This window comes from Amblyraja radiata, chromosome 1 (assembly GCF_010909765.2).
Source record: "Amblyraja radiata isolate CabotCenter1 chromosome 1, sAmbRad1.1.pri, whole genome shotgun sequence".
NCBI lineage: Eukaryota > Metazoa > Chordata > Chondrichthyes > Rajiformes > Rajidae > Amblyraja > Amblyraja radiata.
This window is the reverse complement of record NC_045956.1, coordinates 98,394,129-98,466,217: the sequence shown is the minus strand read 5'-3', so window position 1 is coordinate 98,466,217 and position 72,089 is coordinate 98,394,129. Positions and strand designations below refer to the sequence as shown.

At 44.1% G+C, this 72,089-nt stretch overlaps 1 protein-coding gene across 1 annotated transcript; it reads right to left on the bottom strand.

The window, feature by feature from the left end:
- Nucleotides 1-20,532: 20,532 nt before the first annotated feature.
- On the bottom strand, nt 20,533-60,093 carry dthd1 (death domain containing 1). Its single transcript, XM_033033327.1, has 12 exons — nt 60,018-60,093; nt 43,901-44,065; nt 43,522-43,795; nt 40,261-40,591; nt 39,971-40,150; nt 36,549-36,790; nt 35,822-35,986; nt 33,384-33,673; nt 28,977-29,221; nt 23,233-23,287; nt 20,986-21,057; nt 20,533-20,872 (listed from the first exon to the last, which is right to left on the bottom strand). The coding sequence occupies exons 1-12, from the start codon at nt 60,091-60,093 to the stop codon at nt 20,571-20,573; spliced, it is 2,397 nt and encodes a 798-aa protein (XP_032889218.1). The 3' UTR covers nt 20,533-20,570.
- Nucleotides 60,094-72,089: the final 11,996 nt, after the last annotated feature.

The following is a 72,089-nucleotide window of genomic DNA, read 5'->3' as shown; positions in this document are numbered from 1 at the left end:
CAGCCCGGAGAAAAAGCTGCCTCACCGACCAGGTAGCGACCTAGAGGTATAATTACCCCCTTCGCCCCACATTAAGAAGTCCATTTCTCCAACAGACGAAGAACAAGACTTACTAAAAACTTCAAAAAAAAAAGAATTAAAACGGATGGCTGCTGGTTAGCAGCCGTTCCCCAAGATGGCTCCTCCTCGATGTAATATACATGATGTAGGAAGCATAATCAGTAAGTTTGCAGATTACATAAAGATTGGTGCATTTCTTGAAAGTATATGAATTTCGTTCACCTGCATACTTACTTTTAGTGACCGATGCACAAGGAGACCCAGGTCTCATATGCTGAGAGAATGGAGTGGCTGGGCTTGTATACTCTGGTGTTTAGAAGGATGTGAGGGGATCTTATTGAAACATATAAGGGTTTGGACACACTTGAGGGAGGAAACATGTTCCCAATGTTGGGGGTCCAGAACAGTTTAAGAATAAGGGGTAAGGCATTTAGAACGGAGATGAAGAAACACTTTTTCATACTGAGAGTTGTGAGTCTGTAGAATTCTCTGCCTGGGAGGGTAGTGGAGGCCGGTTCTCTGGATACTTTCAAGAGAGAGCCTGATAGGGCTCTTAAAGATAGCAAAATCAGGGGATATGGGGTGAAGGCAGGAACGGGGTACTGTTTGTGGATGATCGGCCATGATCACATTGAATGGCGTTGCTTGTAGTGGCCATTTGGCTTTATTTTGTGTGTAATAAATTTTGACTGCCTGCAATTATGTGGGTGGGATTTATTACATAGTCGGAGGCGTGTTTGCTGCTGGGTTGTTTGCGCAGAAGCTGTTAGCAGTTTCGCTTTAGTTTTGGAACCAACATGGTAGGAAGGAATATCCTTTGACCATGTCGAGCTATGCTGAGACATGAGGAGTTTTCTAACGTTTAAAAGCGATATGCTGGAGTTTGACGAAGAGTACGAGTCAAAGAAGAAGGTTGGATGAATATCTTACTGTTTTTCTTCAACAATAAAGAAACTATTAATCAAAAGACTGTGTTGTGAAGATTTATCTTTCGAGAAGCTCTGAAAGTCTAGTGGAGAGCTCACATACGGAAAATGATATTCTCCTAACCGCATGCTGTCTCCTAAATTTCAAGAGGACTATATAATAATCTGCCACTACATCGATGGCTCAAAGGGCTGAATGGCCTACTCCTGCATCTATTGTCATTGCCCTACATCTTTTTCCTAATCTGATGCCATTCAGATAATAATCTGCCTTCTTGTTCTTGTCACCAAAGTGGATAAACACATTTATCCACATTATACTGCAGCTGCCATGCATCTGCCCACTCACTCAACCTATCCAAGTCACCCTGCATTCTCATAGCATCCTCTTCACAGTTCACACTGCCACCCAGCTTAGAGTCATCTACAAATTTGCTAATGTTACTTTTAATCTCTTCATCTAAATCATTAATATATATTGTAAATAGCTGCGGTCCCAGCACAGAGCCTTGCAGCACCCCACTAGTCACTGTCTGCCATTCTGAAAGGGACCCCTTAATTCCTACTCTTTGTTTCCTGTCTGCCAACCAATTGTGTCAATTCATGTCAATAATCTATCCCCAATACCATGTGCTCTAATTTTACCCACTATTCTCCTGTGTGGGACCTTATCAAAGGCTTTCTGAAAGTCCAGATACACTGCATCCACTGGCTCTCCCTTATCCATTTTACTTGTTACATCCTCAAAAGATTCCAGAAGATTAGGCAAGCAAGATTCCCCCTTCCTAAATCCATGCTGACTTGAACCGATCCTGTTACTGCTATCCAAATATGCTGTTATGACATCTTTAATAATTGACTCCTGCAACTTCCCCTACATTCAGGCTAATTGGTCTATAATAGTAAGATTAAATGAGAACTTACCAGTTTGAAGTTTGATCTTTATTTTATGAGAAGTTACGATGAGGGATTACGTGAAGACCCCGCCAGCACGCGTGCGCGACATTCTTCAAAGCAGCGGTGTGGAATCACAGTAATAGTAATTGAAATAAACATAGTAAGATAAGAACTAAAATACCAGTTGACCTTTATTATAAGGGCGGGAGCGGAGGGCACGTAATCCCTCATCGTAACTCCTCGTAAAATAAAGATCAAACTTCAAACTGGTAAGTTCTCGTTTAATCTTACTATTTTACTTCGGAGTCACGTGATTGGCTACGTGAAGATTTTAAAGCTCTGTGATTTCAAGCCATGGAACAGTCCATGCTTCACTCACTGCCGAAGTCATTCAAGGGGGGAAGTATGTTATTGTATTCAGACCTGCATCCAATTCAAGCAATAACAATTTATTTTCACAAAATAATCCTCTCTAGGGCTAAATATATTACAGAATTCAAACTTGATTCTGCAATACCGCAGGTTTGGTTATTGGCTTATTATAAAGAATTGGAAGGTCTTTCTCTAGACCATCCTGCTGTTGCCAGGATATGGTCCATAGGCAATTCATTGTCTCTAGCTGCCGGTGTTGCTGTTGCCCTTGTGGATAGAAACTTAAGATGTCAGTATCCACCCCAGCAGCTCCCAAGCCTGTCTGAGCCATCTAGCGATGGTTAGTGCTGATACCCGGCCATTAGGCTGTTCATGGCTGCCCATAGTGCCAATTTACTTCCTCTTACGTTTTAGTAGTTTTAAGGTATAATAGAAGGTGTGTCATTACACATAGTCTGGTGTCAGTTGGGTATATCTGGAATTCCAAATTTTGTCCTGATGTTCCTGGTCTATCTTGTTTAACAAGCTCTAATATGCGAAGTTATCTTTTCTGGAGATGCCATCATTTATCCCAGTCTCAGTTTATGTAGAAACTGGACCCCTAGAGCTGAGACCAGTACTATCAGCATACTGTTTTTAAATGTCAGTTCCCCCCCCCCCCAGGGACAGGGACATTGCTGGTGCCCCTAGCAATGTTAGTACAACACTGACGTCCCAGATCTGGGAGTACCTCCCTCTAGGAGGGTTAGTGTTATAATAATCCTCATAAGTTTGGCAACTAGAGGGTGAGATCCCATGGAGAGTTGTCGTGGTGCCTGCCACCAGCAAGCTGACAGGGCACTCCTGCCCAATTATAGTACTGCAGCTCAGTCCTTCATCTACATGAAGGCTGGACAGGAATTCCCAGGACGTTGGTGGTTGTAGCTGTATTAAACGCTACACCAGTCCTTGGTGATTCTTGATAGGCCGCCGTGATCAAGCTCATGGTCCTGTCCGCCAGCCCGGATCTAGCATGGTGGACTATGGTTCAGAGACTATGTCCGAGACTACAGGGATCCATGGCTGTGTAGGCCAATCAGGTACTTTCAAGACACTTGATGCTGAGTCCATATGTGTTTTTGCTTAGGATCCGACTGATGAGGCAGGAGGGAAAAAACATTGTAAACAATTATTCCCCATTCAGTGAGTAACGTCCATTGCTGCTGCCCCAAGTGTGGTTCACAAGCGGAATATGTTGGTAACTGGTGATTGGGTCTAGATGCAAATGGATCGATATCTGGTGTCCCTCTTTTGGTAATATCAGCAACTTTTTTGTGGTCCAACAGCCATTCGGTGCTGTCATTGAATTTTCATGACCTGGTGTGTGCCACAGTATTGAGCTTACCTGGTAGGTAAGTTTACTGATAGCCAAATATGTATGTTAACACACCATAGCCAAATATATTGGCCAGATTGACACATGATAGCGATCTTTTCTCCCATATGATTAATATATGCCACCACTGTGATATTATCAATTCGTAGGCGGACATGCAGATGGTGTATTGTGAGCAGTAGGCTTTTAGCCCATAAAACGCACCCAACACCAGTGTTTTTAGTAATGATGATTACGAATGATGGGCTGGAGCTATGCCAAGTATTTCCTGATCAAAGTGACCTGCAAGGTATTTTTGCTCTTGCACTTTGCCCTTTTTGAGCCTTAATTGAGCCTTTACAGGTCTCAATAAAAAATCAATTAAACAACTGTAGCTTATCCAAAATGCCGTTGCCAGAGTCTTGACCAACACCAAGAAAATGGACCACATTACACCTGTCCTTAAATCTTTGCACTGGCTCCCTGTGTGTAAGAGGATAGATTTTAAAATTCTGTTACTGACCTACAAGGCACTGAATGGTCTAGGTCCAAAATACATCTCTGACCTACTTGTTGTATATGAGGCGCCTAGACTCCTCAGGTCTTCAGGGACAGGTTTACTCTGTGTTCCCAGGGTCAGAACTAAAAAGGCTGAAGCAGCATTCGGTATTTATCCTCCACACCTGTGGAACAAGCTCCCTGAACACCTGAGGTGTGCACAGACTGTAAGCGCATTTAAATCAGGCCTAAAAACACTGTTGTTTACTATAGCTTTTCCATAACCCGACATGCAGGTAATCTTAACCGTCTAATTTTAACCCTTTTATGTGCTTTTTAAAATTGTTTTATTGTTTCATTGACGTTGTTTTATTATTCATACATTTGTCGTATTGCTTATTTTGCAATTTTTAATTATTGACTATTTTATTTTTTCTTTCCTGTAAAGCACCTTGAATTGCTGTTTGCACGAATGGTGCTATACAAATAAATTTGCCTTTGCCTTTGCCTTTGCCTTTGCCTTTGCCTTTGCCTTTGCCTAATGATGCAAGGACCAAACTGAGTAGCTGGAAATGCTGCCTAGTTTTCCAATTACCCTTGTCTTCTGTCTAATAGATGGTTTATTTTGTAATAATTAATTTTGTTGTAGGCTTCCACCAAGTCTGCTTTACTCTTTGGCAATGTTACAGACATATGGATAACGTTAATTGTAAATCCCAGAAAGTCCAGTTGTGGATGCCGTCTGGATGGAGATGACCCCAGAGTTTCACCCAATGTTTGGTAGCTAAAATTGCTGATTTAGCTAGATCCAGGGTTATTTCCCCACAATTGATATATCATCAAGATATGCTATGACAATATGTTTTTGTTTCTAATATTGCCAAGGCCCGTTTTAATATCTTGGTGAAAAGTCTTGGGGCTGAAGTTAGTTCATTAGGCAACGCTATACCCTGCCATTGTTGCCCCATCCAGTTAAATTTTAGGTATCGACAATGATCCCTCCATGTCTCCCAAAACTAGTGTAATATTCCCCCTGTTAGTACAGGTCGTACACCTTTGTGTTCTGGAAGGAACCAGATCCACCTACCTCCCTGGTTGCCGGTGGTACCTCCCTTTCTTTAATTTCTGCCTCTTCTGCAGAAGAAGCGCCGGAGTACGGGGTTGGCACGTTTTCCATGAGGGTTGCTCTGGGCCTTGGCCTAAAAAAGGACCTTTGTGGTGCTGCGCGGCTCTCATGCTTTCACCAGTGTCCTGGTGTTGATACCTGCTGGTGGATGCATAGGGGTGCTATCGTTGCTGATGACGCTGTTATGAGCCCGACGGCTTTAATCTCTTCGTCGAGCTTTTTTACTTGTTTAAACAAGTTTCCCCCCTGGTTGTGTTGCAGCTATTTCGCACAACCTTGCAAATTTGGGGTTTAGTGCAGGTTTACTGCGCTCTCGCAAGCAATTGATTTCATGGTGGGTATTGCGGAGCAATGTCAATCCTACTGTCATCTCTGTACCATCGTCTGGGCGAGCAACCAATGATATGCCCGCTGTCAGAAGTTTTAAAATCTTCTGTAGTTTGACCTCCTGGGTTTTTGTGCCAGTCCCACTGTACCCCAGATCGCATTGTTTGCTGCAGGCATTTTTAACGAAGTAAAGTTCACAGGAGGCCTATACTTCTGCGTAAGTTCGTTGCCTGTTCCTGTAGAAGATGGAAGTACAGGTAGTCGATGCTGGCCGCCAGCTTGGTCTGTAATGGTACTTTTTGTTGATCCGTAATTTTGTTGATCCCTCCCTTACTCCCCTTAGAATCGTTCTTCCTCTTTGGAATGAAATGATCCTGGATCTTCTGGATTATTTCCACAAATTCCTGCCATTGCTGTTCCACCATCATCCCTGCTAGGGTCCCTTTCCAGTCAACTTTGGCCAGTTCCTCCCTCATGGCTCGTTAGTCCCCTTTGTTCCGGAAGTGGCGGCGCTGTTAACAGCTGCGGCTCGCCTGCAGTCCGTCTGTCTTTGCTTTTTTTCTGTTGTTTTTTTTGTCTTGTTTTGGTTGGGTTTTAGTTTGTTGGGTTGTGTGAGGGGGGGGGGGGTAAAACATGTTCTCTGTATCTTCCTTTGGGGGAATGCGACTTTTTTGTGTCGTATCCCCCTTCTCTGCCTCCGTCTGTGCTGAGGCCTAATGGCGGAGCTGTCGGCCTCCAACCTGCGACTGACCCCGAGGCTCCGGAGGCAGAGCCAGCCAGGACTCACCAACGAGAGGCTGGCCATCTTCGGGGCTGAGGCAGCGGTGGCCCGACTTGCTGGTGCGGCGTTCTGGCTTTCGGCGGCGGCCTGGAGCTGATGAAGCGGGGCTCGGAGCTGAGACTGCGGGACCCGGAACTGGGGCAGCGGCCCAGAGCGGAGACTGCGGGACCCGGAGCTGGGGCGGTGGCCTGGAGCTGGGGCGGCTGCCCGGAGCTGGGGCAGCGGCCCGGTGCGGAGACTGCGGGACCCGGAGCTGGGGCGGCGGCCCGGAGCGGAGACTGTGGGACCCGGAGCTGGGGCGGCGGCCTGGAGCTCGGGCGGCTGCCCGGAGCTGATGCTGCGGCGGGCCGTCTTGGAGCGGAGACGGCGTTTCGGCTTTCGGCGGCGGCGACATCACCACGGAGGTCCGCTGGACTGGAGGGCGGCATCTCCGGCCTGGATCGATCGCCTCAGCGCAGAGGGAGAGCAAGGAGGGAAGAGACGGAGACTAAGACTTTGCCTCCATCACAGTGAGGATGTGCTTGGTGAACTCACTGTGGTGGATGTTTGATTTGTGTTTATTGTATGTTTTGTTTTTATTGGTTCTGTGTATGACTGCAGGCAACATAATTTTGTTCAGACCGAAAGGTCTGAATGACAATAAAGGAATCTAATTCTAATTCTAATTTGTGCAACTGCAATACTGACACTTCTGATTTTACCTTCTCCCTCTCAAATAGCAGATTAAAACTTATCCTATTGTGGTCGCTACATCCTAATGGTTCCTTTACCTTGAGTTCCCTTATCAAATCCGGTTCATTACACAACACTAAATCCAGAATTGCCTTTTTTCCTGGTATGCTCCAGTACAAGTTGTTCTAAGAATCCATCTCGGAAGCACTCTAAAAACTTTCTTGGGGTCCAGTACCAACCTGATTTTTCCAGTCTACCTGCATATTGAAATCTCCCATAACCACCGTAGCATTACCTTTGTACGTGCCAATTTTAACTCCTGATGCAACTTGCACCCTATATCCAGGCTACTGTTTGGGGACATGTATATAACTCCCATTACGGTCTTTGTACCCTTACAATTTCTCAGTTCTAACCACAATGACTCTACATCTTCTGATTCTATGTCACCCCTAGCAAAGGACTGAATTTCATTCATTACCAACAGAGCTACCCCACCCCATCTGCTCACCTGTCTGTCTTTTCGATAGGACATATACCCTTGAATATTCAGTTCCCAGCTCCGATCCTCTTGCAGCCATGTCTCTGTAATTCCCACAACATCATGCCTACCAATCTCTAACTGAGCCTCAAGCTCATCCACTTTATCATCCGGGGGCAGAAGATGACTCATTGACGGATAATACGGCTATAGACCCAGGAACGGAAAAGACCATGAGCAATACATGCACTCAACAAGAACCATGCGCACAATCATCATCCGAGAAGAGGCTTCAGGTCTGCTTATGCGGCTGGATGAAAATAACATCTTCAAAAGGCTTGAAAATACATCAAGGAATGAAAGGGTGCTTGAGAGATGGAAAACAGGGACCTCGCATTGATAAGTACTTCCGGAGAAGTCAATCAAGTAAGTCGAATGAAGTCCAGCGACTGGAGTCTCACCAAAGTTCGCAGGGCATCAGCCCCACTGATGATGGAAACTCAAGCACTGTTACGCAGGCAGAGGAAGATATGGAGCTCATCCAGACAAGAAAACCAACAATGGAGAAAAAGATCAGTGGAAGAAAACCTTGCGTCAAATGGCCTGGAGCCTCGGAGAAGAAAGAATGGGAGAGCGTAAATGTAGACCTTACCCGAATCTTACAGGGTGTAAGGGGTACAGTTGAAAGGAAGCTTGACAAGATGGGGGACATCATCAATGGCTATGGAGCAGAACGATATGGAATAAGGGAGAAAAAGGAAAAGGCACCAGCTTTGGAAAGCAAGTCCAGACGGCAAAAGGAGATGGAATGCCTAATCCGGGATAGAAGGCAGCTCAAGAAGCAGTGGAGGTAGGCATCTGATAGTGAGAAGGAGGGCATCAACATTCTCCAGGGAAACATCAAAAACCGTTTAGCAACCCTGAGATGAGCAGAGTACCTGCGGAAATCATGAAAAAAGAAAGAACGAACGAGATCGCGCTTCTTCAAGGACCCCTATAAGTTCGTAAAATCACTTTTCATAAAAGAAAAGGGAGAAAACCTGAAAACATCAAGGCAGGAGCTGGACGAGCATCTGGAAAGAATGCATGCGGATGACAAGAGACAACAGAAGACAGCTATTCCATCGGACATTCCACCAATTGAACAACCAGAGCATAAGATGGACATTAGTCCTCCAAAGTGGAGGGAGGTGGAACAGACAGTATAGCGGGCAAGAGCATCTTCAGCCCCAGTCCAAATGGGGTTCCGTATCGACTGTACAAGGGGGCTCCTGATGTTCTTCGCTTCCTGTGGAGGCTAATGAGAGTGGCTTGGGAGAAGAGAGTCATACCCAAAGCATGGCGCAGGGCAGGAGGAATCCTGATTTTGAAAGAGAAGGAATCCACAGGTATCAGTAAAATTACGCCCTATCAGTCTCCTCAATGTAGAGGGTAAGATTTGCTTCAGCATCATAGCTCAGAGGATGACCAGCTATTTAGAGAGAAACAACCTTGTGGATACAACAGTCCAAAAAGCAGGCATCCCAGGGTTCTCTGGATGTCTCGAACATACCAGCATGATTTGGCACCAAATCCAGACTGCAAGAAAAGAAAAGAGAGATCTGCATGACATTTTTCTTGACCTTGCCAACGCGTTCGGAACTGTCCCTCACAGTTTCCTCTGGGCATCCTTTGACTTCTTCAGGATACCAGAGACTATCGCAAGCCTTGTCAAGGCTTATTTTCAAGATCTGCAGCTCTGTTTCACCACGCCTGACTTCACGACCACATGGCACTGCATGGAGATTGGCATTATGGCGGGGTGTACCATTTCCCCATTGATTTTTACAATGGCTATGGAAGTCCTCAAAAGGGCCTTCAAGTGGGTAGTGGGTGGCAAGCGGCTGAAGTCTGGAGTCCGTCTACCACCCATCAAGGCCTACATGGATGACATGACAATCATAACACCAACAGCACCTTCCACCAAGCGCCTTTTAGGGAAGATTCAAGAGAACATCACTGGGGTCAGAATGAAATTCAAGCCATCCAAATCAAGAAGCACTTCTATAATCAGGCAAACTGACAGATCAAAGGTTCTTCATTGATCAAGAACCTATTCCAATTGTGTCAGAGAAGCCAATCAAAAGTCTGGGAAGATGGAAAGCGAGGACTCTGATCCCGGCGGAGAAGAACGACCAGTGACCAGCGCCCGCTGTGAGTCCCCATCGCACCACCAATTCCAGCCACTACCCCTCTGGTCCCCCTTGCTGGCTCCTCCCCCCCCCCCCATGATGCCCCTCTCTTCCCCATGGCTCTACCCCGTCTTTTCTCCGAGCTCACTCCCCCCTCCCCCCCGCCCACACACCCCGCTCACACTTCCTCCTTCCTCCACAACCCTCCACGCCCCCACAAATCCCCCCCGCAAACCCCCCTCTCAGCCCCCAACAACCCCCCCACCCCCACAACCCCCCCGACAACCGCCCCCGCCTCCACAAACCTCCACACCTCCACAACCCACCCCTTGCCCCCACAAACTCCCCCTGCCCCCAAAACCCCACCACCCACACACCCCCCCACACACACACCCCCACCCACACACACACCCTCCTCCCCTCCCACATCCTTTCTCCCCCCCCACACCCCTTCTGCCCACATACACCCATCCCCCCCACACCCCTTCTGCCCACATACACCCATCCCCCCCACCCCTTCTGCCCACATACACCCATCCCCCCCCACACCCCTTCTGCCCACATACACCCATCCCCCCCACACCACCCTCTCTACCCCTCCTACACCTCACATCCACACACACCGCTCCTCCCCTCCTACCACACCCCCCTCCCCCCTGCCACCCACCCCACTTCCCTTCCCCCCCTCCCCTCCCACCCTCCCACACATGAAGAGGAGAGGGAGGGAGTGCTCGGTGTTGAGGGGAAATGAGCGCGTTTACGCAGTATGGGGCTATGGCTGAGTTGTGGAATACTGCATTGGGGGAACGGGTGAGTGGTGGAATATTGCGTTGGGGAATGTGTTGCATTGGGGGACCAGGCCTCCCGTGCGACTGAGATCCAACGAGTCCCACTTAGTCTAGTAAGTTATAGGTGCAGAATTAGGCCGCTCAGTCCACCGTCTACTCTGCCATTTGATCATGGCTGATCTATCTTTCCCTATCAATCCCATTCTCTGGCCTTCTCCCCATAACCCCTGACACCCGAACTAATCAAGAATCTGTCAATCTCTGCCTTAAAAATATCGATTGACTAGGCCTCCACAGAAGGCTGTGGCAAAAAAATCCGCAGATTCAACACCCTTTGACTAAAGAAATTGCTCCTCATCTCCTTTCTCAAGATACGTATTTTTATTCTGTGGCTATGACCTCTGGTCGTGGACTGTCCCACTAGTGGAAACATCCTCTCCACATCCTTTCCCTATCCAGGCCTTTCACTATTCAGTAAGTTTCAATGAGGTCCCGCCACATCCAGCTAAACTCCAGCGAGTACAGGGGCTAATTTTGCATGGGAACTGCCGAAGTGTCTGATCACCCTATATAGATGAGAATAGTTGGGGACGGGGGTGAGATTGGTGAATGCCAATCGTCCTTTGTTCCATTAGTCGACTTAAGTGAAGTCAGGGGATCTGGGGAGAAGGCAGGAACAGGGTACTGATTGGGGATGATCAGCCAAGATCACAATGAATGGCGGTGCTGGCTCGAAGGGCCAAATGGCCTCCTCCTGCATCTTTTGTCCATTGTCTATAAAGTAGAAAAGCATTATTTCTCTTTCGAAGATAGACACGAAAAGCTGGAGTAACTCAATGCTGCAGGCAGCATCTCTGGAGAGAAGGAATGGGGGCCTTTTCTGGTCGAGCCCATTCTTCAGACTAGCATGCTGATTGGGACTGTAGATGCGATTCAGACTTTCTCTTTCAACAGAGGCTGCTTGACCTGTTGCGTGTTTTGACTATTTCATGGTACGTTACATGGAATTACGTTACAGTTAATGAAGAAGACCAGGTTGTTAAAAAACAAGTAGACATAAACTCTGAAGAAGGGTCTCGATCCAAAACGTCACCCATTCCTTTTCACCAGAGATGCTGCCTCACCCGCTGAGTCACTCCAGCATTTTGTGTCTACCTTTTGTTAAAAACAAAGTAGCATCAGTTCACAATATTTATATTTCTAGCTTATAGCAATTATTATTATATAAGCCATTGTCATATAATTCTTTCCTGATTTCTCTTAGTACATTATATTTTTTGTAGTACTTTGATAATTATTATTTGCAGATAGCTTAGTCTCTATAACCTATTATAAACAACCCCGATAGACTCTTAGTTTTTTCCCCACTTGGGCAGATTCAGGCCCAAACACAGATAAACACAGACCACCGACATGAATGGACTCCCAGCTCCCAATGCCAAATCCTTAGAAATTATGAGCAGTCAGTCGAGGGATTCCCACGTCATGGGGGATGTTATACTGTTTTTCAAAGTGGCTGCGAGAACATCATTGAATATGTTCCCCTGTCCACCTGATAATCTCTTGCCGTGCAATCATTTACAATCTTCCTCTCATCATTTCCTTGAATAGTGGTCGGTACACATTAAAAATGAATTAACATGCAAATTGCACCACGTAACAAAAACTTTATAACTGACAATTAAATTGGAAACATAGAAATAGGTGCAGGAGTAGGTAATTTGGCCCTTCGAGCCAGCACTGTCATTCAATATGATCAAGGCTGATCATCCAAAATCAGTACCCCGTTCCTGCTTTTTCCCCATATCCCTTGATTCCATTAGCCCCAAGAGCTCTATCTAACTCTCTCTTGAAAACATCCAGCGAATTGGCCTCCACTGCCTTCTGTGGCAAATTCCACAGATTCACAACTCTGGGTGAAAACCACAGATTCACAACTCCCTGGGTGATTTATGGTCAAATGATACGATAAAATTTAATTCATCCCCGAAAGGAAATTGGTCCGCTGACAGTCACAACACACAACAAGGAACAAAAATTTTTTAATTAAAAGTGAAAACAAAAAGAAAAGGACAAGTGCCTGTTGTCTGGTTGCCGTGTGCACAGCGTCTTCACTGGAATGAATGAACGAACAAACAAACACAGACTTATCCCCTGGGCAGAGGATTCTAGAGTGTCCTCCCCTCCCCCACACCGGGTCCCCATTGTCTTCCCCTCTCCCTCCTCACACTCATCGACCACGAGGCCTCACCACCGCCGAGGCTTCAGTTGCTGCCGAGGCACCCGCTTCCGCCACCGAGGCTCCCATCGCCGCCACCAAGGTTGCCATTGCCGCTGCCTCTGAGGCTCTTTCGGCTCAGGCATGTCTTCACCGCAGTCCCCTGCGAGGCCTGTGGGGCGAGTCGGGTATACCGGGGCGGGTTTCGGGTGGTGGCCCGCACGGCTCCCTGGGACGCTCCCGCCGCACGCATGGCTCCCCTGGACACAGCAAGGCATTAGGCCTTTCAGCCCCTTGTGATTACATACTGACCATCATACAGCCATTTACACTAATCCAACACTGTACTTAATCCCATTTTATCCTTCCTACTTTTCCATCAGTTCCCTCCAGATGCTACTACTCGCTGACACAGTAAGGGGGATTTTCTTCAGCTAATTATCCAAACACGTGTCTTTGTGATGTGGGAGAAACCCAGAGCTCCAGAGGTAACCCGCATAGTGTAGGAAGAACATGCAAACTCCACACAGACAGCGCCAGAGGTCACAATTGAATTAGGGTCACTGGAACTATCAGATAGCAGCTCTACTAGTTTCGTGGTTTAGAGACTCAGAGTTGGATAAGATGACACAGACATAGAGAATTCTTCAAGAAGACGAAAGCCTTTATTTGCAAACATCGGCTGGAACATTCAGAGATGACGCCACCTGTCCATTCTCTAATTGCTCTCTGATTCACAGAAACAGGCAACTTTTTATTAGTTTTTCAGCCCTATCTCTTCTACCTTATCTTGCATGCTGTACTCCTCTCGCACCCATCTATGTTCCATTCTAATATTCTCTGTCTCGCCACCATTAACTTCCGACCATGGTTCAGTCTTATTAAACTTCACATTTCCCCTCATATCTCTTCTTCTTTCGCCACCCTTAAATTTCAACTGTTACTCTAATCTCCCAGCTATGTCTACTTTGCCACCATTATGTTTTAACTACAGCCAAGGTCTGTCGAGTCTCAACAGACAAAGAAAACCACACACACATCCCCCAGGTCGAATCACCCATAGAGCCCTAACATGCAGGCTATTTTAATTAAGTTAGTGTAATGATGTGCAGTGTTATTTCTCTGGCTTCCTGGGAGACTGAGCCAAAAACCCACCCCCAATACGTGAGGCAGGAAAAAAGATCCAGCTTCCCTTACAGATTTCGTTTAGCATTTTCTTAACACTTCTTCTCCTTTGTAGTAGTATTCTATCACCGAGGTCCATTTCCTTTAGGGCCGGATTCGTCTGCACCCGTTATCATTGGTAGTTGCTTCACAGTAGCTTTCACCAGGAGAGACTTAATACAGGGGAAAACACAGCACAGCATAATTGCCACTACAAGTGGTGCGACCCCAATGGTCAAACCAATTTTAATCAGCCATGCTCCCCAACCCCCCAACATGCTCTCCATCCACCCAAACAATTGATATCCGTACCCTGCGTTTTGTTTAACCTCACTCCTTAGGTTTTTTAGCTTATCCATGGCTTTAGTAAAGAATCCCTCCGGGCTGGTGTTGTTGGGGATAAAGGTACAACAGTGCTCCCCAAAGAGTACACAGACACCCCCTTTCTCAGCCAACAACCAATCCAGAGCCTGCCTATTCTGCCATGCCATCTTACTAGTGGCATCAAGTTGGTCCCCCATGGCCAACAGTGCATCGTCAGTGTAATTAATAAACCTCTGTTGATTATAATAGATGTAGTTAATCCATTCCGTGTTTTTAGCATGCATAATCCAGAAAGGTATTGACTCCAGTCCTGCAGCAATTTCATTCCTGGCTTTAAACCACTGATTCCTATCGGTTGTCCTATTGCATCCAGATAAACTCCGTTGGGTAATGAATCAAATGCTCTTTTCCTACGGGTCTGTTCGAACATATCCGTTGGGCTTATCACAAGGGCAGGTTGTGCCAACATTATCCTGGCACACAATCCAGTCCAATGTAGTGGCAGTGAGTTTTTAGGCTTACCACCCCACATCCAAAACCTATCAGCTACAGCCACATCTGCTGTCAAAATAGCCTTGCACTGTGGTAGTATAACAGCAACATCTGTTTTGGGCACGTCTTCAGCCAATTGGTATGGGTCCTGCTGATTACATACCCACACCCTGTTACAGCGGCCTGGAAAAGTTCCTACTGGGTGTGTGCCATTTGCTGGGGTAGGGAAGGGGACACCCGGGGTCGTTTAAACTGGGATATAAGGACGCTCCTCTTCCCATAATCCCCTGACCCTCGGACTGCTTCTCAGGCTCCCTCCCTTCTCCCTTGGTTATGTTTCCTAGCTCAGCCTTTCTCCTTCTGCCCTGAATAAGTTAAGCACCTCTAATTCCTTCCCCCTTTTCTTTTTCCGTGTCTCCGTTTTATCTCTGGGTCTATGGTTCTTAATCAATACTTCCATTTCATCATACATGTTTATATCAAAAGTACCTTCCCTGGGCCACTTTGTATTCAATTTCTCTGTTCTTTTCTCTCATTTCTCAGAGCTCTTTTTAACATCCTCTTTGGCTACGGGGAATTTTTTACTCAATATCTCAACCGCGGTTAGTTTACTCATGGTTGTTGTCTTGTTAAGTGCACATTGTTAATTAATACAGTCTCAGTCCTTACACCTCCTCCGTCCTTGTAGTCACTATATTCCCTTACACTATTCTTATTGCTATTCTACTTTCTGCTATTCTACAATATTCTATCACTGTGTACACTGTTTCCGTTACCCACTTACCTTAAACCTGTATTTTGCCCGTACAACCCTCGGTCACCCAGGGTGGTATCCACAAAATACTTTATTCTGCCCGTACAAATCCCTGACCTCTCAGGGTGGTGCCCACAGAATATTTGCCTCGTCCAGGCAACCCCTGACCTCTCAGGGTGGTATCCATGAGGTTTCAATGAAATCTTAATAATATCACACAATGCAATGCTGTACTTTCTCATCAAAAGTATTATTACTCACCACACAGCGCAGCTTTCTCGGACAACCCTCCGGGTCACCTTTTTAGAACAATCTAGTGCCAGATTTGTTTGGTAGGAGGGCCCTCTCGATCACCCAGACGCTTCTGTGTCCCCAGTGGTCCCCGTTTCAACAGGTTACTAGTCCAAATAAAGCAGAAAACCGCTTACCTTTTTGAGGGTGGCCACCCTTTTCCTGTTGTCCCAGGGAGCCCCGTGGGGCTAGGAAGCGCCCTTGGCTGGTCGTCTTCTGCTGAATGGGCCTCTATCCTACCCTGCTCACAGTGCCAATTTTGTCGTGGTTTAGAGACTCAGAGTTGGATAAGATGACACAGACATGGAGAATTCTTCAAGAAGCCAAAAGCCTTTATTTGCAAATATCAGCTGGAACATTCAGAGATGACACCACCTGTCTGTTCTGCAATTGCTCTCTGATTCACAGAAACAGGCAGCTTTTTATTACAGTTTTTCAGCCCTATCTCTTCTACCTTATCCTCTCGCATCCATCTATCTTCGATTCTCTGTCTCGCCACCATTAACTTCTGACCTTGGTTCAGTCTTATTAAACTTTACATTTCCCCTCATATCTCTTCTTCTTTCGCCACCCTTAAATTTCAAACTGTTACTCTATTCTCCCAGCTATGTCTACTTTGCCACCATTATGCTTTAGCTACAGCCAAGGTTACACACACCATATTATGATGTTACATATTAGTTTATAAGTTGAGTACAAAGATACAAATGTATTTATTAAGGATACAAAGGTGCTAAAGTAGAAATAAGTAACTTGTTTAGTGTCTCGATTACTAGATAAATGATTTAATTAAGTGCTGCTAAATGGCTAATAATCACGTGAGGCTAAATAAAATAAGCTGATGTCTGATTACGTAAAATAGCTGTGCTATCATAAATGTTTCAATTAAGTGATCTTCTATATAACTTCCATACTAGCTGCATCGCTGTACCACCAAATTGTATTGTGCTTCTAAATTAAATGTACATTATGAAAACTAGTATATTAAGCAGCAACATATATCAAGTAATGAGGATTAGGAGAACTTCATATGTGGAAAGTCAATGCAAGTTACTAATTGCATCATCACAAATCAATAAGGCATCCCGACACAAATCAATAGTTTGATTTAAATTAGATAGGCATAATTTGTATTTGTTAACTAGACCAAGTTGGTCCCATGTTCACATGGGAGGGCTGGTCCCCCAAAGCAATATTCCACCTCTCCACCAATTTCAATATTGCTGGTCAGTGGGGAGGGGCTTTCTGGAGTGCTAGTATGGGTGTTGAGGGTCGAAGGGACTGGTTTCCAGAAGGCTAGTATGGACATTGTGGGCTGAATAGATTATTGGGCTGGCAGCTCAATCACTCAGGCCTGGTGTGCTGGCCGCTCAGTCACTCAGGCCTGGTGGGCTGGCAGCTCAGAAACTGCCAGAAATTCTGCCCAAAACAGGTGAGAGACTCCGTGTGAGAGAGAGAGAAGGGACAGAGTGGAGAATCAATTTTAGCCATTTTTCCTCTTTTTCTGCAGATCACAGCAATGAAGTAGGAAAGTCTATCTTGGCCTGGAGGGAGAAAAATACTGGGGTGAGGTTTAATACTTGCAGGGTGAATACTTACTGATGGGCCGAAGGGGCTCTTTTAAAAAAAAATCTGAGTGAAATCTCTGTGAAAAGCCCTTTTTCTGGACTTTTCCTGGTCTGGCATGGGTCTTTTGGGCCAAAATGCTCCTCAAGATTCAAGAGATTCAAGAGAGTTTATTGTCATGTGTTCCAGATAGGACAATGAAATTCTTGTTTTGCTTCAGCACAACAGAATATAGTGCGCATAAATAATTACAGAACAGATCAGTGTGACCATGTACTATTGATTATATATATACACACACACGCATAAATAATCATATAAAGTGCAATGGGCTATTAATGTTCAGTTTTGATTGAGTTGCTTTTAATAGCCTGATGGCTGTGGGGAAGCGGCTATTCCTGAACCTGGATGTTGCAGATTTCAGGCTCCTGCACCTTCTACCTGAAGGCAGCATGGAGAGTGAGTGAGTGGCCAGGATGGTGTGGATCCTTGATGATGCTGGCAGCCTTTTTGAGGCCGCTACTATAGGGCTAATATGGGCATTTTGGGCAAAAGGGACTCATTTCTCGGCTAATCGGGGCCTTGTGGGCCAAAATTAGTGGCCAAACAACTCATTTCATTTCATTTCCAATTGCATTGCAGTTTCAAGCACGGGGCAGGCCGAATAACTCATTGCATTTTCATTTCACTTCCATTGCCATTGCAGTTTCGAGCACAGGGCAGGCCAAGCCAAACAGCTGATTGCTTTTTCACTTAATTTTCATTGCCATTGCACTTTCAAGCACAGGGCAGGGTCAAGCCAAACAGCTGATTGCATTTTCACCATTTCCATTGCCATTGCACTTTCAAGCACAGGGCAGGCTGAAGCCAAACAGCTGATTGCATTTTTACCTCATTTCCATTGACATTGTACTTTCAAGCACAGGGCAGGCCCAAGCCAAACAGCTGATTGCATTTTCACTTCATTTCCATTGCCATTGCAGTTTCAAGCACAGGGCAGGCCCAAGCCAAACCGCTGATTGCATTTTCACTTCATTTCCATTGCCATTGCACTTTCAAGCACAGGGCAGGCTCAAGCCAAACAGCTGATTGCATTTTCACTTCATTGCCATTGCCATTGTACTTTCAAGCACCGGGCAGGCTCAAGCCAGACAGCTCATTGCATTTTCACTACATTTCCATTGCCATTGCAGTTTCAAGCACATGGCAGGCTCAAGGCAAACAGCTCATTGCATTTTCATTTCATTTCCATTGCCATTGCAGTTTCAAGCACAGGGCAGGCCCAAGCCAAACAGATTGCATGTTCATTTCATTTCCATTGCAATTGCACTTTTAAGCACAGGGCAGGCCAAACAACTTATCTCATTTTCATTGAGGGCTAACAAATCATTTATTGAAGTACATTACATACTCACAGTGTTCTGAAGTTTCCCAGCTCAGACAGAGAGTTGTGACCTCTCCCTCACCATCTTGCAGACAGACTGAGCCACGCCCACACTTCTGGGTTTTATAGTCCTTCCCCCCTCCCACTGGAAGGGGCGTGGCCTTCATGGTGGTGATTAACAGGAGAGAGAATCTCAAGATTTTTTAAATACTAATGTCTTTTATTTTTCATTGATGGGAAAAATCCTCGGGGCCTGCGCAGCGGAGGAGGACTCTGAGTAAGGGCCAAAATATCACAGCCATATGTGGTAGCATTTTTTCTAAAATCAAAGCACAGTGCAAACAGGAAGTGGTCAAGATGAGACATTTAATTATATAGATTCCATGTACTGCAGTATATAGTGATTTTGTCTAGATGTCGAATGACACATTCCTAACTCACACCAGAGAGTTATCGTGCAGCACTACACTTATGGGCCCGCCCCACTTAGGTGACTTTTAGGCGTCTGCAGGAGACTATGCAGTCACCACATGGTCGCCACATGTTCGCTGGTAGTTGCTGGGGAGTCACCTTCATGGTCGTGTGGAGTTCCCACATTCTGGGAACTAGTCGCGGCCTCATTATGGTCACCATTAATTTTTCAACATGTTGAAAAATTAGCGCCGACTAGAATGAAGCCGCAATGGAGAGTAGCGAGAATTCTCAAGCCATAGGTGGGTTGCCAGGAGGTCCTAATGGGTTACCAGGAGGTCAAGGTTCTCGGAGGTTCTCGTAGGTTGTAGCCAGCACTGACTGGTGAATTTCATTGGCTCATTGGGGGAAAAAAAGGTAAGCAGTAGTTTTCAGAACCAAGGATAACCGACCGGTAATGTTAATGTCCACTGAGATTCACAGCCGTGTATCTCTGGCTTCTTAAAAGTTGTCTCCACTCCTTCTCCACCCTTCTCCCCCCTTCTCTCCCTCTTTTAAAATACTTACTGTACACTGTGCTTTAGCCGTCTTTTTACAGCGCCAACCTTCCTGTTCATCGCTGTGCGTGTCTGTTTCACCTTGGCTTTGCACCGTGTGAATTTTTTAGACAGCGCTCCCCCCGCTTGCCCTATCCACTGCCTGCATAACGGGCTGGTGAAGGAAGCGGTGTGTGTGTGTGTGTTCCACTCTGACAGTCGCTGTTCCAGTTGCCGGTTTTTCAGGCGACTGCCAGCAACTTGACAATCGCCGGAAGTCCGCTGAAAAATTGCCTAAATGGGACAGGCTCATAAGTATTACATGTGACAATCTGTGAAAGTACAAAATATAGCATTTTAAGATGATATACACTATTTATATGTACTTTCTTTGATAGATTGAAATGAGTTTGTGCACCCTGGAGTTTGCCAAAATGTTGTTATATTCTTTGTATCACTTTTGCGAGATGTACCAATGGCACAATGGCACAGCGGTGGAGTTGCTGCCTTTCAGCACCAGAGACCAGGGTTCAATCCTGACTTTGGATGCTGTCTGAACGGAGTTTGTACGTTCTCCCTGTGACCACGTGGATTTTCTCCAGGTGCTCCGATTTCCTACCGCACTCCAAAGGTGTACAGGTTTGTAGGTTAATTTGCTTTCGTAAATTGTAAATTGTCCCTAGTACTAGTGTACGGGGTGATCGTTTGTCAACGGGAACTCGGTGGACCAAAAGGCTTGTTTCCACACAATATCTTTAAAGTCTAAAATAATGTACAGGGCAAGAACAAATCATCTCAATTGTTGTATCTGTTTTCTGATTATATTCAGCACATCGCCTTACCCGTTAGGAAATACCCCTCATGCAGTTCTGTTTTGATCTTAATTAATAGAATATCCAGGACTACACCCTCAATACACATATTGATATATAACCCTGGCTGTTGAGGGTCCATACTGGAAGATGCAGGAAGAAAACTTAATTGATAAATGTTTTCACTGCGATTCCTGGACCATTTTTTAACCTTAACTCGTCGGCTAAGACCTCCCTTCCGCATTTCTTCAAATGCCGGGAAAGAATTTGTATTTTATCTACTGAAGCAGGCAGATTATTTTTCCACATGCTGAGAAGTTTGTAAATCTGGTCTGTTAAGTCATCAGGATTGGTGATCCTGACAAGCTGGATGGCGCTGCGCCGAATTCGCAGAGACGCCACAAGTAACATGGCATCTTCTTCAGAGATTTCTGAAGCCAGCCAATAAAGTAGATCCTCAGGCGTATCTGTGGTCACAAAAATTGAGACTCCATTAAATATTGAAAACATGTGTATGCATAGCTAGAGCTTATGCACATTAATTATAATGTAGACACAAGTAGACACAAATCTGACGTACCTTCTAAAATACCGATAGGTATTCTCATTTCCATTCCAAGCATGAAAGAAATGGAGTGAATCTGATTAAAATCTGATAACAAAGAGGGACCCAGCCTGGGGGCATTGCCGAGAACAAAGGGGGGGGGGGGGGGGGTGGGGGGAGAATCTCACTGCGCCAAGTACACGTGACAATAAAATATCAATTAATCATTTGCATAATGCAAACAGAAAACTCTGGAGAAACATTCAGCTGGTCACCCTGCAAGTATACTTTCTTTGTTTTATTGGCCTCTCTCTTGTTTACCAAAAGCTTTATTGCTTTATTTCTTTCCACAGAAGCTGCCTGGCCTGCTAAGTGTTTCCAGCAATTTTCTTTTCCCAGCATCTGCAGTTTTCTGAATTTCTTTAATAATCAAAGGTCCAAGCAACTGGCAAATAATAGAAAGTTGCTTACTACTAATTATAAACTCTATCATTAGATATAATGGACTACCATCCTGTCATAACATAAACCATTTCTATGCAATCACAATATTTCAAATGCCAGATACTTTTGGCAGTACTTTGTGTCCAATCTATATTCAGCGCAATTCTACAAAATTATTTATTTGATAATGAATGCCACACATTTTGCATCTCTGCCTCCCACTCAGGTTAGTGCCTACCAACTGCTCTGTTGCAGTGTGGGTTTGAATACCATTTCTTATTCGAATATCAAATTCTGCAGCAGTTAGATTTCTCCAAACTCCAGAGACCTTGATTTAATCCTGGCCTTCGACACTACCAGTGTGGAGATTACATGTTCTCCTCAGTGTCCCATTAGTAGACATGCTATTTGGTCGGTTAATTGGCTTCTGTGATTTGCAGCAAGTGGAGGTGGGTAGCGAAAGAACAGCAAGGTAATGGGTATGTGGGAGGGGAAAGGATACAGGGAAATAAGTGGTGGAGTGGCACTGATGCGAATGCTCTGAGAGCTGGCATTGACCTGATGGGCCGAATGCCTCCATCAAGGTCATTATGAATGGAATCTGAAAATACGAATAACAAAACACTATTACTGGGAAGTAGACTCATTTCGATGGTGCATGGATAAGAATTGTAATATAATTATTATCGGGTTCTCATCTGGCAAGAAATCAAGGCACCTTAGAGATTGTCCATACCATTTAATTCTGAATGTTTTGCAGAAATATTTGCATCTGCATTGCAGCTAATTCATGATTTGGAGTATTAATTAATTGATATATCTTACTGTTTTGCATCTACATATGCGATTCTCCCTTCAAAATAAAAGTTAGGCAACAATTTAAATACAAAAAAGCTAAATCCTGTCTTTGAAACTGTGAGGGGCTTGATGGACATCACAGTGCTTAGACAAATAACTACAGTTCTTCATAAGTCCCTTGAATTATTTCTGTTAGTTGTTCTTTTTTTACTCACTGATGGATGCAGTCCCAAATTATACATTTAGGTTGATTATTGTCACGTTTATCAATTTACAGCGAATAGCGATGTTTTGCATGCTATCCAAACAGATCAGATATACTGGACATATATATAATCGTCAAACTCAAGCACAACATATAGAGCAGAGGGGAAGATATAGAGTGCAGAATGTAGTTCTCAGCATTCTAGTGCATTGTAGCACACCAGTTCCATGGACAAAATCCAATATTCTCAATTGAATGGAAGTGAATCAGACAGTACACTAGCTTATGGAAGGACCATTCAGAAGCCTGATAACAGAGGGGAAGAAGCTGTTCCTGAGGCTGGTGGTGTGTGTTTTCAAGCTTCTGTAACTTCTGCCAGAAGGCACAGAAGGGTGGGAAGCATGCAACGTGCAGCTGTCAATTAAATTGGAGGATATTTGCAAGTCTGAGGAAGGCTATTAAGTTAGATTCTAAAGAGGAAGGGAAGAAACCTGGGAGCTGAATTTGGAGGAAACACAGATACTAGTGCCAGATTAAAGAAATATAATGGATTTTGTCCAGAAGAAACAAGGAGATTTAGTTTAGAATATCAAAGGGTTTATGTTCATTTAGAATGAAGTTAGCTTTTTCTGGATAATAATCTACTGCAACATCTAATTTACTTTCATGATATTTCTTACATGACACTACTTTAAATGCAATGCAATTGTGAAACAAAGGCATTATTCAAGTAGCATTCTTAATTTTAAAGAAGAATGGCTGCAAACTCCTCAGAAAATTTCCTGGTTATGGACAGAGCTGGAGGAAATGCAAGCTATTTGCCAGCTAATGATTACCTGGTGGTGGAACTTTGCTCACACTTGTCGATGAACGACTAAGCACTTTTTCTCTCTATAAACAAAATTCAGAACAATAACAAAAGTAAAAATAAAGCAAAAGTGAAGCTGTATTGTTACAAAAATAGTCCTTTAATGTTAATTCCTGCAACCTTCCACTTGTGAAATCAATTTCACACCCATACTTAATCTCTCAACTGCAGAGATTGTCAAATCAAAGAATAAGTGATTTGGCTATCAAGCACTTTGCAGTTTCCAAAATAATGGAAGATGCAAAATAAATGCAAGCTCTTCCTTCATTACTATATGAAGGTAGGTATATTTAGTGAACCTCATCCTGTAAAGCCTGATTAACTCTAGCCATCCATGAGATCAATGGTCATATTTGTGGACACTCAAACATAACATAACAGTGTTTACATGGTCTGGTTCAGCAGAAACCCAGATGTGGATGCATGCACAGATTTTTCAATGTAACTGTCAGCCTCAGCCCTACACAGCCTTCACGTTGTTGCAGGCAGAGTGCAAGGGAAACAAATGGATACGATATCACGCAGTGGCCCAAAGGATGACATTCTTCACAACATCCAACGGCAGCACCATTTAAATCACTCAATAACTTCAAACACGTTGCCTAATGCAAAGATATTCTGTTACTTATCTGCATGTTGGCTCTTTCAGATTTGCTGCTTTGGTTTTTGCCACATCCCCTGTCTTCACAGTCTTAAAATAAAGATCACAGATCACAGAGGGTGTTGGTGAACCACACCTTGTCCGACACCCTCTTCACCTTCACTGGCTCTCCACAAGGCTGTGTCCTCTCCCCACTTCTCTTCATTCTCTACACTGATGACTGCAGATCCACCCAGCCAAACTGCCACTTTGTAAAATTTGCTGATGACACAGTCCTCCTGGCTCTGCTTCCCAGCCGTACACAACATCACAGCTCAGCCCTGCAGGACTTTATAGTATGGTGTGAAAAGTCTTGTCTTGAGCTAAATATAAGCAAAACCAAGGACATGATTGTGACCTTTTCCCCCCAACAGAGACAGATGGCTGAGGCAGCCACCACTATCATCCAGCAGGAGCCAGTGGAGATAGTGGAGGTATACAAATACCTGGGAACAGCCTTCGACAACCTGCTAAGGTTTTCCTCTAACACAGAGGAAATCCTTAAAAAGTGCCATCAGAGACAGTACCTACTCAGGAAGCTGAAGTCATTTGGGATTAACAAAGACATTCTCACCACATTCTACTACGCATTCATTGAAAATGTAATAACCTTCTCTTTCACCAGCTGGTTCCACTCCATCACCCAGCAAAACAGAAACCGCCTGTTGAATGTGGTCAAGGTCTGCTCAAAAATCATTGAGCAGCCCGTCCGAACTCTCACTGCCCTATGCGGCCAACAGTCTGTAAAGTTAACACGCAGGATTCTTCACGACCCCTCTCACATCCTGTTTCCTGAGTTTGAGTGGCTCCCCTCAGGACGCAGACTCCGCTGTCCGGGTTGCCGGACACAGAGGAGGAAGGCAACCTTCATCCCCGGGGCTGTCCAGCTTCTTAATGCTGATCACTGACTCATGAACATATGAAATGAAATAACCTTTTATATGCACTTTTTAATTGAAGCACTAAGGAAGCACTTTAAAACGATTACTATGTGTTGAGTGTTGAATGTTGATGTGCGGTGTGTGTTGTGTGATTGTGCAGTGTGTCTGTGAAATGCGTGTGTTGGTTGATTGTGCAGTATGCGTGCTGCTTATGTTTGTTGATTGTGTCCCTCTTCTTTTTTTTTTAAAAAGCTACTGTAATGCGCCTTTTTAAATTGCCCCTCGGGGACGAATAAAGTGCTTTGAATTATTGAATTGAATTGAATGAATTGAATTGAAAGACTGTAATGGCCTTCCAAAGCCTTTCACAATTTTTATTGCTCTTTAGTAATATTTTTGACTCGTTCTGTTAACATTTCAGTGTTCTACTACAATAAGAGAACTGAGGAGTTATCCAAGAAAAAAAAGTTGACTTCAGTGGTTGTTAGCCCAACCAATGTCAGGATCGGCAAATGATTGCTCAATGGGTTTCATATGGGAAAGCTGAATATACTACAACAGCCTTCTGAAGTAAGATCTGTCCATAAAAATTCAAAACTTGCTAAAAGTACATCTGATGTCTCATGGTAAAGAAACCATTGTTAACATCTAGATCCAGGTTAAGTTGCGGTTTGTGCAATATCATGGTAACATTAGGATCTCTTGTCAGAGTCCCCTCAGTTCTCTGTTTAGCACCATTGTGTGGCCATTGATACACTGAACATCAAGTGGATTTAACTTCTTTAAAGAAGTGTTTTAGTTGTTTAATTTAACATTAATCTTTCAATGTCTCCAAATGCCAGAGACGTTTAAAAAAGTGTTGAAATCAGTTTTTGACAGAAAATAAAGTTTTGCCCCAGGTTTTCCGTCTTCAAGGCTCAATGTTGTGGGGGTGGGGGGCTCACAGTGGGTGTTGTGGGCAGGGGAGAACTCTGCTGCATGCCACAGATGACCAGGTCCTCCTGTCGTTTCATCACTTCGTACAGGGGGCAGGGAACGGGTGAGATATGCCCACCACACGTGAACCACATATAAGTGGGTGTACGGGGATTATTTGAGTTTATCCAATCACCGCAGTTCAGTCCAATAGGTCAATGGGATGATACTCATTTTGTTTACGGTGCATATTGATGTCACTTGGTTCAGGTCTTTCGTCCATCACCTAGATAGCAAATCTCATACATAGGGTAGCACGGTGGAGCAATGGTAGAGTTGCTGCCTTACAGTGCCAGAGACCCGGGATTGATCCTGACGACAGATGCTGTCTGTATGGAGTTTGTATGTTCAGGTGAGTTTTCTCCGGGTGCTCCGGTTCCCTCCCACACTACAAAGACGTACAGGTTTGTAGGTTAATTGACTTCACTAAAATTGGAAATTGTCCCTAGTGTGTGTAGGAAAGTGTTAGTGCGGAGGGATTACTCGTCAGCGCTGATTCGGTGGGCCGAAGGGCCTGTTTCCGCGCTGTATCTTTATACTAAACTAACAATGAGCCTGGAGAATGTACTGATGTGGGAGTGTCAGTAGACAGATATTTTATTTTGCAGCAATTTAAAAATGAGCTGGCCTGTCCCCTCATCAGTTCCACAAGCAAATGTTTTCCATCAGGGGTCACTTCATCACAAACAGGAGTGGCAACTGTTGTTGTGATCTTTCGATTTTAGAAAACTGCTGCTATTGTGACTGGTATTGGCTAATGTAGCACAGACCCAAGAATTATCAAACCCAAGAATTTGCTGATATTTTGCTGAACATGAATGATGAATGAAGATTCAGATTTATTTCCTCCCATTTAAATATATATCACTCAATGTAAGAGTCCTTGAACAAAACAGTGAACCTTCGTAACAACGGACCTCAACCGTGTATGATGGGTTTTAGGTTATAGCGTGCCGAGTCTCCGTTGCACCGTCCTACTACCTCCGCCATTTACCCAATGAGCAGGCACCACGCGCCGTGCTTCCAGTCATTGGAGCGGAGAGAGCGAGCAGCATGACGGTGGCGTGGGTATATCGGGCCCGTCCCTGGTGCACCGCGTGTGGGTCCGGGGGTTCTGCAACTCCCCACATGCCAAATTCTCACTTGTTTAACCCCCCAATGCCGCGTTTCATCCCTCTCCCGGCCTTGGGTTAAACTTTACTCCCTTCACGGGTATAGCAGACAATCGGCAATAATGAACACCATCCTTGCCCCCCCCCCCGTGGTACGTTATTGTACTTGTAACCATATAACCATATAATAACCATATAACAATTACAGCACGGAAACAGGCCATCTCGGCCCTTCTAGTCAGTGCCGAACACTTACTCTCACCCAGTCCCATCTACCTGCACTCAGACCATAACCCTCCATTCCTTTCCCGTTCATATACTTATCCAATTTTTTTTTTTAAATAATTTTATTTATTAGTACAGTACATTACAATAATACAAGCCAAATATAACTTATTACATTTATTGTACCACTTCATTTTTTCAGCTTTAAAAAGAGAGAAAAGTAAAGAAAGTAAAGAAAGGGAGAAAGAATCGTGATATTGTGAAAAAGTGATCAAAAAGAAAGACACATTAAGCAAAAAGATAGGGAAAACAGTTAAGAAATAGGCCGTAGAAAAGAAAAAAGAGAAAAAGAAACAAAAGCTCTATTATGAAGACCGAGCAGAAAGGGATATACCAACTTCGTATTTTTCATCCCCCTTACCAGATCCTGAAACCATTTCTTTTTAAAGTACTGTTGCACCTTATACTTGTAGTAAGTCGATAAATGCAGACCACATCTTTTGGAAGTGGTCTGATTTGCCTGCAAGAAGGAGTCTCATATCTTCCAGATGTAATGTTTCAAACATATTTGAATAATTTTCCTGCCTTCCATTGTTCCAAAGATAATCAATTCAGCTTTTGGTATCAATTTTATTTTAAATAATTTTGTAAAGATTTCATAAATTTCAGTCCAAAATTTTTGAATTTTTATACAAAAAACAAATGAGTGTGCTATAGTAGCTTCTTGAGATAGACATTTATAACAAATAGGGGAGACGTTAGGAAAAAGTTTACTTATTTTGGTTTTTGAGTAATATAATCTATGTAAGATTGTAAATTGCATTAGTGTGTCTTAGGTTAATCGAGCATTTATGCACATATAGCAAATGTTTATCCCACCCCAATTTATTTTTAAATGATAAAATCGAACATGCCTCCACCACTCCCACTGGAAGCTCATTCCACACAGCTACCACTCTCTGAGTAAAGAAGTTCCCCGTCATGTTACCCCTAAACATCTGTCCCTTAATTCTCAAATCATGTCCTCTAGTTTGAATCTTCCCTACTCTCAATGGAAAAAGCTTATCCACGTCAACTCTGTCTATCCCTCTCATAATTTTAAAGAGCTCTATCAAGTCCCCCCCTTAACTTTCTGCGCTCCAAAGAATAAAGACCTAACTTGTTCAACCTTTCTCTGTAACTTAGGTGCTGAAACCCAGGTAACATCCTCTGTACTCTCTCTATTTTGTTGACATCTTTTCTATAATTTGGCGACAAAAATTGTACACCATACTCCAGTATGGACAACATGCAGGTCAAAGCTGGGAATTTGAAAGTTATGGCCCTGTCCCACGATGCGAGTTCATTAAAGAACTCTCCCGAGTTTAAAAAAAAATCAAACTCGTGGTAAGCACAGAGAATGAACGTAGCGGGTACGTTGGAGCTCGGGGACATCTCTTAGCGGCTCGTACCGCTAATGCCAGGTACTCGGGAAGACTCGCTAATGGCAGGTAAGCTCGGGAAGACTCGTAATGATTTTTCAACATGTTGAAAAATGTCCACGAGAGCCCCGAGTACCGACGAGCGGCATTTATCGTAAATCTCCGAATTCGAATCAGGGCAAACTCGGGAGAACTCTTTGAATTAACTTGTACAGTGGGACAGGGCTTTTACTTGCAATTGTATTGCTCTTTTGCCCAACTTTCTTGTGTTTCTTCCAATAAAAGATGTAGAAAAGTCGGAAGTTGGACAAAAGAACAATAAAATCACAAATAACTTTCATATTCTCAGATGTGTACATGCATGAATGGTTTGTATATTACATTTCTAAGTTAAAGCTATCAATAAACCAAATGGTATGTTAATGTAATAAATGTCATATTCTGCAATTGTGTCTTACCTTAGGCAACGTTAACGTTAGTTTGCATACAGGGTTATGGTCCAAGTTATCCACTGGCTGGTGTTCTCTATCCCATTGCTCGGTCACCTCTGCTTTTGTTACTTTGTAAAACACTGCCATCCCCTTGTAGTGAGGAGAGCAACAGTTACCAAATTCATTCACTTCAGTCAGTTCCAGCTCCAGTCTGGTTTTCCGCTGTGAGTGGAATATTAGTTGATATCCATCAGATGTGTTTTGGTCACTGTCTAAATGAAGTTGTAATGGAAAGTGTCAATGTTATCATTGCCAATTTGAAAGTTGATGTGATTAATTGAAAAGCTTGATCTTTGGCTATGCTATTCCACTGAGGAGAACGGAATTTCATTTAAGCATTTAATATCTTTGTACCAGTCAGCCAAATTGTTTTTAAGGAACATTTCACAATTTTTACTTATCTGATCATATTTAAAAATATTTTACATATGATTATTAAGAAACCACTTTAAAATTCGATGACGTTGATCATTGAAGTAAATTTGAAGTATATTTCTGACCTCTCGATATTTAAAACTGTTAGAACAGCACTTTAATAGGCCCTTCGACCCGCTAAGTCTATGCCGAACAGATAGTTGATACTGTTCAGATTTTTATACCCTCATGTTTTCTTTTGGTGCTTCCACCATTTTTGTTCGATCCAACACAAACCAAATTTCATCGGATGTGACTTTCTATAAATTCAATTATGTTATATGGAATTTCCCAAATACATTTCCTATCACAATGGCAGAAGATAGGAAAGTGAAGAAATAGGATGGAAAACTTAGAATCTGCACGTTCTCCAGCAGCGAGTCCACCATTTCCTTGTTCTGCACCTCGCAGGCCTGCAACCGCTCCGTCCTCTCGGCCAGAGCCGCCTCCGAGAGTTTCAACGAGGCCGTCACCAGCTCCACAAAGTACCGACCATTGTCCATCAGCTTCTCCCACTCTGCCTCTGCTCCAGCCAGCTGCTGGGTCATGGTTTCCAGGTCAGATTTGAGCTGCAGGTTCTCGCTGCTCAGTTGTGTCCCCAAGGCCAAAACTTTGCACAGTCCGTCGGTCCAATGCTCCAACACCTGCTGCACCTGCACATCAGCGATGTATTTCTGATGTTTTTCCAGCAGTTTGCAGAGTTTACCGGCCTTCAGGTTGGCCTTCACGCCGCACTGCATGGCGAGCTGCTGCAGTTCGCGGTAACTCAATCTCCGGGAGACTTCTTCGGGACCATGTGAAGAGGTGATGCCCAGCAGCTCTTAGACTGCGGATTATCCCGAGACCTAACATATGGTCAAATTTCGCCTTTGCAACTTTGAGGCGATCTATGGGTTGCTTGCTCAAGGATGGGTTCCAACCAAAATTATAATCAGACAAGTATGCCTTCATTTTTGCAACTGATTAATGAGAGAAAATATTAAAATTCTTTCTTTCTATAAGTGTTGATCATAAAGATCAACAAGGAGGGAACTGTGGAAGAAAAAAATAATATCCTTCCTCACTTAATTTTGATTGGAATTGAATAAGGTAACAAAAGGGTGTTTTGGATGTGGCAATTGGCAGCTCTCGCTTGACCAGGTGCAGAAGAGGTACATGGGAATGGGCAAAGTAAGATTAGATGTATTACCTCTTATCTGGGAATGTTTTGAAGGGTGGATGGTAAATGTAAACATAAAATAGTAGAGGAGTTAATGTGTTCAAATAGGAACTGCAGATGCTGGAATATCGAAGGTACACAAAATTGCTGGGGAAACTCAGCGGGTGCAGCAGCATCTATGGAGCGAAGGAAATAGGCGACCTTTCGGGTCTGAAGAAGGGTTTCGGCCCGAAACGTCGCCTATTTCCTTCGCTCCATAGATGCTGCTGCACCCGCTGAGTTTCCACAGCAATTTTGTGTACCGAGGAGTTAATGTAGCTTGTTTTCCCTTCTGTGAGGTGTTACAGTAGACCACCCGCACCCCTACCTCTAGTGACATAGAAGTGTTACTGTGAATGGGGGGGGGGGGGGGCTTATGATTGGCTCAGAGAGGAAATGGTGGCACGGGCCACCTAAAAGGTGAGATAGAATAATGTCAAGATGCCCTTGTATTGTGTTTGACCTGTATTAAACATCTGTTGATGCATGAGATTGACATACACAAAAAGTATGTTATGACGAATGAAATAATTGGTATCCATGTAGTAGATAGTATATTTTCGTATAGTTGTATCTAACAAAAAACAAAAGTTTTTTTACTGCACAGTATAACTGTCAGCTAATTCTGCAGTGAAGTTGGAGAACAGGTGAGCAGTTTACTGCAGCCATCTCTCCATGATATGCAATAAAATCTCGAAACAAATCTACGTTCTCCGCTTTTCATTTTCCATTAATTGAGTAAGTGTAAGGTTGCGTGTAGCAACGGGGTCACCAGTTGTAGAATCTACTGAATGCCACAATAGAAAGCAAAGACCAAACGACACTTAGCTAAGCCAGACAACTTGTGACTCGTTTTACTCCAGAAGCCCCTTTTAGCTACATTCTCCTCAATCATAACCCGTGTGTAGATAAGGCCAATTAGTGCATCTGACCTTGAAGTTGTTTTTGAGCTCTTGTGCCTGGACCTTCCCATGAGGCTGCTGGCGAGTGATTAGCGGTAACAGGTTGTATGCAAAATCAACGTGGGCGTGAAGGCGCCACACACATTTGGCCACATTCCTCACTCCCAGCTCTTGGCTTCCTTATGTAAGTGGAAAGAACACACCTCTTTACAAACTACCTACCCACCCATCTCAAACCTCCTGGCTCATCTGTGGAAAATTCTACGGTTCCAAAATAGACCTCATCAGTCTCCAGAGAATCCACAAAATTAGAGTGTTTTCCTCAGTCCCCAATGATTGCCTAAGGTGAAGAGAAGGATTTGGCAAAAATTTGGAAAAGGAAGGTTCAAGATTCAAAAGTCAAAGGTATTTTGTTGTCATATGTACCAAAACTCAATAGATATTTTTAAGGCAGAGATAAATAGATTCTTGATTACTACAGGTGTCAGAGGTTATGGGGAGAAGGCAGGAGAATGGGGTTAGGAGGGAGAGACAGATCAGCCATGATTGAATAGTGGAGTAGACTAGATAGGCCAAATGGCTTAATTCTACCGCTGTTCCTTATGACCTTATGAAATAAAACAATGAGATTCTTACTGGCAGCAACACGACAGGTTTGTAAACGCAGTACATAATACTTCATAACCAATAAACCGAGAAAATCAGAGATGTTGTTTCTCAGTTACTGTTATTCCATTATTATATGTTCTATGTTGAAATGATCTGAAAACTAGATCCAAAATGTTATTGCATAGTTTACCATTGTCAATCATCTGGCAAATATCCAAAATTGAATTCACTTCTGCCTCCTAAAGCAAGTTGGTGGGTGAAGATATAATGTTACATTTATAAAAACATAAGATTTAAAAACTTTTTTGGATACTTGATTAAAAGGGTCATGTGTTTATTTGAAACAAAAAGATAATAACAAATGTTCTGTCCTCAAAAATGTCACTTATTATTTTTTCCTTTTTGATCTTCACAGATAAGAATGTATCTTATGAGAGAAGAGATCATCATCAACATCATCAAATGAACTCACAAAATATGTTTCCTGCTTGCTTATACATAGAGAATGGGAGATTTTAGTTTAGTTTAGAGATAGAGTGCGAAAACAGGCCCTTCGGCCCACCAAGTCTACGTCGACCAGCGATTCCCGCACACTAGCACCAGCCTACACGCATACTAGGGACAATACTAAACACAAGTCTCCTCTCCAAAAAACTCTCCAGCTATGAATGAACATTCCTTGGAGTGACAGATATGATGTTCTACTTTTTAAATAACCTTTTTGTAACCCCGGAGCCATTACTTTCGACTGCCTCCGACCACCTACGGTTACCTATGACTAGCATCACGACCTACTACGACCTACCTATAAGTAAAAAGTATTGATTTTTTCCATGCCGACCTTTTTTTTACGCGTGGACATTTTTTATCAGGCTAGAAAAAACACCGCAACCTACTTGATGCCACGAGTACCTACGACTAGCATTACAACCTACTACGACTTACCTACGACCTCCTACAACCTTGTGGCGATCATGCTGCGAGTATGAGTCAAGGGCAAACTCGGCAGAGGTCGTTAATTAGGTCGTGAAAGTGGGACAGGGGCTTAAGGCAGCAACTTTACTGCTAAAAATCACTGTGCCGCCATAAGGAAGATGCGCTAGAAGATAGTTGATCTTTGTAAAGCTGCTCTCCAGAAGAGATGGTGCGTTCAAGAATTTTGCAGAGGGAATTAACAAAATTACTTTGTTCAAATAAATGTTCTGTGTCTGGAAAACCAGCATTCAAGAGCAGTAATGATCACTGACTCACCCAATGATTTAATGTTGCCACAAAGCTTGAGAATAAGCTGCTCGCCCTCTCTCATTGGAAACTCTTCCGAAGGCTCTGGTGGGCCCCTAAATCCCTCTTCACGTAGCTTAACCAATTCCCATTGTGAATCTTTGGAAGGAACCATCAGCACCACTATATTGTGTAAGTTGTCTCTTTCGTGGTAGATAATAACGTTAACCATCGTGAACGGGATCGCTTCTTCAAGTTTGTGCACAAAAGAAATTAAATGGCTGCTATCGAGTGAAGATGACAAACGAAGGATTATGAATCTGCCAAGAAAGAAGAGAATCGCAGATGAAAGAGCATTACAGCAAGAAAATATTTTGTTCCATGCAGCTTGGTCCTTCCTTTAGGGCCAAGATTACCAAAATCTATAACACAGTGGGTACAATGAAAACCAAAACAAAACCTGCTGGCCCCAACTTTCTGCCCAGACTCCCCATCCAGACTCTCTCAATAAAGAGGGAGGCCTTCTTTCCATTTTCCAGCTATATCGAGAGTCTTCCAAAGAGGTGGAGTTGGCTCCAAGAAAGTCAGTAGGCCTCAGGTAAATGTGAAAGGCCTTTGAGAGAGGCATTCCAAAACTATTGCAATAAATTTAAGTAATTTAAAAAAATAAAGAAAAAGAATTTAATTAAAAGCAGCATAAAATTTGAACTAATGATTCCAAACGTTAAAATAAAAAATGAATGAACCACTTAACAGGATTTTCCTTTATCTATTTACACCCCACAGGTCCTGTGTAAAGCTGAGCAGTGTCTCTAGCCCTCTCTCCCCAGCAGGGCAACTCTTTACTATTGCTAAGTTGAGCGTTGAATCATAGAGTCATGGAGTCATGCAGTCAAACAGGCACTTTGGCCCAACTTGCCCACACCGGCCAACATGTCCCATCTACACTAGTCCCACCTGCCTGCATTTGGCTGATATCCCTCTAAACCGGTCCCTTCCATGTACCTGTCTAAATGTTTCTTAAATGAGATGTTGTGTCAGCATGAGGGCTCCACCTCACTATGGCCTTCATTGCTTGGCCAAGCATGTCGGATCTCGGAGAGGTGCTGAGTAGACAATAGACAATAGGTGCAGGGGTAGGCCATTCGGCCCTTCGAGCCAGCACTGCCATTAAATGTGATCATGGCTGATCATCCCCAATCAGTACCCCGTTCCTGCCTTCTCCCCATATCCCCTGACTCCGCTATATTTAAGAACCCTATCTAGCTCTCTCTTGAAAGCATCCAGAGAACCTGCCAACACTGCCCTGAGGCAGAGAATTCCACAGACTCGCCACTCTCTGTGAGAAAAAGTGTTTCCTCGTCTCCGTTCTAAATGGCTTACTCGTTATTCATAAACTGTGAGTTAATGATCAGATAGATAGAAAGACTCGACACAGAATCTTTGGTCCATCGAGTCCATGCTGACCACTCATTCATTCATTCACACTAACCCTACTAATCGATTCCAATTTTACCTTCCCCATATTGTTATAAATTCCCCCCAGATTGTACCACTCCCCTTTGCACAAGTTGCAGCCAATCTACCGACCAATCCACACATCCTTGAGATGTTGGGGGAAACCGGACCACCTGGAGGAAGCCCACGTGGTCATTGGCAAGCTCCACACATGCAGCAACCGAGGTCGGGATCGAACCTGGGTGTCTGATGCTGTGAGGCAACGGCTCTACGAGATGCACCACTGTGCTGCCTCTGTGCAACCAATAGCTGTAAATCAATTTGGTTCAGCCCAATTCAAAAATGGCAGACATGGCGATAGATTAAAAAAGCCAATAACCATGATTGCTAGTACTTTAACAAAATATCTTGATCTTGGGTACATCTGAAAGCGTAAAACGTAAACTATTTGCAGTGCAGGTCTACCACCAAATTTTCGGGTACTCTTGATTCCAAGGCCATTGATGAGTTATCCATTTTGCTGGACCAACAGAGGTCACGGTCTCTGGGGACCAAGATACCGGTCTACAAAGTTGGCCTCGGAACTCGGCTCTGGGAACGGTCCTGCCTGTTCTGGCTGGGCTAGAGTTCCAGAACCCTGGTCGCAGGGGGCAAATTCAACCGGCCGATTGACCGCGGAAGTCGGCTGTGGGAAAGGATCTGCCAACTCTGGCGGTCCGGAATTCCAGGGCCCCGGCTACAGGGGGAAAATTCGACCGGCCGATCAGCTGTGGAAGTCTTGATGAGGACGAGATCGGCCTCCTCATCCGGCCTCGGCATCACCTCTTCGGCAGGACTTCCGGGGGGTGCGGGGGGGTTTCAAGTGTACTCTTATAATTTTGCCCAGATTAACTAAGGTGCCAGACCACCAATTGCCGGAAAATCAGTGGCAGACCTGTATTGCTTTTATGAAGAACACGGTGTATATTGTGGATTTCTAAGATCACAGGCAACCAAGGATAATTTCTTACCTCTCCACATGTTCAGTTATTTCTATTGCAACCAGCCCATTTTGCACATCTTTCACGCTTACATTGTCCATCACCATCCATTCTTCATCCTTTGATTTAAATCCTAACAGTTTTAAAGGGTCATTAGTTGCTTCTCCATGTTTTTTTACAGGTGCACTCATTGACCTAAAAATTGAGAAGGGACAGTGTAAATATATAAAGAGAAGTGCACGAGGTATTTTATTAGAATAAATAGAATCATGTTTTGCTGCTCCAGCATTGACTGAAATATTAACTTGATTTATCTCTCCACAGATACTGCAGTAGAGGTATAGATTGATACAGTGAGGAAACAGGCTTCTTCGGCCCAACTTGCCCACATCGACCAACATATCCCAGCAATACTAGTCCCACCAGCTTGCGTTTGGTCCATTTAGCCCCAAACCTGTCCTATCCATTTACCTGTCTGACTGTTTCTTAAATGTAGGGATAGTCCCAGCCTCAACTACCTCATTTGGCAGCTTATTCCATACACCCTCCACCCTTTGTGTGAAAAAGTACTGAACAGCATTTAAAAAAAACTTAATTTTTAAGTTATTCCTCAATTCATATTTGTTGGTATTATTTTGCAATGTTGATTTAATCAAATCTCTGTTTCTCAGGTGCCCTCCATAGCTGCACATCTGAGAACATGCAAAGCTTCTCCTGCTGTTAATACCAGGGCCTAACAGTAAATCCCTTAATTTACCGAAAATGATGGCTGCTGCTTCTCTGTACTGCCGCTGTGGCTGCTCGAGGATGGTCGATTTCATCTCCTAATCTTTTCTTATCGAAGCTTGGCGGACAGGGCAGAGTGATGGTAATTGATTTCCGAAACTGCTGAGTAGATGGATGTTTGATATGAACAAGAGGGCTGGTGGAGATGATAGGATGAAATATATCTTGTCTTGACTTCATTACATTCAACAATGTTGAATCAATCGGCTGAACCTATGAGAATAAAGAGGGAGTGCAACAGTGAATTATCTGGTACATTTTCAACCTTCATTATTTATGAAGAGGGTGAGGACAAGTTCAGATCGATTTTAACATGAAGTCGACAAAGTCAACTGCATAATACGGGTGAATAGCCATTAGGCTGGATTTCCACCGTTAGAGCTGCAATCAATTCATAGGCCAATACTTTCCAGAGAAGTTGTCCTAATTGCTCACAGCCAGGGAATGACAAAAACCCTGGAGAAGGCATAGAAAGGATTTGATGACTGATTATGCAACTCCTCAAGGCATTAAATTTTACATGAAAATGACATGCCTTAAAAATATGTGCTTAGTTCTCGATCTGGTAATTTAAATGAGCATTGTGGCCTTTGCATTCAAAGCATAGCTAAGATGTTAATTAAGGCAAGTGGTTGCATATCGATATTGTTTGGACAATCGTGCCAATGTCAGGTTTTCTGAAAAGAAAGTAAGTGCAACATCACACGCGGCACGATGGCGCAGCAGTATAGTTGCTGTAGACACAAAATGCTGGAGTAACTCAGGGTGACGTGAATAGGTTGAGACCCTTCTTCAGACTTCTTCTACAGGTCCTTCAGTCCACAATGTCCATGCTGAACATGATGCCAAGTTAAACTAATCTCCTCTGCCTGCATATGATTCATATCCCTCCTTTCCCTGCATAACTATGTGCCTGAAGCAGATAAGATAGAAGATAAAGAGGGAAAACATTTAGCACCTGCATGTATTTAGAAAATGAATATATAGTGAACATACAGTATATAAATAATGAATATATATAAATGAAAATGAATATAGTCAGAGGGTGGTGAATCTGTGGAATTATTTGACACAGAACGACATGGAGGCAAAGTCAGTGGATATATTTAAGGCAGAGATAGATAGATTCTTGATTAGTACGGGCTTCAGAGGTTATGCGGAGAAGGCGGGAGAATGGGGTTAGGAGGGAGAGATAGATCAGCTATGATTGAATGATGAGATGAATGGCCTAATTCTACTATCATTTATGATGTTTTGATCTTATGAACATAGAACAGGACAGCTCAAGAACAGGATCTTTGGCCCACAATGTCAGTGCTGAACATGGTGCCAAGATGCACATAGCCTATACCACTCCATTCCCTGCATGTTCATATGCTTATCCAAAAGTATTTTAAAAGCCCCCAATGTATCTGCTTTAACCACCATCCACAGCAGTGTATTCCAGGCACTCACGAAACTCAGTGTAAAAAACTTGACATGCACATCCGTTTTAAACTTTGACCCATTCTCCTTAAAGATATGCCCTCTAGTATTTGATTTTTCCATCCAGGGAAAAATATTCTGACCGTCTATCATATCTATGCCTCTCATAATTTTATTTACTTCTAGCAAGTGTTCCTGCAACCTCTGGCATTCCAGAGAAAACAAACCAATCAATCAACCTTTATTGTCATCTTGCAAAGCAACAGTTGTACAGTGCAAAATGAGAAGACGTTTCCCAGGGAATACCGGAGCATCGTACATGAAACTTAAAACATTTCACACATAATAACAGTAAAAACAATCCAGTCCCTGATGAAACAGTATAAATAGTTAAAAGCAGGTAAAACAGCAACATTAAAATACAGTAAAATCAATCATTAAAATGTCCAGGGCAGCTGATTTGAGTGGCCAGTGCCAGAGTTATTAAAATGTCAGTGCAAAGCCGCAGAATCAGGTGACTGTGAGTACAGAGTGACTGTTTAGCAGCCTCACAGCCTGCGGCAGGAAGCTGTTTAGCACTTGTAGTCCGGGCTTTGATGCTACGGTATCTCTTGCCTGATGGCAGGAGATCCAGGTGTGTGTGGAGGGGGTGCAGTTTGTCCTTAGCTATTCTCAGAGCTTTTTTCAGACAGCGGCTCTGGAACAGTTCTTGTACCGAGGGTAGGGAGACGCCAATGATCCTCTCTGCTCCCCTCACTACCCTCTGCAGAGCCTTCCTGTCCGAGCAGTTGCAGTTGGAGTACCACGTGTTCATGCAGTACATAAGTAGAGACTCCACTGTGCCCCTGTAGAAAGTCCTGAGGATGTTGGTGGGGAGTGAGGCCTGTTTGGGTTTCCTCAGGAAGTGAGGAAGTAAGGCAACATGCGCCTTAATTTAGTTCAACAAAGAAACTGACAAGTTACTAAAGAACTTAGCTGATGGGCCCATTTGACAATCCCAGTGTTGTTCCTGGACCAGGTGAGACTGTCTGTAATTTGCACTCCGAGGAACTTTATGCTCTCCACTCTCTCCACTGTGGTCTGAACCAAGTCTGAATAGAGAAGCTAAATTGCTGACAAAAAGTTGTGGTTCATTAAAAAGAAGTCAATGGGACAGTTGGATCATAATAGGATTGAATTTTAACAAGCTGAATATTTTCAGCTCCCATCTAGGAGACATGCTCTGATTTGCACACCAGGCTGGTGCAAATGAGAATGCACTCATAATGTCTGTTCTTGTAAGTGAAATGAAGCTAAAAAAATTTAGCAAACACTTTCCATTTCTTATCTTTGGTGTTGCAGGGCTGCGATGCTGACTTTTGTGCTCAGGTGCAATGTCAGGACTGTCCTTGGTCAGGGAGGTGAAAACACCTGGTAAATAGTAAGCAATATCTGGAGGAGAATGTGTATCAACACATACATTCCCATCTTTAATCCTGGGTCAAGTAATTGAGGTTCTACCCTTTCTTGTGTCTTCCTGCCGTAGTTAAGGATTATTTTATTACAAGGGCCACAGTTTAGTCCGCAATTACTTTAAATAAATTATTTACTTCTAAATTAAGAAATTAATGACTCCTTGATAATCTGTGGCTGGCTGACTAGATTTTCAGAAAATGCAGAGAAGGGGCAAATTCATCGAACTGCCCAAATTAAATGAATAAACTAAAATACTGGAGTAACTCAGCGGTTCAGGCAGCACCTCTGGAGAAAAGGAATAGGTGACACTTCGAGTCGAGGCCTTTTTTCAGACTAATAAATAATTCTTCAGACTAATTCAGAATAAACTAATAAACTAATATTAGGAGAAATATTTTAAAATTCCAACAATAAGCAAGGATTGTGTTGAATTCTAAGTGAGGATCAGCAATGAGCTAATTCCATTCTAAAAGCTGGAGGGGGAGAACAGAATTTTAGGCAATTATTTCCTACCTTTGATTGAACTACAACTGAGGTACTGAATGTTCCATGGGGGTAGGTCAGTGTAATTCTTGAATCCATGCTTAGCTTTAAGTTTAAACCTTTCCGAGGGATGGTAAATGTCTCTTTTCTTAAGCAGGACATAACTGAAAAGGTGCCAAGTGCGTATATCTTAACATCTGCACAGGATATCTGGAAAACAAAAAAAAAAGGTGAATAGGAGAAAAGTAATTTAATTGTAAAACACTTTTGTGAGTGTTCTGTACAAATGTATCTTTCTGATATTTGCACAGTTTACCAACCTTGTGCCCATTGTAGACTCCCTCCAAGGAGTGAGGAATCAAATAGCTTGAATGTGGTTTTGTATCTGACGCCTTTACCATAATTTCACGATAATTTCCCCGATAACGAGTAGTGAATGGGATCGCAATCTTTAAAGGGAATGGAATCTTTATCCTGGAATCAGTGCACTTAATGCTGATCACGTTGCTCACCAAGTTCTCATCATCACTTACAATCACCGAGCTCCTACCATTGATTATTTTGCACAGCAGCTTCTGGGCTGTGATAAATGGTGCAGTGATATAACAACCAATTTGTGGATCATCTGCACTATCCAACTCTGCAAGGAGCCTTAAATAAAAACAGAAAGGGAAGCTTGTTTTACTATATTTAGTAATTATCTGAAATTTTACTTTACTTTAGTTTAGTTTTGAGATACTGCACAGAACCAGGCCCACCGAACCCTCACCAATCAGTGATCCCTGCACACTAACACTATCCTACAGTAAGGACAATTTTACATTTCTACCAACCCAATTAACCTACAAACCTGTGCATCTTTGAAGTGTGGGAGGAAACCGAAGATCTTGGAGAAAACACATTAGAAAATGACAGATTCAAAAACGAGGTTGAATAAATTTTACCCAAACGTCTCTCCCAGATGCGATAAATGTTTGTTTCAAAACGCTAATATACACATTCATTTGTAGGATGTACAAAGTTGAATAAATTTTGGAGCGATATATTTGATATATTTACAAAGCTTTTCAAGTCAAGAATAGAACCTAAAACGGAATGGATTATATTTGGAATAATAGTAGAAGATATCAATTTAAATAAAGACCAAAACGTTTTTTTTAATTATGGGTTAATAATTGGAAAGAAATTGATACTTACATTTTGGAAAAATACAGCCATACCAACTGTTAAAATGTGGATTAGGAATATGATGGACATAGCACGCCTTGAAGAAATGAGACTCCGACTAATAGATAAATATGACCAATTCTTAAGGAGTTGGTCTCCTTTCATCGACTTTTTGGAATCATGTGATGCAGCGGTACCATAAGGATTGCTGATTTCAGTTCATGCCGTGGATAGATCTACATCTCCGAATAAAGATTTGAAAATTTCTCTTTTAAGGGGCCTTCTCTCCTATTTCTACTTTCCACTTTTTCTTTTTTTATATACACACTTCACGTTTTTCTATTCTCTACCATCTATTTTTCCTCTTTTTCCCCTTTCCATTGTTTTCTTTTTCTTGTCTTGCTTACTTCCTTTTCAAAACATAAAACTAGAGGTTGTACATAGAATGGATTACGGTATGACATCGTTGGCACCTAAAATTAGGTTCCACTGTATTGGTTTGTACTGTATTAACTTCTAATAAAATAAACAAAACAAAAAAAAAGAGAAAAAAAAAAAAAAAAAAAAAAAATGATAGAAACATAGAAAATGGCAAGAGTAGGCCATTCGGCCTTTCGAGTTGTTGCCACTATTATATTACAGAAAACATGAACATTTTCACAGATCACGACAGCATCCAAGAACAGCAATCAGATATTAGACAATAGACAATAGGTGCAGGAGTAGGCCATTCGGCCCCTCGTGCCAGCACCGCCATTCAAAGTGATCATGGCTGATCATCCACAATCAGTACCCCGTTCCTGCCTTCTCCCCATATCCCTTGACTCCGCTATCTTTAAGAGCCCTATCTAGATATTGACTAGCTGAAGATAGACATAAAGTGCTGGAGTAACTCAGCGGGTCAGGCAGCATCGCTGGAGAAAAAGGATGGGTGATATTTCAGATCAGGGCCCTTCTTCAGACTTTCGATCTGAAGAAGGGTCCCGACCTGAAGACTTTCAGTCTGAAGAAGGGGCCCAAACTGAAACATCACCTATTCTTTTTCTCCAGAGATGCTGTCTGACTCACTGTGTTACTCCAGCACTTTGTGTCTATCTTCGGTATGAATGAATGAATGAATGAATAAGTTTATTGGCCAAGTATTCACATACAGGAAATTGCCTTGTATAAACTCACATCTGCAGTTCCTTTCTAATCTGATATTGACCATGTATTGTATTTTGAATTTAGTTGAGAGATAAATACAATACCGATCTATGTATTGCTACAAATAGTGTCATGGGACCATTTAATTTGAAAGGTCAGATGGGTCTTTGCCTTAACAGTATATCTGAAAGACATCGTCAATCACTCCCTGAGCACAAACAACCAAGAGTTTGAGCTCAGCTGTGAAGAAGGGTCTCGACCCTAAACGTCACCCATTTCTTTCTCTCCAGAAATGCTGCCTGTCCTGCTGAGTTACTCCAGCAATTTGTGTCTACCTTCCATTTGAACCAAGATCAGCAGTTCTTTCCAACACAACGTGTCTTTATTGGTCTTCTACCTTTGACAACAGAGTGCTCCAATCATTGGTATAACGTTATGATACGACAGATTAGTATGGGTGTCAGAGATTATGGGGAGAAGGCAGGAGAATGGGGTTAGGAGGGAGAGATAGATCAGCCATGATTGAATGGCAGAGTAGACTTGATGGGCCAAATGGCCTAATTCTAGTCCTATTCCTTATGACCGTATGACCTTAGATCTTTTGATTGCAACAGAGGCGTGTTAAAGTCAAGTTTCTTTGGCAATCCTGATGGGTAGGAACTCCCATTATTGAAGATCAGAAATTGGTCACCTTTTTTGAACATCGGGATTTCTGGGCCATTTGTAACAGACATATTTAAGCAGAGCAGAGATGCCACTCAAAACAATGTCTGAATTTATGCCCTTTATGATTTTGTGTGGATGGAACTCTAATACAGTTAATGAGGTTTGGGAGAATCAAGGTTTGCTCTGCAGCTGTAGGATGGTGTCTTTAATGTGGAATCTGGACTATGAGTCACAATGATTTTGAGGATTTGGGCGTTTAGAAATATATTATTAAAATGTAATGAATATTCTGAAAAGCACATTTAGCTCAAATTTTGACTGTGTGATATTTCATCTAAATAGAGTCATAGAGTCTTACTGTGCAGAAACAGGTCCTTCGGCCCAACTTGCCTGTACCGACCAAAGTGTCCCATCCGGGCAAATCCCATCTGCCTGGGTTTGGCTTATATCTCTCTAAACCTTTTCACCTAAAACTGTATCCTATGCTGATATTTACTGGAAAATAGGCAAATCAAAGGATATGTGAACAACGTTAACACCCACATTTATTTTAATTAACAGTGTCAAAGAAATTAAATTGAACTGTGCTGAATGGTGCTTACTCTCTTTGGGACCAGCCTCTAGGGACTTCATTTTTCACAGGTTCAGTTACCTCACTTTTACCATGCAACTTGTTCATTTTCCTTTCGTCAGCTCCACCACTTTCCGAAGCGGTATGGAGGCAGATTTCCTTGCTTCCATCTTGATTACTACCTGATCCAGAACTAAAGGTTCTGTCAGCATCCTTGACTTCAGTGCCACAATGCATTTCCTTTATGATACTGTGTTGTTCCTTTATTTCATCCAGTGCCTGAACCGCGGGTTGCTTCTTTGCTCCTGTTTGCCCAGAAGAACAAGCATCAGATGCCCGTAAACATTCTCCTTTAGTTACTGCAACGGCCTCTTTCCCTGTCCCTTCACCTTCGAGTAGTTTATACTCACTGCAGGTGGAGTTGTGTTGATTGTTGCCTCTAACCATCGCCAGGTTTTGCTGCTCATTTTCAGTGTTTAACTGAATTTTGGGGGAATTATAGAGTGAGTTCTGAAAGCTTCCTTTTATTTTCTCCTTGTTTTCGTCTCCTGAGTTTTCATTTTCTCTATCGTGTTCTGAGGTGGACAATCCCAAACTTGGATCTGAGGCACCAGCCGTCAGTACGTCCTCTTCTGCTTGATTGTGAATGTTGTGCAGACTGTTTTCTACACTTTTGAAAATTCCAATAATATGGTTTAGAAAGTGACTAGTCTTTCCCAGGTAACTCAAATGAGCAGCATTTACTGTAAAAAAATAAATAATTGCAAAGCAAAGATCAGACAAATTATGTTTATTTGCTGTAGTCATAAAGTCATAGTGTCTTACAGCAAGGAAACAGGCCCTTCAGACCAACTTGCCCCATCTACACTCATCCTACCTGCCTTTGTACAACCATCTCTGGCCTTTGTCCAACCATCTGCCTATAACCCCACCACCATCCCTCCACCCCTCCCCTTCCCCCACTGCTCTCTCCCCTGGATTCATCTATCACTTTTTTCCAACCCACCTCTCTCCCCCCCACTGCAATCCGTCCGAAGAAGGATCCAAATCCGAAACATCACCTGAGATGCTGCCTGACCCGCTGTGTTAGTCCAGCACTCTGTCCCTTTATTTGTAAACCAGCATGTGCAGTTCCTTGTTTCTATATTCCATGAATATGGCTGCTCCTGCTCTCCTGCTTCTGCTTCTTCTAGAGCTTTGCTGGGAATGTAGCAGAACAGGATAAGCTCTCCGGAAACTCCTGGTCACACTTTACTTAAGATCCTTAAAAATCAGGTTGCCCTGATATTCTCAACAACTACAACTTATCTGCACTCTCACTTCATTATTTTCTATCAATTACAACAGCAATTTTCATTTGAATCATCTGTTAGGTGATCAGATCCACATGTTTATTTTATTTTAGAGATACAATGTGGAATCAGGCCCTTCAGCCCATCGACAAATGAGCACCAGTTCTATGTTATCCCAGTTTTGCATCCTATGGACGAGAGGCAATTTACAGAAGACACTTAACCTGCAAACCCGCACATCTTTGGAATGTGGTAGTGTCTTTGATTGCTTTTTTAGGTTGGAATAAAAGAGTTCACATACTATTTTGAAGGAGTCCTGTATGGTTTTACTTTGTATTCAGGGACAGTATGGTGGCGCAGTGGAAGAGTTGCTACCTTGCAGCACCAGAGATCCTGACCACAGGTTCTGTCTGTACGGAGTTTGTATGTTCTCTCCCTTACCTGTGTGGGTTTTCTCTGGGTGCTCCAGTTTCCTACCACACTCCAAAGATGTACAGGTTTGTATGTTAATTGGCTTTGGTAAGATTGTAAATTGTCCCTAGTGTGTGTAGGAAAGTGCTAGTGTGCGAGGATCGCTGGTTGGCGCGGACTTGGTAGGCCGGAGGGCTGTAACTCTAAATTAAACTAAACTAGACTATTCTAGTCAATACATTTCAGCCACCCAACCCATCACTGCAACTAATTATTTTGTTTCTGCTAGAGGGTCATGTTGGGCTTATTTGGACATCATGTTTCTGACATTTTGACAAAGAATACACTGGAAAAAATATTTTTTTGGCTATAAAGTATATTTGAGTAAAATATTGATACATAAATGATGGTCAGTGTTGATTTGATACAATCTGATAGCACCCAAGATACAGATTATTCTTTATTACTTCCTGTGAAGTCATAGAGAAACTTGAGTAAAATGATATTTGTTTGATCCTAATTCATTTACACTTTGGCAGTGGATTATATAAGACCATATGTGAGTCACCTTTGAGAAGGTGAACTTTGTTACTTGAGGTGGATGTTATCAGTCTATTTACAGGTACAGTGAGCAAGTTGCCACGGTTACACTGAATACTTATGACTGAGGCAAACACCTGCCTTCTTTAAACAATCAGAAGCTGAGGGAGCGTAAATTTAAAAGGGGATTTCCTGGAAACTTCAGCAGAAGACTTTTAAAAACATAAAGTAAGCATGGGCGTGTAACTGAATTACGGCAAAATATTCAGGCCTCAAAAATCACTCAATTGTTTGTGGTTTGCTTCCAAGATATTATGTAGTGAAACTACTTCTGCACATCCCCCCATTTCCTGCCAAAGACACAGACTTGCAGAAATGACGTCCGTAGGTGTGGGTGCTGCACATGAAGGGCCGCATGAGGTGCATGACAAGAATTTGCTTGCAATGTTTCAAATATTTAAAAAAGCTACTGAATCTTGCACCAATATTAGCCATGAATGTTCAAAAGAAACGTCGTTATTCTGACTAGAAGGAAATCATTACAGGACAACATTCAGCATGTCGGGAGAAAACATAGGTAAAGCCCCTGCATAGATCCGTTGGGCTGAATGACCAAGCCAGGCATCAGAAATACCACTCGATTCTTCCTCAAGCATTTACTGTCAGTCTCAGAGTTCTGTACTGTGGTTGCCTGTTCAAGAAGACTGAGCTGTTAGAGTCACCTTCCCAACGTGCAGTATCCTTTTCTGGATGAGGATGGTGAACAGGAGAGAAAGTAAACCCTGAGATTCAGACAACATAGCAGGAGGTTGTGGTGGAGAGAAAACATTGGAACAGCAACACATTGGCTGCGAGATGGAATGGCTTAAAGGAATTTACTGAGCAATTACAATCATACCTGTTCAAGACTTCAGATTTTACTTTAGACTTCAGAGTGGAAACAGGTCCTTCGACTAACCATGTCGGCACCAACCAATGATTACCCCGTACACCAGCACTATCCTACACACTAGGGATAATTTACACATTTACCAAAGCCAATTACCCGACAAACCTGTGCATCTTTGGATTGTGGGAGGAAACAGGAGCACTCGGCAAAAGTTCACGCAGTCACAGGGAGAATGTACAAACTCTATTTAGAAATTTAGATAGTCAGGATCAAACCCAAGTCTCTGGCACTTTAAGGCAGCAATTTTATCGCTGCACCATTATACTACCCCTTTAACTTAAAAGTTAGCAAAGAACACCTTAGACCTTGGGTTTTGATACATATGGTCGTATACCACTGAAATTAATGCTATAAAGTGCCAAGGGATCGGTTCTGGATCCACCATAGTTTGTTATTTATATTAACAAGTTGTTTGTGAATGTGGGTGTGTAAGTCTGTGGATGACACTAACAAGAAGGCAATCTAAGATTACAACAGGAACTTGATCAACTGGGCCAATGGGTGTGATATGGCAAATGGAGTTTAATTCAGATAAATGCAAGGTGTTGCATTATGGTAAATGAAATCAAGGCAGGACTTGGTAAGGCCCTAGAGAGTCTTGTAGAAACAGAGAGACTAATGGTTGCAGGGACGTGCAGACATGTAGACAAGATCTACAATAATTCTACCAACTCTGGAGGGTTTGTGCATGTAGTTTGCATATTCTCCCTGTGACTGCGTGGATTTTTGCTGAGTGCTCCTGTTAGAAAGAGAGGCTAGTTAGTTTAGTTTAGTTTAGTTTTAGTTAAGAGATACAGCGTGAATATAGGCCCTTTGGCCCACCAAGTCTATGTGCTGATCAGCAATCCCCGCACACTAACACTATTCTACACACACTAGGGACAATTTACAATTTTACCAAGCCAATTAACCTACAAACCTGTATGTCTTTGGAGTGTGGGGGGAAACCTGTGCACCCAGAGAAAAACCCAAGCAGTTCCCAGGGACTCAAACTCTGTACAGGCAGCACCCGTTGTCTGGAATGAACCCGGGTCTCTGGTGCTGTAAGGCAGCAACTCTACCGCTGCACCACCGTGCCACCCATAAGGCTGGGCCTTATTTTCCTTGCAGTGAGAAAAGCTGAGGTGTGACCTTATAGAAGTTTGTAAAATCATGAGGGGCATAGATAAGGTGAACAGCCACAATCTTTTTCCCTGGGTATGGGTCTAAAATAAAGAGGACATAAGGAGCAACTTTTGCGACACGGAGGATGTTGGGTATATGGAATAAGCTGCCAGATAAATAGTTGAGCCAGGTACAGATATTTAACACATAAGACATCTGGACAAGTACCTTGATAGAAAATGTGTTGAGGGATATAGACCCAATGCAGTCGTTGGACTAACTGAGCCAGGCAACTCGATCAGCATGGATAGGTTGGGTCAAAGGGTTTGTTTCCATCTCTCTGACTCTATGACTATAAAAAGGGAGATGTGCACATTCAGAAAAGGGCCGTCAAGATATGTTAGCATTCAGTTATTTATGCCCCAGTGATGCTATTGTGAATTACAAAAGTAAACCTTGGTCACTAATGCTCTAGGATTACTACCAACCATGATTAATTGGCCACCACCCATCTCCCAACCAAAGCCCAACCTGCATCAGAACCAAGCATAGAAGTAACGGCAGGGCACATCTTTCCTGCCCAATGACTAGCAGTGTGTTGTGTCAGTGTTTGTTTTAACAGCTTGTTTTACTTTGCTTTGACAAGATTGGTGCAGAAACAGGATAAAGGGGTGGTCATTTAAAGCCGAGGCTTGTAGGAAGTTGTTGCAAATAGTGGTGAATATTTAGATTTTTTTGCACCAGAGGATTGCGGATGTTAGACCCAAGAGATGTAGTGACAGGCAGAGTGGCGCAGCAGTAGAGTTGCTGCCTTACAACACCAGAGTCTAGGGTTCGATCCTAGCTATGAGTGCTGACTGCACGGAGTTTGTACATTCTCTCTGTGACTGTGTGGATTTTCCCTGGGTGCTCCGGTTTCCACCTACACTCCAAAGATGTACAGGTTTGTAGGTTGATTTGGCTTCAGTAAAATTTGTAAATTATCCCTAGTGTATAGGTTGGTGCTAGTGTACGGGGATTGCTTGACGGCATGAACTTGGTGGGTCAAAGGCCTGTTTCTGCGCTGCATCTCTAAACTAAACTAAAACTTTCCCTCTCTCTCCATCCCCTCCCCCTTCCCAGTTATCCCACTAGTCTTACTGTCTCCGACTACATTCCATCTCTGTCCCGCCCACTACCCCGACATCAGTCTGAAGAAGGGTCTCGACCCGAAACGTCACCCAATCCTTCTCTCCAGAGATGCTGCCTGTCCCGCTGAGTTACTCCAGCATTGTGTGTCTATCTTCGTATTTAAAGAGGAGATGGACATGAGAGATTAGGGAATAGAGGGCTATGAGTAACTGAATCAGGTCCAGAGCAGGCAGATCAGCCATGATTACATTGAATGATTGGCCAGGACTGGACAGGGGGTAGGGTATTGACATGGATAGAGAACTGGTTGGCAGACAGGAAGCAAAGAGTAGGAATTGATGGGTCCTTTTCAGAATGGCAGGCAGTGACTAGTGGAGTGCCGCAAGGTTCAGTGCTTGGGACCCCAGTTATTTACAATATCAGCCATGATTACATTGAATGATTGGCCAGGACCGGACAGGGGGTAGGGTATTGACATGGATAGAGAACTGGTTGGCAGACAGGAAGCAAAGAGTAGGAATTGATGGCTCCTTTTCAGAATGGCAGACAGTGACTAGTGGAGTGCCGCAAGGTTCAGTGCTTGGGACCCCAGTTATTTACAATATATATTAACGATTTAGATGAGGGAATTGAATGCAACATCTCCAAGTTAGCAGATGGCACAAAGTTGGGTGGCAGTGTGAGCTGCGAGGAGGATGCTATGAGGCTGCAGGGTGACTTGGAAAGGTTGGGTGAGTGGGCAGATGCATGGCAGATGCAGTATAATGTGGATAAATGTGAGGTTATCCACTTTGGTGGCAAGAAGAGGAAGGCAGATTATTATTGAATGGTGTCAGATTAGGAAAAGGAGAGGTGCAATGAGACCTGGGTGTCCTTGTACATCAGTCACTGAAAGTAAGTATGCAGATTCAGCAGGCAGTGAAGGAAGTTAATGGCATGTTGGCCTTCATTACAAGAGGATTTGAATTTGGCAGCAAGGCGGTCCTACTGCAGTTGTCCAGGGCCCTGGTGCGACCACACCTGGAGTATTGTGTGCAATTTTGGTTTCCTAATTTGAGTAAGGACATTCTTGCTACTGAGGGAGTGCAGCATAGGTTCACCAGGATAATTCCTGGGAGGGCGGGACTGACTTATGATGAAAGAATGGGTCGACTGGACTTGTATTCACTAGAATTTAGGAGGAGACGGGATTGTATAGAAACATATTACATTCTTAAAGGATTGGACAGGCTAGAAGCAGAAAAAATGTTCCCCATGTTTAGGGAGTCCAGAACGAGGGGTCACAGTTTAAGAATTCTCTGCCACAGAAGGCATTGGAGGCCAATTAATTTGATGTTTTCAAGAGAGAGTTAGATTTAGCTCTGGGAACTAAAGGAATCAAAGGATATGGGGAAAAGGTAGGAACGGGTGATGATCAATCGGGAGGAGGAGCCATCTTGGGGAACGGCTGCTAACCAGCAGCCGTCCATTTAATCCATTTTTTCCCCAGTTTTTTAGTAAGTCTTGTTTTTCGTTTGTAGGAGAAATGGACTTCTTAATGTGGAGGGAAGGAGGTAATCTTACTTTTAGGTCCCTACCTGGTCGGTGAGGCAGCTTTTTCTCCGGGCTGCCCGTCGACCCGTCCTCGTGGCCTACCAGCGGGCTTGGAGCGCCGTTTCCTGGCGGGGACCGCCCAGCACCTCGGCTTCGTTGGCGGCACAGCGCTGGAGCGCTATCATGGAGCGGAGCGGGCGATGCCTTGCCTGGATCGACGCGCTGGAGCTCCGGTGAGCTGTGACCGCCGTGTTCAACACCTCCGGGCTGCGGGTCTGCGGAGCGGAGCGGGCGGCGCCGACATTAACATCGGGAGCCTGGGAGCTCCAACCCGGTGCGTCCCTGTCGGCTTCGGAAGCCAACAATCCCCTGCTAGGAGCGGCCGTTCCAGGTGGCCCAGCCACTGTGAGGACTCTCCCGACGCCGGGGCAACTCCACCCGGCCAGAACGGCCAGGAACATCGGGCCTCCGTAGAGGCAATAGCGGTGGCCTCAATAGGCCTGACTTTTGGGAGAACTGGGGTTGGGGACTGGACTCTGTGCCTTCCCCCACAGTGGTAACCACTGTGATGGGATGATTTTTTTGTATGTAGTTACTATGTTAGTCTGTGTCCAAGATGGCTGTCGGAAGGGGGAGTGGACGCTGGCGCGCTTTAGCTGCCGCTGCTCTCTCTTCACATTGTGTTTTTTGATTTTGTGTCTTTGGAGCGATTTCTATCTTTAATTTGTATATTGATGATGTCCTTATTATTTATTTTTCTCCAACTATATGTTTTTTTCTCTTCTGTTAATCTTTGTAAGGTGTCCTTGAGATTTGAAAGGCGCCCGATATAAAATTTATTATTATTATTATTATATTGCCATGATCATATTGCTGGCCCGAAGGGCTGAATGGCCTGCTCGAGCACCTATTTTTTTCTAGGATGGTGGGGGTCAAGTGGCTTACACTGAATTCTTCTAAATTGTCTAGAAGTTTTATTAAATTGCTATTTATTTATGGCTTTTAGTTCTGCTTCACGCTGTGGGTAGAAGTTGATGTTATACTGGGGGAGAAGTTAATGTTAATGTCACCTAATATGTGTGAGTGAGAGTACAATTAGCACCTTATATCCTTACAAGGATTTAGCTCCAGCCATGGGCAATAGATGTCTACATTGTCCTGCGTCTATCCCAGCGAACACTGTTCATGATCTTAAACACCATTAAAAAGTCATTTCTTCTATTCACTTGAGAAAAACAATCCTGATACTACAATTTCTATGTTCGTTCAGCTGACGTATCATCCCAATAAATATTTTCTGTAGAGATAGGGACGAGCGCTGCTCCCAGTACTTAAGGTTTAGTCCAGACAATTTTCACTACTTGTTCAAGATAAATTTGGTGTCTTTTTGATCAGAACAACAAGGTTACCACACTGTGTGTGAGAAAGAAATGCAGATGTTGGTTTAAAACGAAGGTAGACACAAAATGCTGGAGTAACTCAGCGGGACATGCAGCATCTCTGGAGAGAAGGAATGGGTGACGTTTTGGGTCGAGACCCATCTTCAGAGGGCCAAAGGCCTGTTTCTGCGCTACATCTCTAAACTAAATTAAAACTTTCCCTCTCTCTCCATCCCCTCCCCCTTCCCAGTTTTCCCACCAGTCTTACTGTTTCCGACGACATTCTATCTCTGTCTCGCCCACTCCCCTGACATCAGTCTGCAGGAGGGTTTTGACCCAAAACATCACCCATTTCTTCTCTCCAGAGAGGTTGCCTCACCCGCTGAGTTACTCAAGGTTACCACATGGTGCATGCTTCATTTGGTAAGGTGATATAACATTTTTGTAAAGCAAGAGTGAAATATAAAAGACACTTAATCTATTCATTGTTTAAAATGTCTCTATATTATAGACCTGTTCTTACCTCTGTAGCTAGTATTTGCATGGTATTGTTCACATAGTGTGGCCACTATTTCTGTTGTTATTTGCAGTATTTCCTTTGCACTTTTGAACTTTTCCAGGAGTTCAGCGCTGATCTGCTTGCTCAGGATCAAAACTGTATCAAGATGCTGCCTGACATGCATTCCGTCCATCTCATGAAGCGTCCTTTTTTGCTGAAGTAGAGACTTGAGGAGATGATTCCTTTGCTGAATCGAGTCAATGGTATTGAAAATATTGTCTGATTGGGATAAGTTATCAATTGTGCTTGCCTCCATTCTAGATGGCTGCTTGGAACTGCAGACCCGGTACTTCCTAAATCAAGGCCTGACAAAAACAATTGAAGTAATTATAACTTTGGTAGCTGGTATGGACGGTGTGACATTCACCAGCTGAAAGGCTTCCTGATGGTTCCTTGCTCTGGCATGTTGTGTTGACATCCTGCAGCTGAAGGTTACCACGGGGACTAGGAGGTATGACAATTTGAGCTACGGCCCTTGTTTGATGTTGCAACTTCAGGACTCTGTAGATCAAAAGAACACAGTTGAAGAGAAATGAACGTCAAGAGAAAATAAAGTCAGCATTGTTAATATTAACATACAGCAATCAAAATGTAATTACCGGTACATCAGTACGGTAATTCACGCCAGAATCAGCTCTGCATCAACAATCCACGTTCTCAGAAGGTACATAATAGACCTTGCACCTCTTTGGGTATGAAACCAGGGATGAGTGGGTTAGCATATGATGAGTGTTTGACAGCACTGGGCATCTACTCGCTGGAGTTTAGAACATTGAGGGGGGGACCACATTGAAACTTACAGAATAATGAAAAGCATAGATAGAGTGGATGTGGAAAGGATGTTTCCACTGGTGGGAGAGTCTAGGACCAGAGGTCATAGCCTTAGAATTAAAGAAAGGTGGTGAGGAGGAACATTTTTAGTCAGAGGGTAGTGAATCTGTGGAACTCATTGCCATAGAGGGTAGTGGAGACCATCAGTAGATATTTTTAAGGCAAGTAGACAAATTCTTGATTAGAATGAGTGTTAACGGTTATGACGAGAAGGCAGGAAAATAGGATTAAGAGGCAGAGATCAGCCATGATTGAATGGCTGACTCAATGGACTGAAGGGCCTAATTCAATTCCTATAACTTGTGAACTTGTGAATCTAGCCTGTTGTGTACTAGCCTGTTGTGTACTAACCTGTTGCGTGCTAGCCTGGTGTGTGCTAGCCTGGTGTGTGCTAGCCTGGTGTGTGCTAGCCTGGTGTGTGATAGCCTGGTGTGTGCTAGCCTGTTGTGTGCTAGCCTGTTGGATACTAACCTGTTGTGTACTAACCTGGTGTGTACTAGCCTGTTGGATACTAACCTGTTGTGTGCTAGCCTGGTGTGTGCTAGCCAGTTGGGTATTCGGATCTGAGAAGGAGTTTGGGATGGTGGAATGGTCAGCTACTGTAGTCAACAATGGATGGCAGCAGAAAGCGATCTGTACATGCGATTTGGGTCAGGTTTTGGGAAAGAGATCAGGGTCTGCCATGTCAGAAGGTGGGGAAAGGGGGTCATTGTCTGCTTTATGTCAGGGGTGGGGAAAATAGTCAGGACGTGTTGCCTTGGGTCCAAGCATACTGGTGAGGGATCAGAGTTTATGGGTTGAGACACTGGAGGGAAGAAGGGTCAAAGACTGGGGGGTTAGGTCAGGCAAGAGAGAGGGATCAGGGCTCCTTGGTGAAATCACAGTGTTGTAAAGGGCTCAGAATGTGTGTCTATTTGGTGGGTTGCAGCATGTTGGGGGGGGGGGGGGGGGGAGTCTGACTTTGCACTTTGGAGACAAGTTGGAGAAAGTATTCAAGGTGTGTGCCTTGGTACAGGGTAGAATGAAGTCACAGAATAAGTAAGGCATCAGAGTTGTGAATCTGTGGAATTCTCGGCCACAGAAGGCAGTGGAGGCCAATTCATTGAATGTTTTCAAGAGAGAGTTGGATTTAACTCTTAGGGCTAAAGGAATCAAAGGATATGGGGAAAAAGCAGGAACTAGGTACTGATTTTAGATGTGTTCAAAAGGGAACTGCAGATGCTGGAATATCGAAGGTACACAAAATTGCTGGGGAAACTCAGCGGGTGCAGCAGCATCTATGGAGCGAAGGAAATAGGCGACGTTTCGGGCCGAAACCCTTCTTCAGACTGATGGGGGGTAGGGCAAAGAAAGAAGGAAAAGGGGAGGAGGAGGAGGAGCCCGAGGGCGGGCGGATGGGAGGGTGGGAGGAGACAGCTAGAGGGTTAAGGAAGGGGAGGAGACAGCAAGGGCTAGCCAAATTGGGAGAATTCTATGTTGATGCCATAAGGACGCAAGGTCCCCAGACGGAATATGAGGTGCTGTTCCTCCAATTTCCGCTGTTGCTCACTCTGGCAATGGAGGAGACCCAGGACAGAGAGGTCGGATTGGGAATGGGAGGGGGAGTTGAAGTGCTGAGCCACCGGGAGGTCAGGTAGGTTATTGCGGACTGAACGGAGGTGTTCGGCGAAACGATCGCCCAACCTACGCTTGGTCTCACCGATGTAAATCAGCTGACATCTAGAGCAGCGGATGCAGTAGATGAGGTTGGAGGAGATACAGGTGAACCTTTGTCGCACCTGGAACGACTGCTTGGGACCTTGGATGGAGTCGAGGGGGGAGGTGAAGGGACAGGTGTTGCATTTCTTGCGGTTGCAACGGAAAGTGCCCGGGGAGGGGGTGGTGCGGGAGGGAAGGGAAGAATTGACGAGGGAGTTGCGGAGGGAGCGGTCTTTGCGGAAGGCGGACATGGGGGGAGATGGGAAGATGTGGCGAGTGGTGGGGTCACGTTGGAGGTGGCGGAAATGGCGGAGGATTATGTGTTGTATTTGCCGGCTGGTGGGGTGAAAGGTGAGGACCAGAGGGACTCTGCCCTTGTTGCGTGTGCGGGGATGGGGAGAGAGAGCAGTGTTACGGGGTATGGATGAGACCCTGGTGTGAGCCTCATCTATGGTGGCGGAGGGGAATCCCCGTTCCCTGAAGAACGAGGACATTTCCGATGCCCTGGTATGAAATGTCTCATCCTGGGAACAGATGCGGCGTAGGCGGAGGAATTGGGAGTAGGGGATGGAGTCTTTACAGGGGGCAGGGTGGGAAGACGTGTAGTCCAGATAGCCATGTGAGTCAGTGGGTTTGTAATGTATGTCGGTCAGGAGTCTGTCCCCTGCGATGGAGATGGTGAGGTCAAGGAATGGTAGGGACGTGTCGGAAATCGTCCAGGTGTATTGGAGTGCCGGATGGAAGTTGGTGGTGAAGTGGATGAAGTCAGTCAGTTGTGTGTAGGTGCAGGAGGTGGCGCCAAAGCAGTCGTCAATGTAACGGAGGTAGAGGTCGGGGATGGGGCCCTGGTACGTCTCGAACATGGATTGTTCAATGTACCCGACAAAGAGGCAGGCGTAGCTGGGGCCCATGCGTGTGCCCATAGCTACGCCTTGTGTTTGGAGGAAATGGGAGGAGTCAAATGTAAAGTTGTTGAGGGTGAGGACCAACTCCGCTAAGCGGAGGAGAGTGTCAGTGGCTGGGTATAGGTTGCTCCTCTGGTCGAGGAAGAACCGGAGGGCTCCGAGGCCATCCTGGTGGGGGATGGAGGTGTAGAGTGACCGGACATCCATGGTGAAGATGAGGGGGTGAGGGCCCAGAGAGTGGAATGCGTGGAGGCGGCGGAGAGTGTCTGAGGTGTCTAGAACATAGGTGGGGAGGGATTTGACCAAGGGGGATAGGATGGAGTCAAGGTATGTGGAGATGAGTTCGGTGGGGCACGAACACGCAGAGACAATGGGTCTGCCGGGAGAGCCGGGTTTGTGGATTTTGGGGAGAAGGTAAAAACGGGCCGTGCGGGGCTGGGGAACGATGAGGTTGGAGGCTTGGTCAGGTAGGGCGTGGGAATTGATGAAGTCGGTGATGGTGCTAGAAATGGTGGCCTGGTGCTCGTCAGTGGGGTCATGGTCCAAGGGTAAGTAGGAGGAGGTGTCCGAGAGTTGGCGCGTGGCCTCAGCTTTGTAGAGATCGGCGCGCCAGACTACCACGGCACCTCCCTTGTCGGCTGGTTTGATGACCCAATCTGGGTTTTTGCGGAGTGATTCGATCAGCCTTCATCATATTGAATGGTGGTGCAGGCTCGATGGGTCGAAGGGCCGAATGGCCTACTCCTGCACCTTTTTTCTATGTTTTCTATGTTTCTAGAACCTGTGGGTTGGGAAACATAGCAATACCTTGTTTGTGCATGTGCATGTGCCTTGGAACAGGCAGCATCTCTGGAGACATAGATAGGTGATGTTTCTTGTCAGGACCCCTTCTTCAGGCTTGGAAGTGTCCACTAATATTCTTTTTGCCTGCAGAGTTACCAAATAGAGCACCTGCATTCCCAACCAAGTTCTTTGTATATCTATATATTAAATACTAGACCAAGTGCAGACCCGTTGGGTCTGTTCCCCCAATGTGCAGTTGTGGGGGGAGAGGCGGCATGCAGCGTCACACACTAACTATCCCCCCCCCCCCCCCCCCCCCCACACTCACGTTAATTACCCCCCTTGATATTATATTAATATTATTAATTTGCTCCTTTTACCCCATAACCACCCTATCTACTGATGCATAGCCCCCAACTTGCAGTCACATCTAGAGAGGGGAGGGGGGGGGGGGGGGGGGGGGGGGATGGGCCGGGGTAAAGAGTGAGGGCAGAGAGAGAAGGGGCAGAGGCAGAGAGAGAGAGACAGAGACAGAGAGAGGGGCAAGAGGGATAGGGGGTGGAGAGGAGGATAAGAGGGAGGGTGGGTGAGGGGGGAGAGGAGAGGGGGGGGAGGAGATGGGGTAGAGGAGGGGGGGGGAGTGGAGAGGGGGGGAGAGGAGAGGGGGAGAGGGGGAGGAGAGAGGGAGGGAGAGAGAGAGAGGGAGGGGGAGAGGAGAGGGAGGGGGGAGAGGAGAGGGAGGGGGAGAGGAGAGAGAGGGGGTGAGGAGAGGGGGGAGGGAAGGAGGGGGGGAGAGGAGAGGGGGGAGAGGAGAGGGGGGAGGGGAGAGAGGGGGAGAGGACGAGGGGGGGGAGAGGAGAGAGGGGGGGCGAGGGAGGGGGTGAGGAGGAGGGGAGGAGAGGGAGGAGGGGAGGAGAGGGAGGGGGGAGAGGAGAGGAGGGGAGAGGGAGGGGAGGGAGGAGGGGGGAGAGGGAGGAGGGGGGAGAGGAGAGGGGGAAGAGAGGAGGGGGAGAGGAGAGGGGGGAGAGGAGAGGGGGGGAGAGGAGAGGGGGGAGGGGAGAGAGGGGGGGAGAGGAGAGAGGAGAGGGGGGGAGAGAGGAGAGGGGGGGAGAGGAGAGGAGGAGAGAGAGAGAAAGAGAGGGATAGGGAGAGTGAGATGTGGGGAGAGAGAGGAGGGGGGAGAGAGAGAGAGGGAGAGTGCCTTTTTAATTCAACCCAAACAACCATTTGCAGGCAGTGCTTTTTTACTTCAAACTAACTATATTTTCATTTTCAAACCAAATTAAGGGTACTCACAGTGCTGTAGACATTTGTTCAGTGTCATTCAGAGCTCAGAGTGACAGAGACTAATTGACAGAGCTCCAGCTTGCAGAGACTAATTGAGGCACACCACTTCCTGGTTTTATAGTCCCTTCCCCTGCCTCCAGCGGGGGCAGCAGAGAGAATGGGGAATTTTGTAAAAACATTAATATCTCTGTCATTTTTCATTGACAGGAAAAATCCTCGGCACACATACGGCGGAGGGGGGCTCTGAGCAAGGTGGCCAAAAATGACGGCCGTAGGTGGCGGCGTTCTCTCGGAAATCGCAGCACAGATGGCCAGAACCGGTCAAGAACAGACTTTTAGTAATATAGAAGATAACAACGGTCTCAACACTGATCCCTGCTGTAGACCACTTGTCTCGGCTTCCAGTCAGTAAAACACCCTATCCATCAGTCCCCTGATTGTGAAATTATGAGCAATTGTGTGCACTGTATTTGAGGAAGGATGTGCTGGCTCTGGAAACGGTCTAGAGGAGGTTTACAAGAATGATCCCAGGAATGCGTAGGTTAAACTATGATGAGGGTTTTTTTCGGCACAGGGCCTGTACTCGCTGGAGTTTAGAAGAATGACGGGGGATCTCATGGAAACATGCAGAATAGTGAAAGGCTTGAATCGAGTGGATGTGGAGAGGATGTTTCCACTAGTGGGAGAGTCTAGGACTAGAGGTCATAGCCTCAGAATTAAAGCAGATTCTTTTAGGAAGGAGATGAGGGGAAATTTCTTTAGTCAGAGGGTGGTGAACCTGTGGAATTCTTTGCCACAGAAGGCTGTTGAGGCCAAGTCAGTGGATATGTTTAAGGCAGAGATACAATAGATAGATTCTTGATTAGTACAGGTGTCAGATGTTATGGAGAGAAGGCATGATTGAATGGTGGAGTAGACTTGATGAGCCGAATGGCCTAATTCTACTCCTATCATATGACCTTATGACCTTACCCGCAGTCCCCTATCATATGGCCAGTTCTTGATCGAGCTTGCCAAAATGCCTCCGATCTCTTGTGCCTTCACCTTCTGGATCAGTGCTTGATCACATTTCCAGAGTGAAGCAAAACAGCTCAGAAAAAAGATTGATTTTGGTTACCTGATGCGGAAAAATAATCAGCATTATTTAACAGATTTTTTAAGAACGCACTCTTTGCAATGGCAGCATTTACTAACCTCGAAAGCTGCTCTTAAGCAAGCTACTACTATGAATAATGGACTACAACTTGCACGGTCTGCCCTCTCATTTCCCTTTATCTTTATGAGGACAAACTGATTTAATTTGAGGACATTTTCTGAAGAATTCTGAGGAATTTCTGAAATTCCAATTTCTTTGGTAACAAATGAGATGGAGGTTTTATTCCTAGAATAATCAGGAATTTGAGGCACATTTCATCTCCACCAGGATTCCCATTGGCAGAGATCCCTTAATTTTGCTTGGGAATGCAAAGATTGCTTCCTCGTGCTCAACTGGAATGAATGGGAATGTACCCAACTTTCTTCCATTTTGCTTCTCATGAAGCCTGAATGTGGCTCATGACCTCTGAGGCATTTCTAGAGAGATTAAACATACATTACTGAATACTTGCTTCAGGACAATGTCAGGATGTCCTGTATTATGTTCATAATTAAAAGACATTTGGATAGATACCTAAACAGGAACGTTTCAGACGGACATGAGCAAAACATAGGCAAGTGGGACTAGTGTAGATGGGGCATCTTAGTCGGCATGGGTAAGTTGGACTGAAGGGCCTGTTTCCATGCTTTATAACTCTATGACTCTCTATGACTCATACTGTATCTCTGTTGAAAATGATGATGTTTATGGCTAATATTGCCTCAGACCTAAAGACTCCATTTGGGATGGAGTCATTGGTTTATTGAATTATTGGGCATGATTTCCACTCCACTAAATCAGCAGACTGATCTCCCACAGAGCTAATAAAGTAAACTCATAAAAAGGAGGAAGAAAAAGTAAAAGTTACAGTACAATTACCGCTGTAAACAAATGCCTGTACTAGTTGCAAAGTCATTCGGTGAATTGTTACTTGTATCATGGAAGTAATCTTCTATGTCAATCCCATTGTTCTGATGAAGGTTTACTTACTTGTAACATTAATTTTCTTTCTCTTGTAGAACTTGAACTTGTAACCAGTTAAGTATTGCTTTAACATGGTGTACATTCTTAGAGATGGACGGTTCAAAATCTAAGTCAACAGCATAATTAGGGTGAAATCTGAAAAGGATACATTAAGCATATTATTTTGCTTCTTAAAAAGAATTATAAGGTTGCTTCTTAAAAAGAAACTTAATTATTTTAAACATCAAAATAAATGGATATTATATAATGATCAAAGTTGAATTGTTTTTATCAGGGCAATTTGCCTGAAATTGGTCAAGCTGATACTGGTGGCATGGTAGAATTGCTGCCTTACAGCGCCAGAGACTTGGGTTCGATAATGACTACGGGTGCTGACTGTACGGAATTTGTACATTCTCCCCATGACCTGCCTGAGTTTTCTCCAGGAGCCCCGGTTTCCTCCCACACTCCAAAGATACAGTATTTGTTGGCTAATGGGTTGGCATAATTGTAAATTGTCTCAGGTGTGTGTAGGATAGTGTTGATGTACGGGGATTGCTGGTTGACGCGGACTCAGTGGGCCAAAAGGCCTGTTTCCGCTCTGAATCTCTAAACTAAATTAAAAGATCGTATAATTGCAACTATAGAATTATGTTTAGCAATATTTGAATTTCATTGCAGTAATTATTCATGCTGTCTCCCACATTCTGATGTAAAAGGCACAATCCTGAAACTTTTCCACTAAAAATGCATATTGAATATCATTTGGCAGCAGCTTGTAAAATGATGCAAATGTAGATAGATAAACACATTGAAACCAAACATTTATTTTTTGTTTTTTACAATTCTATTAACACTAAAGGAACAACCTTAGCACTTGTTGTTGTCGTGATCTATTTCCCTCTCTGAGCATCATAACTGGGGCCATGATGTCGCAATGAGATAGCATTGCTATACGTTGTACGTTCTACTCCGTGACCGCATGGGTTTTCCCCTCCAGGAGTCCGGTTTGCTCCCATACTGCAAAGACGTACAGGTTTGTAGGCTAATTGGCTTTGGCACAAATTGTAAATTGTCCCTAGTACGTAGGATAGTGCTAGTTCATGGGGATTTACTGGTCTTTGGGCCGAAGGGCATGTTTCCGCACTGTATCTCTCTAAACTCTGTACTCTAAAGTCTGCCTGTGGTGAAATGCTTGCATTGGCAACCTAAGGGGGCCTCTCCACATTGAGCCCAGCTGCAGTTCCCGCCCAAAGTTAAGGTGTGACAGTATTATTTATTTATTATTGAGGATGACTGCAAAGTATTCAAATTGAAAATCTAAAAACTAGATATTTGATCCAAATACAGTTTTTGTTAAGATTCCAAACCCTGGTCAGCCAAAACAATAGAATCTTAGACAAATAATGCTCCTAAAACAAGCACTGTTTATGGTCTGTAGACAAAAATGCTGGAGAAACTTAGCGGGTGAGGCAGCATCTATGGAGCGAAGGAAATAGGCATCGACCTGAAACGTAGCCTATTTCCTTCGCTCCATAGATGCTGCCTCACCCACTGAGTTTCTCCAGCATTTTTGTCCACCTTCGATTTTCCAGCATCTGCAGTTCCTTCTTAAACAAACTGTTATTGTCTGGTCGTGAGGCAGTGACACATTTGAAATGGCGTGTGTAGTTATAAAATGTAAAATATATTGATGATGCTGTTCCCTCATAAAAAAAAACACAGTGCAGAGAGAGCAGTGTAATGACAAAGGAAAATATTCAATCTTCAGACTTATTGACAAAATGTCAGAATGATGAAAGTGTTCGAAACAAAGGGTGATTTACTGAAGCACAAATTGAATAGAACTCGCAGTCCCAGAAGCTGGCAAAAGCTGTTTGTTTATAAAGTTGCATAGTTACTATAGAGATGAAAGCAATGTGAATTGGGCAGAAGACCTGTTTGTGCAACAAAGCCATTTGTCATCTGCTTTAAATGAATACACTGATTTACTTTTCTTCCCCAAACGTACATTTATTGATCCTAATTAAAAGGAATGGGCCATCGCATTCCACACCTGCCATTGAAGAGGCTTTTGGTGAAGATGGCCAGTTATTTCCATAAATCAGGCACCCATATCTCTGCAAGATTTCTCTTGGAGTAGCTCAGTCCGGAAGTGGCGGCGCTGCCTTGTAGCAGCGGCTCGCCTGCAGTCCGCTTGTCTTTTCTGTTTTTTGTTTTCTCTTGTCCTGTTTTTACAGTTTATTTCGGTTTATTTAGTTGTGTATGTGTGGGGGGGGGGTGGGTGTAACATGTTTTTTGACTCTTCCTTCGGGGGGGATGCGACCTTTCCTGCCATACCCCCTGTCTCCGTGTCTGTCTGCGCTGAGGCCTATCGCGGAGCTGGCGGCCTCCAACTGCAACCGACCTCGAGGCTGCGGAGGCAGAGCCAGGACTTACCAATGCGAGGCTGGCCGACTTCGGGGCTGTGGTTGTGGTGCGACCCAACTTCCGATCCGACTTTGTAGCCTCGGAGGCTCGGCCGCGGGCCAGTGGACGACATCATCGGGAGCTCGAATTCTGTTTTCCGGAGCTCCCGCAACTACAGCTGCGTCTGCTGGACTGGAGGGCGGCAGCTTCGGCAGCTTCGACCGCCCCGGGCCGCGGAGTTTGAACCGGCCCGTTTGCGGAGCACGGATTCAGCTGCGGGACTTACTTACCATCACCTGGCGGGGTCACAACATCGGAGGCTTGGATTGCCTCAGTGCAGAGGGAGAGTAAGGAGGGAAGAGACAATGACTTTGGGACTTTAAACTGTGTTGAGTGTTTGTTATTTATTCTATGTTATGACTGCAGGCTAAACCATTTTGTTGCACTGAAAAGTGCAATGACAATAAATTGAATCATAGAATCGTTGAGCAGTAGCTGAATGGCTTTGGCATCAGCAGTTGGGAACGTGACCAATGACATCCTGTTTCACGCCTTTCCCGTACATGATCCCAGAGCAAAGGTGTGCCAGGAAATTGACCATAAATGAATAAGGCAAAATCACGGGAGCCTGAGAAGAAAACTCGAATTTGGTAAACAGGTATAAGAAATAACATGCCTGAAACCCAAGAAGGTGTTTAATTTATTTTTGGGGGAAAAAAATTTGAATCTATGCAGAGCTTCACCATTTCCAGTGACAGTAAATTGCAAACACTTAACCAGTAACAGAAGTATTGTATGTTGAAAATGTAATAAAATTGATGAGAAAAACTAAATCTGAAAACTACTCATCTTGTTTATCTAGAGGAGACAACCTAGCACAGTTTGTCCAATTTGTTATTATACAATTCTGTGATGGACAGTAACCTCACAGTTCTAGTATCACCCTTGTAAATGTATTTTACACCTTCGCCAACATTTTGTCTTTGTTATGTGGCAATCAGTACTGTACGCAGTGGTCTTGGTGCAGTGCAATATGTTCAGTAACAATTTCTCTCTATTTGAAGTCTATCCCTTAAGATTTTCCTTTTTTATGGTTTTATTAATTTGTACTACTACTTAACTGATTTATGATTTTAAGAGACAGTCAAATTCAATTGTTGACTTATTTTCTTGAACATGCAATAAGACACAATGTAGCAATGTTACAAAATTTTGAGATGAAAAAAATCAAGCCTGCAATTTATCCCATCAGATAAAGCGTAAAAAGAAGTTTAATTTGACACCTAATTCACTTTCATATCTTCAGTATTTAAAAAGTTATGGCCATTTTCATACTCTGGATTTAAGAGGGAGTTACTGTAGATGTGGCCCTTGTGGCTAAAGGGATCAGGGGGTATGGAGAGAAGGCAGGTACAGGATACTGAGTTGGATGATCAGCCATGATCATATTGAATGGCGGTGCAGGCTCGAAGGGCCAAATGGCCTACTCCTGCACCTATGTTCTATGTTTCTATGTTTCAATCTTGTTCCCTATTGCTTTTCCATTGACTTAACTCAAAAGCTGTGATCGAGGACAGTCAAAAGCCCATAACTTTCTTAAAAATTAAGAGAACTGAATGAAATGTTCAGTTATTATAGATTGAAGCATTCTGAAACAATCTTACTTGGATGACCTGAAATTAAAGAATATAATTAGTTAGTTACCTAATTGTAGCTAATTACAAAATTCAATTACTAGATCTAAACATCTTTCCATTTTTTAAGAAAAAGTTAACATTTTTAAATAGCCTAAGTGTCCAAATAACATTCACACAAGAATTCACAATATAACATGATTTTTAAATCTCATTGTCATGAATTTATAGGCCAAATGGAAGGAAATTAGTGTTTAATTCCCGTAAATTAATGGTCATTTAAATCATCTTGCGAGTGGGATTTTGTGGAACGCGATCGATTGGAACGTTGCATTTGCGGTGAATTTAAACCCCATATCGGCAGGAAAAACACTGCTGGTTCGTATGGGGCCTAAATCACCTTTTCACAACGTAAAATTTGGATTAAAGAATCCTAAGAAGCACGTTTATATGTAAAATAAACGGCTTACCTTGCTTCGTCCCGTACGTGAGATCCGTCCCATTGTCAGCGTTGACGGCGTTAGAAGTCGATTTTTATTTTACACCTGCTATTAAATTATCCAGCAATGTTTTTTAAAAACTTGATAAAACGCAAGTTGGATCGATTATTCTTCAGCAGCTAAACAGCCTGACAAAGATCGACTTCGACAGGCAGGAGAAAACGGCATTTTAAACCTGCCCCCCTCTCAAAGGCGCCAAAGTCGCGCACACGGCCAGTGGCAGAACTGCAGCGCCGCTGAAGGTAAGTTTTGTAACATACCTACGCAATGGGAAGTATACAAGTAATCAGGTTTCTTAATGTTCATTAATTCTATTTCAACATTCAAGATGCATTGTTTGCTACTCCATTTGTATTTCATTAATTTGTTTACTTCCACCGATTTCATATGTTGCTCTTTATTCTTGATGGAGAGATACAATTGCTTGCAGCATGGTGGGCCATGGTTCAAGGGGGAAAGATGGTCAATCAATAGATGAATTGGCTTTAACACTTTCAGGTTCAGACATCAGGTAAGAGACCAATTGTTGATGTGGAGTAGGATCCCACAACAGGAAACAGCAGGATCTCCTTCTCGATTTTCCTTTCTGCCCTGGATGGTAGCTAGAAAAGTTGAAATTGGTATTAACCACAATTGGTGCCAAGGCTAGAGGAATAGGGGAGCATATACTAATCAGTCTGAAGAAGGGTCTAAACCTGAAACGTCACCCATTCCTTCTATCCATACATGCTGCCATTTCCCGCTGAGTAACTCCAGGATTTTGTGTCTATCTTTGGTGTAAACCAGTATCTGCAGCTCCTTCCTACACATACTAATCATGGATCCACCACGGCATTTGGGTACTTGGATGGGTACTAAATCCTAAATCAGGAGCAGACATAACCACAAAGAGTTAGAAATCAGATTTCATGTATTTTCTTTGAAAATTAATCATAGAGAGTGCTTGGAACCTCTGTGGCCATCCCCCTCAACAATAAGAATGTCCTTTTGAATACAATTGGGGGATGACTGGTCATGGGAGAGCAGCAGCAGTCGGGTCTGTGGCGTCAGGCCTTGCTCTGAGGTGCAGCAGAGAAGCGTGAATTGAATGAAAGTGATAGGAAACTTGTAGTTAGTGCGGCACAGTAGCACGGCAGTAGACCTGGTGCCTCACAGCATCAGAAACCCGGGTTCAACCCTAGCTATGGGCACCGCCTGTGCGAGGTTTGTACATTCTCCCTGTGACCACGTGGATTTTCTCAGGGTGCTCCTGTTTCCTTCCACATTGCAAAGACGTGCAGGTTTGTAGGTTAATTGGCCGTTGTGAATTGCCCCCCGGGTGCTGAATGCGAAACTGGGATAACATGGAACTAGTGTGTGGGTGACCAGTGGTTGTTGTGGACTTGGTTTGAAAACTGAAGAAGGGTCTCGACCCGAAACATCGCCTATTCCTTCTCTCCATAGATGCTGCCTCCACCCATTGAGTTTCTCCAGCACTTTTTGTCTACCTTTGATTGTTCCAGCATCTGCAGTTCTTTCTTAAACTAAACTAAGGTTAGGGGGACAGACAGGAAATTCTGTGGCAGCAAACGAGTCTACAAGAAGGCGAGTTGCCGCCCTAGTGCATGTGTCCAGGATGTCCATGAGTGATCGAGTGCGGGAGGGTGAGCAGCCAGAAGATGCTGTGCATGTTGGCACAAATGACAGAAGTAGGGAAAGGGATGAGGTCCTGCGGAGTGAATACAATGCCACACGCTAGTGAGGGTAAGAACAGGTGAATGCGTGACTGAGGAGTTGGTGCAGGGGGTAGAGATTCAGATTTTAGGGTTCTCCTCTGGAGCAGAAGTGACCTGTACAAGAAGGACGGGTAGTACCTGAACTGGAGGGGAACAAAATTGGGAAGGACAAGTGACTGAAGTATCAGTGGGTGAACCTTTGGGATCAGTGATCCCAGTTCTATTAACTTTATAACAGTTTATTAAGTTCTGAATTGGGACAAGGCCAACTTTGAAGGTAATAAATGGAAACTTGCCTAAGATTTATCTTTATCGTGTGTCTGTTCTCTGTCCTAACTCCAAATCACTTGAGCCACTTCATACGGACAATTATAAAGTAGGTTTAATTGTCGACGGAATTCAGCCAGACCTGGAACCCGTCACAATCTAACCCAAGCCTGGATATTAAAAATGAAGCAGGATAACAACTGCAAGGGAGGAGGAGTTCAGTGGTTGGAGGTGGCAGGGTCTGACTCAGGTAAAGTATGTAAAGGAGATTGCTATCACAAACAATAATAGATAAAGTAAACATCTTTTGGTGTATAATTAATGGCGGGCAGGCTCTGAAATTAACTTCAATTCTTACTTTGATGCTCTCCCATCAGAAATGCACAGTTTGGGAAAAATCTGGGACATTAGTTACCTCAGAATCACCAGTGTTTTGGCCAACAATAGAGGTGGGGGGGGGGGGGGGGGGGCTGGGATCTGCAAGAAGCAAGCAAAGGTGCATTAGTGCTTTGGTTGTCCATCAGAAGGGGAAAAAAGTAATGCCAAAACTTCAAGCATAATATGTAGGCACAAATAAAATGACCAGCAATTATATTAGGTAGACAAAAATGCTGGAGAAACTCAGCGGATGAGGCAGCATCTATGGAACGAAGGAATACATGACGCTTCGGGTCGAGACCCTTCTTCAGACTGATGTGGGGGTGGGGGGCAGGAAGAAGAAAGGAAGAGGCGGAGACAGTGGGCTTTGGGAGAGCTGGCATCATTTGAGAAGGGAATGGACAGACAACTTTTCAGGTCGGGACCTTTCTTCAGACCGTAATATGGTGGTGAACAATCATGAACATGGGATAAAATAAAAGTGCTGGAAATACTCTCTTTATATTATATGCAAATTAAGAAATGCAATAGACATAAATATACATCAAGATGTAAGAATGAGTTATGATTGACATGCATCTTTTTTCAGTTCATTTTTGCATTGACATGCTTATTTTGCATATTTCTTCCAATTGTGTTCTTCATCTCGAAGACACGAGGTGACAATTCTTATGGAGCACATTTTACTGTATTTCAAAGGAAATGACTGAATAAATCACTGGCAACATTTATAACCCAATTTATCTAAATGGAAAGGAAGCGCGCCAACACACTGCAGGATTGACCATGAAAGCTTGTGTTCATACTCAGTTTAACTTGAGCTTGACATGTTTAATACCTCCTGCCAATTTACAATATGAAATTCCTCTGCTGAGCAAACAAAGAGAAATCAAATAAAGTCAGTCTGTCAAAACTGCTCATACATTCAAAATGATTCAGGCTGAAAACTCCTGACTTGGAAAAAATAAATTGTGAACTGTTACACCACACAGTGCAGATTCAAAAGGTGATCATTTTAAATCCAGTGAGCTCCATTTATCTTTGAGGAGAAAACAATCTGAACGAGTTATAACTTTCAATGAGCCCAAAATGAATATGGTTCTGTCTTTCACAGATAGTTTGTCATGAGATACCAACTATTCAATTTCAATATTGAACTACCAGATGGCATCTCAGGTTTTGAAATTATATTGCACAGATGTTTAGTCTTTGATAACTGGTTATATTGTGCAAGTATTCAATTCAATTCAATTCAATTCAACTTTATTGTCATTGCACAGATACAAGTATAGGTACAACGAAATGCAGTTTAGCATCTGGTCATAGTCATAGTGCAAGATAGTAGAAGTAGAAAATAAAAATACAGAATAAGCATACAATAGAGTAAAAGAATACTGGTTAACAATGTGTGGAATGTGGATGGATTAGAAAAAAAACTGGTACATAGGCAAATACTGTATACAAATGGGAGAGATTAAAGATATCTAGCGACGGGACTCCGAGTTCAGCAGTGTAATAGTGTTATTGAAAAAGCTGTTCCTCATCCTGCTTGTGCGAGACCTGAGGCTCCTGTACTGCCTCCCTGATGGGAGGAGGGCAAACAGTCCATGGTTAGGTTGGGAGGGGTCCTTGATGATTTTCCCGGCCCGTCTCAGACACCGTTTTCGGTGGAGGGCATCCATGGTAGGGAGCGGGGCACCGATGATGTGATGAGCGGTTTTCACCACCCGTTGCAGTGCCTTCCTGTCAGCTGCGGTGCAACTGCTGTACCATACCGTGAAGCAGGTGGTCAAGATGCTTTCGATGGTGCAGCAATAAAAGTTGGTCAGGATCTGTGGGGACAGGTGAGCTTTCTTGAGCCTCCTCAGGAAGTAAAGGCGCTGCTGCTGCGCCTTTTTGATCAGTTTGGTGGTATTGAGGGACCAGGACAGATCCTCCGAGATGTGTACCCCGAGGAATTTGTAGTTGGAGACGCGCTCCACCTCAGTCCCGTTTATATGGATGGGGGTATGTCTGCCCCCTCTGTTCTTCCTGAAGTCAACAATAATTTCCTTCGTCTTCTTGGAGTTGAGGATGAGGTTATTGTTGGCACACCAGGCTGCCAGGTTCTGGACCTCCTCCCTGTAGGCTGACTCGTCGTTGTCACTGATCAGTCCTACCACCGTGGTGTCGTCAGTAAATTTTATGATGGCGTTGGAGCCGTACTTAGGGATGCAGTCATGGGTGAAGAGGGAGTAGTGGAGAGGGCTGAGCACACAGCCCTGTGGCACGCCAGTGTTCAATGTTATAGTGGAGGAGGTGAGGTTGTTGACCCTAACAGACTGTGGTCTGTTGGTGAGGAAATCCAGTGATCAATTGCAGAGGGAGGTGGAGATTCCAAGTCCGCTGAGTTTGGTGATCAAGCTGGCGGGGATGACAGTGTTAAAGGCCGAGCTGAAATCGATGAACAGCAACCTGATGTAGGAGTTGTTGTTGTCCAGGTGGGTCAGGGCAGAGTGTAGGGCCGCCGATATGGCGTCCTCTGTAGACCTGTGGGTCCAGTAGGCAAACTGATGGGGGTCCAGTGTGGGGGGGAGGCTGGCTTTGAGATGAGCCAAGATCAGCTACTCAAAGCACTTTGCGATGACAGGGGTGAGTGCCACTGGGCGGAAGTCGTTGAGACTCCCTGAAGCTGATTGTTTGGGCACTGGCACAATGGTTGAGGTCTTGAGGCAAGTAGGGATGACACCCTGGGCCAGTGACAGATTGAAAATGGCAGTGAAGACCAGGGATAGTTGTCCAGCACATGCCCTGAGCACACGCCCGGGGATGCCATCGGGGCCGGCAGCTTTGTGCTCATTCACCTTGCTCAGTGCACCTTGTACAGCAGAGGTGGAGAGACTGAGGGGTTGTTCATTCGGGGGTGGGCTTAATTGCGGCAATACGCTTAATTGGCCGAGATAGATTGATCAGAAAGGGACGGATGTTCTTTGTGAGTAAGTAAGTAATTTCAAAGCACTTCGTTATCTTACATTAAGACAATGCAAGGTAAATATACAGTGTTTAAAAAAAAAACTTCATTGATGTTAGAAAGGAAACATGTTAATTCTTAGGGAGATTCTTGTTCTCTGTGTGGTAGACTATAAAATAGAGCAAAACACAAAGTGCTGGAGGAACTGAGCAGGTCAGGCATCACTTGTGGAGGGAATGGACAGACATGGTTTCAGGTCGGGACCCTTCTTCAGACCATAATATGGTGGTGAACAATCATGAACATGGGATAAAATAAAAGCGCTGGAAATACTCTCTTTTTCAGGCATCACCAGGGTTGGAAAAGAAGAGATAGTGTTTCAGGTTAATAACATTTCAGCAGAATTGGAAACAGAGAAGTACAATGTTTCCATCACACTGAGAGGCAGAAGAAAGTGGGACATTTTGGAAAGAACAAAAGGGAAGGTTGTGTCTTAAGATAGGAATGAAAGGCTAAAGGGCCTGTCCCACGAGCATGCGACTCCATGCGGCAAGCGCGACCTAAAGGGCCTGTCCCACGAGCATGCGACTCCATGCGGCAAGCGCGGCCTAACGTGGTCGCTTGAGCCGTACGGCCTCACAGGGCCGGTCCCACTTCGATCGCCGGAGCCGTATGGAGTTGTGCGGAGCTGGTCCCGACATCGATCGGGGCTCCGAAAAACTGACCGTGTTCAAAAATTCCGCGCGGCAACGGCCTGCCGGCCAGCATCTGCCTCGACGCCGTACGCACCGGCTCGACGCCGTACGTCACTCGCGAACTTCCCGCGGACTTCGTTCGAAATTCATTCGACCTCCGCTTCTGGTTTGGTCGCGCATGCTCGTGGGACAGGCCCTTTAGGTCGCGCTTGCCGCATGGCGTCGCATGCTCGTGGGACAGGCCCTTTAGTATTGAAAGAGATTGGTGCAAACAAAATGACCATAAATGACCAAAGAGAAAAAAAACAGATTTTGAGTAATTATATAGCAGAGAATAATTGCAGGCATTGTTGTCTAAAGAAATGGGGAGGAGGATTATGGAACGGAGGGAGGAGGATCGGGGACATTTTCTTCCCAGCTGTTGCCAGCCAACTGAACCATTCTATCAACAACTAGCGAGCGGTTCTGAGCTATTATCTAACTCATTGGAGACCCGCGGACTATCTTTAATTGGACTTCAGTGGACTTTATCTTGCACTAAACATTACTCCCTTTATCATGTATCTGTACACGTAGCTGTGGATGGCTCGATTGCAATCATGTATTGTAATCCCGCTGACTAGTTAGAACAAAACAAATGCTCGATACAAGTGACAATAAACTGAACTAAACTAATGATTTGAAATTATCAAGTACAGAATCATCTATTATTCATGCACTGCGCTCCAATGCGCGCAGCATTGAAACAGACCCTTGAGCGCACTTCGTCAATGTTGGGCATCCAGTCCCTAACAATATGAATCCAACTTTCCAGCGATGGGCTCTCCTCCTTCTTTGACGTAACTTTTCAGGTGCCCATCTAAAGACTTTAAACATATTGTGAGTATACCTGCCTTCACTACCTGTATTTCAGATTTACAGTGGCTTGCAAAAGTTTTCACACCCCTTGAACTTTTCCACATTTTGTCACATTACAACCACAAATTTAAATGTATTTTATTGGGATTTTATGTGATAGACCAACACAAAGTGGCGCATAATTGTGAAGTGGAAGGAAAATGATACATGGTTTTCAAATTTGTTTACAAATAAAAAACTGAAAAGTGTGGCGTGCAAAAGTATTCAGCCCCCCTGAGTCAATACTTTGTAGAACCACCTTTCGCTGCAATTACAGCTGCAAGTCTTTTGGGGTATGTCTCTACCAGCTTTGCACATCTAGAGACTGAAATTTTTGCCCATTCTTCTTTGCAAAATAGCTCAAGCTCAGTCAGATTGGATGGAGAGCGTCTGTGAACTGCAATTTTCAAGTCTTGCCAGAGATGCTCAATTGGATTTAGGTCTGGACTTTGACTGGGCCATTCCAACACATGAATATGCTTTGATCTAAACCATTCCATTGTAGCTCTGGCTGTATGTTTGGGGTCGTTGTCCTGCTGGAAGGTGAACCTTCGCCCCAGTCTCAAGTCTTTTGTTTCACAGTGGGGATGGTGCGTTCAGGATGATGTGCAGTGTTAGTTTTCCGCTACACATAGCGTTTTGCATTTAGGCCAA

Bases quoted from the DNA above. Each gene is read 5' to 3' on its own strand.
- dthd1 (XM_033033327.1), bottom strand. From the start codon at position 60,093: ATGTACACCATGTTAAAGCAATACTTAACTGGTTACAAGTTCAAGTTC. The intron at 21,058-23,232 runs GTAATCATTAGC...CTTTGTTATCAG, and splicing joins GAGCAAAGTTCCACCACCAG to ATTTTAATCAGATTCACTCC. The intron at 20,873-20,985 runs GTACGTCAGATT...TTGTGACCACAG, and splicing joins ACCTATCGGTATTTTAGAAG to ATACGCCTGAGGATCTACTT.